The following is a 71,277-nucleotide window of genomic DNA, read 5'->3' as shown; positions in this document are numbered from 1 at the left end:
CCTATAGCGCACCTTGTGCTGGCATTTGGACCAGATGGCGTCAGATCCGTTGAAGATCATGATGTATTCCTCAGGGTTGGGAAAGTCGTCTCTATCTTTACCCGCCGCATCTTCTTTCTTGGTTGCTGCCTCTTTGTCGTCTCCTTCCTTCGGCCCACTGGCCTGTTGGAGAAAACATTTGAGGAGCTCATAGTCCTTGTAGAGGTGTTTGATGGGGTAGGTGTGGTTGGTGCATAGGCTATCCATGAGCTTGTTGAAGTGGTCAGCCAGTCCCTGTTGGGGCTGCTTGCCCATGCGATCAGTCACGACGACCAACATGGTGTTGTCCGGTCAGTGCTGATCCTTTTTATTCTTCTTACCCCTCTGTGTGGAGGGGCCCTTGTCTTGGTCCATGCGCTTGGCCTTGACTTTGTCCCGGCCTCCGTTAAAGACCGCTCTGACTGCCTCCTCGCCGAAGGCATGGTTAGTGGCAATGTCGAGCAGGTCGTGGGTGGAACAGGGCTTCAGGCAGCCAAGCTTGTGGATTAGGGACTCGTAGGTTGTCCTGGAGAGGAATGCACTGATGATGTCCACGTCGACGACATCAAGGGGAGAGTTGCATTGTTGAGAGAACCTACGGATGTAATCCCATAGGGACTCACTGAACTCTTGCTGGCAGCTCTTGAGGTCCCAGGAGTTACTAGGGTGGACATACATCCCCTGGAAATTTCTGACGAAGGCCCTCTTGAGGTCCACCCAGTCGCGGATGCTGTTGTGCGAGAGAAATTCAAGCCATGGCCGAACATGTTCTGCCACATAGATAGGGAGATACTGAATGATGAAATAGTCATCATCCACCCCTCTGGCTCGGTAGGTATGCCAGAAACCCTCGAGCCAAATACCATGGTTAATCTTACCAGTGTACTTGGTAATGTTGGTGGGCCATCAGAAGCATTGTGGGAACAACGCTCTCTGGATACGTCGGTCAAAGGCCCATGGTCCCGGGCCCTTAGGGCTGGGACTCTAGTCGTCTGGCCGACGACCATGCCTAAGGCGTGTTTCACCGCTTCCCTCGATGGTTCAGTCGAGATCCGTGTCGCTTGCCCTCACCATCGCTCGGTGGATGTCATCATCATGCTAGGCCTGATGCTGGTTGCTAATGATGCTACGAGCGTCTTGGTGCGAAGTAGGCCATTCGTGTACCGGCGGTCGGTGCGGAGCAGGCGCCAGGTCGAACCACGGCGTAGCCACTGCGTCCTGAGCCGCGCTTGGTGGCTGCAGCGGCGAGCGGATGGAGCGATCCGTCTAGTGTGTCCCTACTCCCCTGGTGGGGAGAGAGGATGCATGTCGGAGTCGCGATGCAGAGCTTTCCGCCTGTTGAACGATGGCGGCTTCTACCAGCTCCTGGAGGTTCCTGTAGACCGCCCGCTCCTGGGGGGCGATTGGCTCGGGAACACCGCGCAGGAGCATTGCTGCAACGGCGATGTTCTAGCTAGCCTGAGCGAACTATGGGGGGTCGTTCCCCTCATTCATGATGTTGCGTTGGACCTAGTGAGTGCGACCCTAGGTCATGCGCATGGGGCGCAACATGCTGCATCGAGCACGCCGGCACAAGCGACGACTAGTTCTGCCGTCGTTGCTGTAGCTCTTTGACGAGCTCATGTGTGAGCGCGAGGGTCCCCGCACGTGGGTCTAGAGGGGTGTGAGTCTGCACAGACTCCGCAACCACCTTCAGCTGCCCCGGAGCGTCTGCTATAGCGCACTCCCAGGACGGATGGTTGCTAGATACCACGTCGCCGATGCTGGAGCCATCGCTCTCACCCTCGTTATCCGGGAGTTCGTGGAAAGTGGTAGGAGCATAGCTCGTCATTCCCATGGATTCAAATGTGAGAGGGGATGTCACCAGCGTCCTTTGGAGCCCCTGTGCGCACGCGTCCGCAAGGGACGTGAGGCCATAGGGGAACCGATCGTACGATGTTCGTGGTGCGGATGATACGGTCCCTCCGGATAATCGGTGGGAGATAGTAAATAGAGAGTAAATAACAGTATGCACATTACTCACAGCAGGGTTTGAGCAGAGAGTTGGCTCGGAATAAAGCACAGATGCCTCATCGTCGAAGTCATCGTGTGTCCCAGAGTCGATGGAGGGCGCCCCTCCAACGGGCGCCAGAACGAGTGCCTCCTCGCAGAGGTGTAGTACGCCGAGCCGGTTAGCGACGAAGTCTAGACTTCCGAAGAGGAAGGCCTAAGATAGCTCGAAGATGGGTGGAACCCACATCCCAACAGGTGGGAGTGCGGAAAACTCTAGTGAGCCGAAGCTAGTCGTATCGCTTGAGCCCGCCATGGCAAAGGTGGTGGAAAAGTGGGTCATCCGGTGACCAAAAGTGTTGAACGTACAGCGTCTTTCCCACGAACAGTGTCAACTATCGGTACAGAAAGTGACCAACACGTAAATATTTGTAGTTTTACCGTATGTTGTGATCGGAGGTGGTCTAGCACTCAATGACACAGGGTTTATACTGGTTCAGGCAATGTGCCCTACATCCAGTTTGAGTCGGTCGGTGACTTTATTTCTGATCCCAGATGCTCGCAGTTTGTAGTGGGGTTACAAATGAGAAGGAGAAAGATGTGGGGTACAAGAGGTCTGGTCGGACTCTGGTCAGAGGGATCGAGAGTGACGAGAACTCTGCTATGTGCTATGTGTTCGAGCGTGTGCTCGAGGTTTAAACCTGGTGGTTCTGTTATTGTGTACTAGTGAACTTGATCGATCTGAATCAACCTATCTGTTGGAAGAGAGCGTATCTCCTTTTATAGTTGAAGGGGATGGTCTTACAAGTGAGAGGAAAAGAGTATGTTCGCTGCTAAGTCTTGCTGCCCACGCTGGCGGGTACAAGATGATGATAGGCGCCTATAATACTGTTGAATGTCAGATGCACATGGGAGGTTGCGTCGTCTTCTTTAGGTATGACAAATGTCGGTACCTACTATACTGTTGATGCCGAAAGGCATGCAGAGGATTTTACCATATTCGCCTAGCACGGTAAATGCCGACGCCCACAACACTGTCGATGCCTCAGAGGCACATGGGGGGAGCCTTACCGTATTTGTCTGGTATGGAAGTTGATGGCGGCCACAACACTGTAGGGGAAAATATCGGCGTCTACAATACTGCTTGTGTTCTATCATGTTAGGGAGGTCGTAGGGTACTGTCCTGCATGTGTACATGGTACTATCCTTGGTATTGCGGTTGACTTGAGTGTGCTGCCTTACTTTCTCCGTCTGTTTTCTGGTCCTTACCGAGCGGGCGTCCCCGATCGGTTGGTCCTAGTCGGCTCTGATTGCGCCAGTTGGAGAGGATTTGTAAGCATGGGTTCGACGCATCCCCGATCGGAGAAGCGGGTCGGAGTCGGAAGTGGTGTTTGGCCAGGCCTTCTGGTCGGAGAGGTGGGCCGGAGTCAGAAGCGGGCGTCGTTCCTCCTCGGCCAGGCCTTCCGGTTGGAGATTGAATCGTCCTTCTGGCCTGTCGTCTAGGTTTTTGGGTCGGCCCATGAGTTACGTGTTACTCGCAATGTCGTCTGTTGGGCCGAGCCTTTGTTGGGAAGCTAGTCCCTGAGGGACCCCGGGTTTATGAACTCAACACCTTGAGTCAAACATTGACAATATAAATCACGAATAACTTTTAAGTTGTTGAGTTTAGAGATGTGAAAACTATATGTATAGATTTGTCTTGAAAAATATTTTCATACAAAATTACATATATCATTTTTAGATAAATATTTTTATAAAAATAAGTAGTTAAAATTATACTTTAGAGATCGTGTCGCTGTCAAAAACGACTTCATTTTTAAGCGGGGTAGTATGCCTCTGTAGCTCTCAGATCAGTAGCCGGGGCACCATCGGCCATCGCGGCATATCGCGCAGGCGCCACTTGTGTCAACGCGTGGTGACTCATCCGATGCCGCGCTGCCTTTTTCTCCCTTTTTCTTTTTTCTCTCCAAACTTGTCTGCTTGCTTGCATGGCCTGATTGATGGGCCCATCTCCAAAGATTTTTTTGCACAAAGAAAAAACAATCGTGTGTGTGTGCCTGCCTTGTATCGACATGCTATTTTTCACAGGATATGTGTGACTATTTCAATTTGTGTAATACTAGGTCTACAAGGCCCCCAAAAGAGAGCAAGTGCAATTAGAGTGGTTCAGTCAGAATCGGTGACACAAGATTCCTAGCTAGCCAAGCTTTGGACAAGTACGTCATCGCCCATCTGTCATTGGGGTATTTGATGCAGAGACTAAAGTTTAAGAGGTGTTATATCGAATGTCACATAGGGTGTTGTAAGAGGTGTTCGGATACTAATAAAAAATAAATTACAGAAGTCATCAGTGATCAACGAGACGAATTTATTAAGCTTAATTAATTCATCATTAATACATGTTTACTGTAGCACAACGTTGTCAAATTATGGACTAATTAGACTTAATAAATTCGTCTCGTAAATTAGTCTCAATCTGTGCATTTAGTTTCGTAAATAATCTATATTTAATACTTCATATATGTGTCTAAATATTCGATGAGACAACGACTAAAATTTAGGAGGTAGAACCAACACCCCCTTAATGTAGTTAAAGATTCGTCACAGTATGTATTTTCAAATGAGCGTTGATAAGATATTCTGCAATTGTTTTCAGTTGTAAACATATAGTGGGGATCATGACGTGTACCATGTTGTACATCAACTTCGCACCAAAAATATCCGCACTACTTTGCTAGCTATAGATAATACTATACATGAACGAGAATTTTTTAGGCATGGCATGGCTTCCGTGATAAACTCGAGGCATGAAATAAGTAAATGTTTTTCAGTAAAAAATGTGGATGTTTTATTGAAGTAGCTAGCTAACACTCGTACATCTGGGATATGATGTATGGAATGACAAAAGACATAGCTCAAAATATGAATACGTAGGCCAACAACTGTGATTCATTCAGGCAAAAGACATAACTCAAACACCATGTTCGCTTATTGGTTTCAGCCAAGCTTATTCAACCAGCCAACAGTGTTTTTCTCTCACAACAAACCAACACCATCTAATCCAAACCAGCCCAGAAATCAACCAGTGAACATGCCAAAAGTGAATATGCAGCATTGTAGCTACTAACCTGTGTAGTTGCAGCTGCTGCTCCATCAGCTGCGGCTTCAAGCACGCAGAAGAGAGCAGGGGCGCTGCATCAAGAAAAAAAAAGTTTGAGAAAGAATGAGTTCCTATAATTATTAGCTTATAAGATATAATATACCAATAATGCACCAAGTCAACTGGCCGGGCTTCATGCAGTTCGGATAAGCACATCATTCATTGTATGATTAAGTCGTAATCACACATTACAAGTTTAACAACGACCGGGGGCGAAAGTCTGTTCGGCTGAGCTGGATTGAAGCCTGTTGGTCGTTTTCGGCTGATTCGTTGGGAAAGAAAAACAATGTTCTAGCTGGTAGGTGAACAGTATTTTGTGAGGGGAAGCAGCCGGCTCCAGCGAGCCGAACAGCTGGTAGGTGAACAGTATTTTGTGATGCCAGGGCACTAGCTATCACCAAAGCAACGGGCTTTTGAACTTTCAAAGCCTATTGCTTTGGTCCAATTAGAACATTCTAGAAGGTGTATATATAATTGCAAATGCTCGATCAGTGCATGGCCCTCTTGAGACCCTTATGACTTATCCACTAATTGTGCCATCAACCATAGCTACTAGTGCTATGTTGCATAGGATTAGGTATTTTATGGGTACGACAAAATGTAATGATCCTCTCAATCCCCTACCTTTACGCTAGACGACACTATCTCAAACGGCTAATCTTATCCATGTTTCTCGATCAACTGACAACCTAACAATACTATATTTAATTTGCGTGTGTTTGCTGGTAATACTAATCAACTCGTAAATTGTACCGGCGCCACGTGATTAAGCTTAGCGAAAAAGATGGCGGCAAAGAAGTGGAGTGCACAAGATAAAGAGGATGCAAGAAAAGAGAGCAAAAATGTTTGCGGGTATGTCAGTAGATCAGATCTATATCAGCACATCGGCAAAGTAAAAAAGGGTGATCGCACATCGATCGGATGAGATTGGAGGTGTTAGAAATTTCAAATTAAACCCTTCCTGTTCATGTGTATGCACGTGATGTCGGCAATCGGCATAAGCAAAGGCATCACAAGTGTATTTTTTTACTAATGAATTTAAGAATCCGATTGTGGTGTGGTGACCATTGCGAGACAACTGAACAATAAAATACTAGCATGTCACATTATGCATTAAACTCAAAGATTTGGGTGGAGAACAATTCAAAGGGATTATAGCGACTAGCGAGGCATGCTATGCCGGGGGAGCTTGCGAGTGCATCCGAGGAAAATCCAGAGATTGGTGCGTGAGCTTTCTTGTACGTTCCTGCCACGGATCATTATTCCACACAGGAAAGTCCAAGATGAAATGTCGTATGACGTGAACATGCATGGCTATGTGATCATGTGAAATCATATGCACAGTACTAAAATGCTCCCAACACTCATGTAGAAGTCATAGCTCGATCGGTTTGACATTCCAGGCCGAAAGAACTTGGCAAAGAAATGATTTATGCAAGCAGGCATTCAAGCATGCAGTGATGATAATGCGTATGCACGGACAATTGAGCAAAATCTCGTGAAATCAAATCATGTGGACAATTTGGTACGAACAACACCACTCGCAAGTCGGCCCTCTTTTGGAAAAGAAAAACAAATTGACCGTACGGACAAATTCAAACTCTGTACGAGTTAGACTTGCAAGTCAGTTTCATCAGTGGGTTACCTTTGCAATAGGAGCATCCCGCACCGCTATCCCCCCCCCCCCCCCCCTTCCGCTTCCCCCTTCTTCCCGGCGACGTTGTCGCTCCGGCGTCTTCACAAAGGCGGAGAACTCCACGCATAGCCTCCGTCACCGCGTTCGCTCCCCGCAAGAGCAATTGCTCTCGGCAGATCCTGATCGGACGCCCTAGGCCCCAGCCCTAGCGAATCAGTTCACCGCACCGGAGAAAATGATGAACGCAAGGACAAACAAAAATGAAAGGAAAAAATCCACATTACGTCCCTCAACTTTCGCGGAAGCCGCTTTTCCTCCATTAACTCCAAAACTAGGCAAAACACCTCCCTCAACTTTTAAAACCGTTCATCTTACCTCCATAACCCTTGTTGACGGTAGTTAACAACCATTATAGACCGTCAAAGAAACATGAATAAGGGTATAAATATGATCACCAACAAAGGTCTAGGGGTTTAAACTAATAAATTTCATGAGTTTTGGTGAATCTGTATTTTCTGCAGGGTTTAACCAGAAAACCATCAATATGGACCTACATGTCAGATTTAATTGCGCTTATCCGCCGTGAAATGGACACTAGAAGGTTCTAGATGACACTAGAGGACACCACGTCTCTAGGCTATATATACCAGCCCCTGCCACCCACCCTGAGGCATCAAGTCATTTGAGAAGACATAAACCCTAATCATCCTCAGAGCTCTAGTAATTCTAGGACATAGCTAGTTAGGTTAGGTTTAGAGGGAGACAAGCAGGCTTCGCTTGGATTCCCGATCGTGTCAAGAGCGTGGTTTGGTATAATCCTTGTACCCCCTCTTTTTTGTATCTCTATTATTTTTATATGCTTGCTATAATTGTTATGACAATATTAATATTTATCTTATTCATGTTCTTTGTTATAATATTCATCGTCTACTTTGATTATATACTTAGTATATCTAGTTTATCATTATGTTTATGCATAAGTTCGCAAAGCGCTCGCTCCAAAGTACACAGAGTGAGTGGTCAACATTGTGTAAGCGTGGTTCTTATACGTTGTTTACTTACAGATACACCCTATATTCCGGGCCATGTGGTAGATCGCGGATGTGATCCTCCCGTTGAGTCCTTTGTAGTCCACTCCTCGAATATAGGTATCCAAGTATGATCTAGTTACGAAGAAAGACAAGCTCTGTTCTTAATCTTTCTTAGTAATATCTCTTATGTGTAGATATAAAGATGATCTTAGCCATGATTACTAGATATAATTACACTAATCAATGTATGCTTTGACTTATAATTAAGAATGACTTATGAATTATTCCTCTAATATTCTACCTAACTATGCTAATGCCGTAGAAAGGAGTACTCTGAATTATTTATCATCATCATTGATCAATACTTATCATATCTCTTATCCTATGACTTACCCCTATTATGGGTAGAATATTGGTTATGGTTTACTTCTCCATCAATAATATAAGTTATCAATACATGTCCATGCTAGATCTTTCCTGTGGTAAAATATAAATAACGATACTTAGAATACTCTCGGGTGAAGTACTACAATAATATAATTATATGTGCGCTTCAGATTCCTTTTCATTCATATATCTTTATGTTCTTTCTAGTCACATAAAATAATAAACTACTTAGTATAGTAGTGATGCTAGGCAGTACCACCGAGCATCTCTAGCATCATCACTAGGGATGACAACCTAGTAAAATAATGTTAGAAGATGTAGGTAATTAATAGGTGGTTACTAAAACAAGTCACAAGTTAATAAACACCAACAACCCTGTTATAAGTGGTTTTGAAGGCGGTTTTGTTTTTTTTTTCTTTTTTATTTATTTTGACTAAATCTTTGAAAAATCATAGTAAATCACAGAAAAATTGTAAAATGGAAAATCTAATTTGGTGGACTCTAAATGAGTAGATCTACACAGTGAACATATAATATGGTATGCTTTAGTACAAAATTTTTGTTGTAGCTTTAAATCTATGTTTTTTTGTAATTAATTGTAATAATTCATAACTGCAGTTTCTATGGTCCAATTGTGGTAAATTTTTTATGGTGGACTAACTATTGTATGCTTGAAGTGTAGTAAAAATTTCATACACAATGGATCATGTCTATGAAATTTTTACTAAAGCATAGATTGCTTACGGAGAGGCCCAACAATGGCAACCCCTACGGACTGGCCCAGCAAGGGCAACACTGAAGGCCTACTACCCTCGGATAGAAACCTTTAGGCCCAATGCCCATGAAAAATGATCTCATTCCTTCTCCTACAACTAAAAAGAACAAAGTGTGGACATCATTTTTGTGCCACAATTGCCTTGGTTCATTCGTTTGCCACCTCATGCGATCGATCCCACTTCCGTACAACAATCACAGCAGTTGTTGATTTTCCTTGCATGCAGTTGTTGATTTTCCTTGCATGAGACCCGCGTAAGGTGGCAATCATGGCAGTTTTCTTCCATGCAAAAGGAAATGCTTCCTCGCGCGACCATCACGCCTGTTGTGATATAACTTTTCTTGCATGCAAAAGGAAACTACTATCAATCAATTAAATTAAATCAAATAAGAAATTATTCTCATCAGGAGGTTATGATTTTTCTTCATGCAAAACAACCGAACATGATTATCTACCATGTTGCGGTGGCGATCGATCCCTGCAGTGGCGGTCGCACCGCCGGCTGATGGGAGGTGGCCGTTCACTAGCCTCAGCTAGCAAGAGAACAATCTCGCCCTCGCTCGCGTCATCCAAGAGCTAGCAAGAGGCCAATCTTGCGGTGTTGATTGCACCCAGGCTAGGCACTTCGCTGATCGCTGCTGATTCCTCTTGCTTTTTGTAGGAACGGGCATACATGATGCTGCCGGTGGCGAGTACGTGATCTCAAGGCCTTCGCGTGCCCCCTGTAGGACACCGAGGTGCTCGACGTTGCCGACAGGCTGATGGCGCTCCTTAAAATCGGTGATTGTGAGTGTATAGACCAATGTCAAAATTCAAACAACCTTGATAATCTTTTTTCCTATTTTTGTATGGTGCTTAATCTTCCGCTGCACCATGGCGAACCATTGAGCAGGATGATGCTGGGGATGATGATGAGGAAGAGGATGATGGGGTTCGTACACCGTTGATATTTTCTATCTAATCTTTGCATGACTCGATTGTCACGTGTAATTTTGTACCTTAGGATAGTTTCATAAAAAATACTAAGATTATTGCTGGTAATAATACAAACAGGGACTGTTTAAGGTAGTGAAATATCTTACCACATTATTTCTCTGAGCTCTAGAATTAATAAGATGGTAGTATGTACTACTAAATCATAATCTTGAGCTGGTAGCCATAATTGACTTCTTGCTAGAAAGAGATAGAATGCTAATCGAATTTACATAATCTTGTGATGATGTTCCCACCTCTGTGAACAAGCAGGCATGATAGTTTGGAAGAAACTAGCAGTGACTTGATATTTATCTTTTGTTGGTGAAGTGAAAGCAGCAGCAACTGTTGGATTGTTCAGATAAGCAAGGGAAATGGTTATTTTTGTCTCCCTGTTTTCTTTAGCTCAACAGACTTAATTTATGACTATGGCGCTGGTTATTTATGCATTCCATTAGACATCAATGAGTCATTCGTGATTTGTTGTCTGTAGATGTAAAATAGCAATCATACTAATATCCATTGCTTTAATATTTGTCTGATCTTTTCATATTTAAATGGTGTAAGTTTTGTTCCTTTTTTCTTTGAGATGGATTTTTTTCTTTTTTTACTAATAACCCGCATACGATAAAGCAGTTGAGGGCAGAATCAAGGATGATAGCATTGTTGAAGGCAGAGCCACCGATGACAAAGCTGCTGAGACAGAGCAAAGAATGATGAGGACATTAAAGACAGAATAAAGGATGATAAGGTCATTGAATATCAAGTCACTAATGGTAAATCTATTCAGAGCAAAGTAACTAATGGTAATACCATTGAGGACAGAGAGATTGAAGGTAAAGTCACTTAAGAGGCAAAGCAGGTCGATATTTGGATGAAACTCCAAAATGTGATCATATTTGGGGCACTGACTATGGAATTGCTAATACTGAAGGAAACCTAGCTGATAATGGCAACTAAGTTTCGTATGAAAATAATGAGGCTGCTCTTTAGGTTTCTCTCTACTCTGTGGTGCTAGAGCATGGTTGTTCATCACATAAGTTTCATACGCTAGCTCCCCATTTATCTAGGATTTACATTCATGCATCAAAATTTTGGTCCTTAGATAGGAAAGCTTCAGTTGCAAAAAATTCAGTTTCTGGGCTTCTGCTTGTTTCAAAATCTCGTGGTAATGATGTTTCAAGGTAAATTATGACTACGCTCTACCGCTTGTTTCTCTTATTGTTGTTAGCATCAATTCTTTTAGATCAAAATTTAAGAAGTAAGAACCTAATTTTGATGTAGGCTGACATTTTGGCTATCGAACACATTTGTCCTGAGAGATCGTTGCATAAACATTTGGTGCTTCACGACACTCAAGTCCATTTAAGGTTTTCAGCACAAATGGTGCAAAGAAGCCTGAGAGGAGTTTCGCTACAACACGATGGAAAAGTAACTACAATGGCAAGTATATCCAATATCATGAAGCTGCTAGATGATTGGCGTGAAACTAGCACATTGTAGATTCATTGGAGAAGATGTTGAAAGGTCCTTGTTTGGTTTTGGTAATTGAGTGACAACTTAGGTGGACTAATTGTGTTTATGTGAGATACACAGGTGATTAGTCCATAGGTACATGTGTGTGAGCAACATATGCCATGAAGGTGAAAATGGCTTGGAGATGTTGCAAAGCTCACACATGTGATGATGAAGGAGCTTAAATGCACATGAGACATGACATTGAGTCATGTGATCAAGGTGGAGAAGATCAAGACAAGACTTGGCTTGATGGACCGGTTGCAAGCGTGAAGGGCAAGTCGAAGGCTTTGGAGTGATGGACCGCGTGGCGGTGAAGCTTGAGCAAGACTTGGCGCCGATGGACGATGGCAACGGTGAAAAGCAAGTAGAGTCAAGATCGATGAACCAATATGATCATGTGATGATATGAAGTGGATCATATCATTGTTGATCGTGTTGGTGCATGTGTTGCATCGACATTAGAGGAGATGGAATGGAATGCGCAAGGCAAAGGTATAACCTAGGGCATTTCATTTCACCGGTCATAGGTGTGTAGAGAAGTTTATGACCGGGTTTAGGATAGATGGCCGTACTATCAAGAGGGGCAAACTTATTTGCATATCGGTCATCTAGTGCCACTCGAGTGATCTAACTTTGCATTGTCGCTAGGATCGAGTGGCGTGGCAAGTTGAGTGGCTAACATCCTTTGGGAAATGATTGTGAAAATGCTAACACACATACACATTGTGGTGTACACTTGGTGGTGTTGGCACATTTACAAAGGCGGTGGTGTTTGTAGGGGCGAGATGGGTTTGGGTCCCTCTCTCCCTCCCGCCGAGCTTGTGAGGCGGGATTCGGCGCTTTCGGGAAAATGGAATGTCTATTTTCTATTGCGTCGGATGCAAATTCTTGTGGTTAGCACACTTGAGCAAGGGTGAAGAAAATGGAGAAGATGCTGGCGTCGGTCAACTGACCGGACGCTGGATCTAAATGCACCGAACGCTGGCAGGCTGCGTCCGGTCGCACTGACGTGGAGTGTAGAAGTCGCTGGAGTGTGACCGGACGCTGGCTGCGTCCGATCGCGTTCGACCGGACGCGTCCGGTCATGCTCGGGAGCTTACTGGAAACGACCGGACGCTGGGGGTTCAGCGTCCGGTCAGTTGAAGCTGGAGCGTCCGGTCAGGTCAAGTGACCGTTGGAACCGGGACACGTGGTCGTCTGTGGGCGACCGGACGCTGAGGTCCAGCGTCCGGTCAACACGACCGGAGCGTCCGGTCGGCCCGACCGTTGCCCAGTGAAGGGGTAACGGCTAGTTTAGCCCCTGGGGCTACAAATAGAAGTGGCCCTCGGCCATGGCTGAAGTGGAGCACCTTGGGGGACTTTGTGTCCATGCTTGAGAGTGCTTGGGAGCCCTCCATCACACACATACTTGATAGTGATCATTCGATTGTGTGAGTGAGCGATTCTAGTGCGATTGCATTGTGAGGTTGCATCGAGTGGCACTAGGTGATCGAGTTGCAAGCCGGTGGTGCTTGTTACTCTTGGAGGTTGCCACCTCCTAGACGGCTTGGTGGTGGTCTCCGTCGAAGCGCGCAAGAAGCTTGTGCGGCGCTCCGGAGAAGTGCTTGTGAGGGGCATTGTGCTCGCCCCGTGGGAGTCGCGAAGAGCAACTCTAGTAAAGCGTGTCATTGAGCTACCCTCACTCAAGGGGTAGGTTCTTGCGGCGCCCGACGTGCGGGCTTAGCGGGTGATGCTAATTAGCCGCCGAACCACCAAGTGAGCGGTCGACACAACGGGGACTAGCGTGTTGGCAAACACGTGAACCTCGGGAGAAAAATCATCGTGTCAACCTTGTTCTTCCCGTTGGTTTGCTTCCCCATTACACAAGCTTGCAATTACTTTTATACATATTAAGCTTGTGTAGTTGCTCTTGAAATTAGATAGCTTGTGTAGCTTGCTAATTACCTTCTTGCTTGTGTAGCATAGAAGTAGCTCTCTTGCGTGGCTAATTTGGTTTTAGTAACCTTGTTAGTCACATTGCTTAGTTTGTGTAACTAAGTATTTGCGCTCTCTAATTAGGCATTGGTTGCCTTGTTATTGAGCATTGCTAGTGAGCTTAGTTAGCTTTGTGCTTTTGCTTACTAGCATGTGTAGGAGCTCCCTTGTCACTTAAAGTACTAGTGGCATAGGTTTGTGTAACCTTGCTCCTAGAATTGTTTAGGAGAGCTCTAGCTAGCCCGGCACCTTTATTGCTTAATTGTTATCTTTGCAAGGTGCTAGTAAACATATATAGTGGGGTGTAGTCTTGGCTAGACCGTTAGTTTAAATTCCGCATTTGTATCGGTTAGCCGACGCGATTAAGTATTAGAAAAGACTATTCACCCCCCCTCTAGTCGCCATCTCGACCCATCAGATGTGGTGGCATATAAAGGTTAACCCTATTACTATCTTGGCACTTTCCAAAAAGCTGAGTATGGCTCCTGTAAAACAGTGATGAGTAAAACCTACTGCAAACTAATTCATTTTTTTAGTTTTCTGAATGATTTTCATTTCACATGCAATGACACCCCACATGCAAACCCCTATAGAAGATTTGTCAACTCCAAAGATTAGGAGGTTGTTCGGGCTTTCTAGGTGATCAGCAACATAGGAGTTTTCTATTGATCTCTAGAAAACTGTATTTTCTGATGCATTCAGCAGAAGTTATCCTCTTCGTGCTGGTGGACACAAGTGTGGATGTTTACCAGTGTTGGCAAAATTGGTATGCTTACAGATGCTGATTTTTGTTTCTTTGGTAATGCCATCCTTCATGAATCAGAGAATAAGATACCCACAGATACTATATCTGACCCAATTGTGGACTCAAGAGTTTTGCCGATTCTAGCTGACGACTTAAGCTTTGGATCAGGCACACAGCTTAAGAACTCTGTATGTGCTTAAATTATGAAATGCTTGCAATTGCATGATGAACGAACAAACAAACAACCTAGAATAGGGACTATGCATGACACCTTCCTTACATTATTGATTGTTAACCCATGATATATGCTTCTGTAGGTTAGGAATTAGTCCAGATGGTTGTCTGATACGATTATAGTTACCTGTCCAAATCTAATTATCTTGTTCTGAAAGATATTACCTTTGTCTTTTTTCATGCATGCTAGGGCCCTTAAACTGATGGTTATAGTCAAGTTAGAAGGTAAAATACTAATGATTTCTTAAACTTTATAATGGTCTATGCAACATGAAGACTTATGTAATATTGGTGTTCTGTACATCATACTTAGAGGTAATAGTACAACACATATTCATACATATATTATCGTAACATTGTTTTTTCCCGTTGCAATGCACGAGCATTTACCTATATTTATATATATACTCGAACCTATGTACAGGATGGTACGGAGATGCGGCGGAACTTATTCGTGGATTCATTGGCGCACGAAAGAAATGAATATCGGAGATTTCTTCCTGTCGATATAAAACATTATCTTAGCCGCATCACGGAAAGATCTATACAGTAGAGCATGTGAGTCTGCGACGTCGCGTTCTCCGTGACTATATTAAATTCATAAACTTTGCTTTTTAGATTAAATGTCACTTTAACGTTGGTATTTAATTTTTACAGTATTGTTATCTTATCGTGCGATTTGTGTATTTTTAGTACAAAATATTAGCTATTCCGTAGTAACGCATAGGCACGCTTTCTGCCTAGTTGTAAAAAAAATGCAAAACGATCTCAGAAACACACACTTACCGTTCTGAAAAAAAGGTATCCACAGGCACGAGCATATGACTGTTGTTCTAAAAAAGATGACTGTTGTTCTTTTTTCTTTTTTTTAATGTCCATCTCTTTTTTTTTTACTACCTCTAGTCTAGAAAAAAAAAGACACACGGATAATTTAGGCTACGTTTAGTTTGTGAAATGAAAATTTTTGGATGTCACGTCGGATGTTTCAGGGATGTCGGAAGGGGTTTTCGGATACTAATAAAAAAACTAATTACATAGCTCGCCTGGAAACTGCGAGACGAATTTATTAAGCCTAATTAATCCGGTATTAGCGCATGTTAGTTACTGTAGCACTTATGGCTAATCATGGACTAATTAGTCTTAAAACATTCGTCTCGTGATTTCCAACTAAACTGTGCAATTGATTTTTTTTGTCTATATTTAATACTCTATGCATGTGCCGTAAGATTCGATGTGATAGTTTAGGGTGAAAATTTTTTAGAACTAAACCAGGCCTTAGGAAGATAACAAAAAGACGCCAGCGATCTTTCTTTATGATTGATCTCGACTAGATAAAGACTTGATCGAGTCATTAGGGTGACTAATAAAGTAATAAGATCTTAAAATTAAGCTTGAGTTCCAACGGTTAAGATATTTTGCTTCCTCGATTCTTTGTTCGTCACGCTGACAGTTTTACTTGGTGCTGCATTTTTTTAACGAAGAGAAATGAAATGGTACGCTCTCGCGGCTCCATGGTTGGTGGAAGGGCACATCGAGTGAGACGGTGAGGGTCAGAGACGTAAGCATGACAGCCTTTCGATTGCAACGGAGCGGAATTAGACCCTCAGGCTTCCAAGAGATACTGTACAAGTATAGAACTCCCTCATATATCAGATGGCTGCCGCCAAAAGCTTTCTCTCCGTTGCAATCGCAAGCTACCCAGCTACCGACTGTTATGTCATCTACTACTCTGCTTCACACAATCGGTCAGGCGCAGACGGGTCTTCCCTGTACATATGGTTTACTTGAGCTCTACTCACTCCGTTTCTTTTAAAGTATACTTCTCATCTCTCAAGCAATTAAACATACTCAACTTTGAATAAATATATATAGGAAAAATTAATATTATGCTATATGATTAGTATCGTTAGATAGATCATTAAATTATTTTTATAATAAACTTATTTGAAGGACAGAGGGAGTCCTGGCGCTCGCCGGCTAAAAAAAAAACCTTCAGTTACGAATTTTCTGTGTTATTTAATCGTTTATTAAGTTATAATCTCCGGACCTTGACCACTCAATTCGTAGAATCGGCAGTACTGGCACACGTAACTACTCAAAGTTCGGTGTTCTATAGTTGCTTAATCTCTACCACATATAATGCACCGATGTAAATTTTTCTAAAGCCACATAAAAAACTATTCACCATAGTCTTGAACTCTCCTAAGTACATCTAAAAAATTGCATTCAACCGAAGCTAACCTTTGAAGTGAAAGGACGAGATTCAATCTGTCCGCCTCTTTCTCTTACTCATATCCAACGGACCAAATTGTTTGGATCAAACATCATCACTCGTCCATCCCGCGCTCAGCCCGCACGTCACTCCCCCTCTCCCCGACGGCCACGGTTCGATTCCTAGGTGCCTTTCTTTTTTCCGAAAAAAGAGACATCAACTCAACGCTACGATACAGGACCGAGCCATAGCTCGGACGGCAGAATGCTCGAGTGGTGAGCAGCCAGTCGGGAGTTCGAGGCTTGCTCGTCTCACATCTCCCACCGGGGTTTTTCTCCAATTATTTTCAGGATGATGGATGCCTCATATGGATAGACTACAATTATCATATCTATCAGCTGTGTTCTAGTTGACCTAGATATATGTTGTAGATCTAGGTGTGTGTGCGTGTGGTGTTATGGTGTGAGTTAGCGTGTGTTCACATACTACACCTTGTATCAAAGGCCGAGGTAATAAAAAAACTCAACGCTACGATATGTGCGTTTAGACTATCTCCAACAAAAACACCCAAAAAACAAGACCTATTCAATGTTTGGGTAGCGCTATAGTCAAATGGTTCAATACCCATTCGACATCATCTCCAACAACAGAACCTAAAAGAGAATTCTTTCTGCAAATGAGTTTCTAGAAGAGATAATACTCATATTTGGGTTGTGTCTCTCAGACAATCCAAAATGGGTCTCTCGTATATGTACTTTGTTGGAGGCTAATTTTAGGTCTCTTGCTATCATTTTGGGTTTGGGTGGTCACTGTTGGAGACAGTCTCACCCGGTGATGGAGCACCTCCGCGGCTCTGCCTCAGATCCAGGGGCACAGGAGCTAGGGTTTCAATCATCCGTGAGAAGGCGAGCTAGCGAAGACCGGCGGCAAACAACAGGCATGGTGGCGGCGCGTGCGCGAGGGAGCCCCTGCGGAGGCGCTGCCACACCCTGGCGGCGCGGAGGAGGGCGCGCGGCCACCCTTGGTGGCGTGGGGGAGGGCGCGCGACCACCCTCGACGGCGCACAGGAGGGCGGTGGCCACCCCGGCGGCGTGCGGGAGGCACGCGGCGAGCCCCCGCAGCGCGCGGAAGGGCAGGGCTAGCCCCGGGCGGTGCTAGGAGGCGCGCGGCCAGCCCCCTCGACAACCTGCAAGGTACTCTCTACCGCATCATGAAAGAATATTTGAGAGATTTGGTACAGAAGATATTTGAGAGGCCTTGCAAGATTTGCTACGGAATATTTGAGAGGGGCAATTAAATCGGCTGCAAGTTGTCTTCTCCGTAGGTTAAAGCTTTCTATTTTTTTCACTTAAAATCTGATATGGGTATGCAGATGCATGTGCGGGGACGGGATGATGGAGCAATGTCCACCAGCTCGCCTTGCCGAGATTATAAGTCACTGTAGCCAGTAATCGAATCAAAGCCATTTTGTTGTAATACCTAGATGATGGATAATGTCCACCAGCACGACTTCCTCCATGTAATACCTACATGTGCTGGTAGGACCTTTCTACTCAATTTACATTATTGATCTTTTGTGACTTTTTAGATTGACGGTAATAGCTTGCTGTCCCGCAGAAGATATTCCAGCTGATGTCATTAATAGCAATTTTGTTTTTTTTTCAGATCCCATCCAGCAGATCTACAGAGTGGTCAAAAATGGCAGCGAGCAAGCAAGTGAAATGAAAGAAGAAACAAAGAGCTAAATGTCTTGTACGAGAAGTATACAGAGAGGAAGGTTTGTTCTTTGACTATAGGGTTTTCATGCATAATCATATCTGAAATAATAATAAAAAATTATGTTTTATCAAAATGAATTTATCTTATTTTCCTTGTCTTCCTTTCGCTCTTACTTGTAGGCCTTGAGATACTTGCATTCCCATGTAATAATCAATTTGCTGGTCAAGAGCCTGGCAGCAATGAAGATATCCTGGATACAGTTTGTATCAAGTTCATAGCAAAATTACTATTTTTGACAAGGTAAGCAATTTGACCTGTGAGCTTTTCTTTTACAGTAACTAACATATTATGAATTTAAAGTTTTCTATTGTTCATCTGAGTATGTGAAATAAAAACAACCCTCATTGCTATCTCATTGGAATTTTGTTATAATCAAGTTGATTGAACCAGGCAGAGAGGTGAATAAAGTAGGAAATTTAAACATTCATAATTAGCGTTACTGCAGAGACAACATTCAATGATTGGTTTATTTATTTGCCATGTTTTTCTTTCTTGAGCTTTAACAGTTTGTTGGGTTAGTAATCAACATTTTTTTATTATTCAGATATGATTCAGTTGGCTGTTTTTTTCTTTGACAACTGATTCAGTTGGCTGTTGGTGTTGAAATGCTGGAGTCTTTGCTTTCGAATCTTGGTCCAAAGGTTAGTAGCTAAAATTGTTATTTCCTTACAGTAAGTAGTCTAAAATGTAATTTTTACAGTAGTTGAATATGGACTGTGATTGTTATAATCATGAAACTGTATTTTGTTGATTTCCATTCTTTTTCTGCAGGGGATCTACATTTGCAGTTGCAAACAAATAATGGGTCAATTTGTTTTTCACCTAATTTACTTGTGTATATGTAGTGGACTTTCAGTAGCTCTGCTCTTTAGCAGCAGGCCTCAATGGCTAACAGTAGTTCATACTTGAGAGCTTACATATGTAATATATATTATCAAAAACTCTAAATCATTCAACAGTCTACTAATTCCTAAGTTTTTATCTGCAGCCATAGCATGACTATGGTGGCTTAGTGACAAAAAAAATTATGTCAATGCTTTTTGTTTTCTAATATTTCAAATACGTTCTGTAACAGCCATATCATGACTACGGTGCCCAGCTGGGATGGCGGCCGGTCGGGCCAGCCAGCCCGCGGTGGCTGGATCGGCGGGGCGGCCTCGATGATGGACGATGCCTACTTCGTCGGGCGCACCACGCTGCAGCTTGTCCTCTCCAAGGTGGAGATAAGCAGTGCCCACCCGAGTCCCTCTTCCTGATCTGTGTTGATCGCGTTAGTGGTGCAGCAGAGGTTTTGCGAATTTGTGGGGTGGATGTGGGCTAAGCGGTTGGGTTCTATCTAAGTTTTGAGTCCCTAAAACCCATTCGTCGATTTCATGGCCTGCAGGCGGCGTCGGGCGCGGTTGCGTGCAAACTGATGGATCAGGCGCATCCCGGTGCCGTGCTGATGCACATGATCTGGAATTACAAGGTCCTACAGGATGTGTTCAACAAGTTTAAGATCACTAAGGTGAGACACGGCTTAGTTTCTCTCCCTTGCCTTGTGCTGCCCGCGTGGAGATTTTGTTTCCTAAATTTGATTGAACCAGTTTGCTGCCCTTGTGTTTCGTGCTCTAAATGTTCAGTGCTGATGAGAGTTGATTCTAGTTGTGTGATGTGACATACTAACATGTGGACATGCTATGCAGTAGCTTCACTTTCTAGGCAAGAATTTGTTATGCAGTGGTGTTAAGGCATTGTAGGATCCTAATTTTTCTCGATTCCTTTGCTAATTCGAAGTAGTTTGATGATGCCATACTCACAGCGCGGAAAATTTTTGCACGCCGTGTTATTTGGTTTCTTTAGAATTTGACGAGAACAATGAAACACTCTGCTGTCTGCGTCGTTTTGTTGGTCTCATTGGAAAATATTCAAATCATGAGTTGGGCTGTTATACTTTGTAGTAAATTAGTTTTTTCTTGTTTAGGTTAATACTTACTAGATGCTCTAAAGAGATTTCTACTTCTCCAAGCTGCGGGACATTGAGATCTTCTGCCAGAGCCCTGAGGTCGAGCACGTGCCGCTAAGTACTTGCTTGCAGCTATCATCTGAAATCCTTTGTTCCTTGCAAGTGTCAGGTTACAAGTACTAACTGAGTAACCAATACATACCTTGTGTTTGATTTATTTTTGTGTACTTAAGTTATGATCAGTGCATATGAATTGAGATCGTGACAACCTTATGAATATGAACATACAGTATGATATTCACTGTGCCAAAACTGCAAAAAGAAGACACATAATTCGGGGGTATCTAACTGAAATCAATGTTGCCTAATGTGTGTGTTTTCTACATCAATGATTACTGCAGTAAGAAGAATGTCAGCTCCGATATAAAAGTCATGTTAGTTTGTCGACTCATATAGAAAAACTTGTTAGTGTTGTGCATCTTTACTTTTTGAGTCAAAACTATTTCTGATCTGTGAATAGCCTATCCTTCAAACTATTTTTGAACTATTTTTTTACAGGACCTAATAAATGTGATGTCGGTCTTGATGGCCACACTATTTTGGTCAGCACCATTGTTTTGTACTTTTACTGAATCAACTGGATGCTGTTCTGCTGCTGAGCAACTTGAGATAGTCTTCACTGCAAGGTTGTCATCATCAAGTTTCATCAACAGTGGCAAGGCGCTCAGCGACATCTTCACTATCAGATTCGGAATTAGAAGTAGAGTATAGCTGTTCATTAACATAAGTCAACGGATATATAAATTATGTATTAACCATCAGTGAGTCAATAGATATGACTCTGTATTGATCCCGTTTATGCTCTGTAGATATTTGATATCCAAATGGAGCAAGACAACATGTTAAAGTAATCCTGATGCTCTTTCAACGTTTAAATTGCTCGATGTGGTCAAATGGCCGGTTACTTGCTATGTTGATTTTATCGAATTGATTAACTTGGTCCTTTCCTGCTGTTTCTGTTATTTTTCGGATTATATACAATCAACAACAACAACAACAAAGCCTTTAAGTCCCAAATAAGTTGGGTAGGCTAGATTTAAAACCCAGCAGAAGCAATCAAGGTTCAGGCACGTGAATAACTGTTTTTCAAGCACTCCTATCTAAGGCTAAGTCTTTGGGTATATTCCATCCTTTCAAGTCTCCTTTAATTGTCTCTACCCAAGTCAACTTCGGTCTTCCTCTGTCTCTCTTCACGTTACTATCCTGGCTTAGGATTCCACTACGCACCAGTGCCTCTGGAGGTCTCCATCGGACATGTCCAAACCATCTCAACCGGTGTCTCGCTGAACAATAAAACATTGTTATGACAAACAACTTTCTCCACTCACTTCTTCTTCCAATAGCCAAAGCTAATTTGTCTGTTCTTTTTGCATCGGTGCCTAAATAAGCTACAAAGCTAGCACCTTTGCTCCAGCGTATTGCTTCTACTCCTATCTCGCTCCTCTCCTTGCACCTTCTTACACGCATTAGAGCTCTCTAATGGTCTTATAGCTAAGCTCGTCAATGTTTTTTTCCTGATATGGAGGAGTGGAGATAAGAGAGGGGAGTTGGGCTCTCATACGAACACCAAACTATGCACGAAGGTCTATGTAGGTGGGCCCAAATAGCAAGTGCTTGTGAGGAGGTATGAAAGAGAACACGAGACATGGTACCACATAATAATAAAAACGCTTTTTTAGGCAAATAGAAGATAAGTATCATACAATTTGGCTCTTTTATAACTTAATTTATATTCAAACACTTTGCTTTTGGCATTGCTCTAATACATCTTTATTTTTATCTCTCATTCTTGTTGTCTATGCACCATACATTTTTTTTTATTCCTCTTAATTTCCGCACCCAAAAATAAAATGACAAATAATATGGTAGGAGGCAGTACACTACAGAGAGATTTTTTTTTTGGACTACAGAGAGATTTCGAGCCATAGATTGGAGGGGGGTCGGGGGAAGGAAAGGATCCTGCCAAGCGACGACGAAACCGTAGTAGAACGTCATTGGTCTGCAACAGGAGCGTCCCGTGGAGCCCAACTGGCAACTGCCCAAGGTCACGGCGGCCGTCCAAGCCCACACGGCCGGCCACGTTGGGCCCGCCCCTGTCCCGCCCACCAGATCTGCGCGTATAGCCCATGGATCCTCCAACTCTACGGGCGCCCAACAAACGGCATCGCGTCCCTCTCACGCCTGCGGCCTGCACCTGCACCTGCACCGCACGCACCCAGATCGGAACAAAGCTGCTGAGTGCACCCAACCGGTACGTACAATACGTGGGACCGGTGAGGAGGACCCACCGTGTGGCTACCGCTACTCCTGACTGCTGGCCCACAGGAAACAGACAAACGGAAAGAAAAACAAAACATGGAAAGTAAGGACGCCACATTATCCTTACCGGCACCGCACAGGTCTCTACTGCCGTCTTGCTCCGTTTACTTGGCCGATAAATTTTATTGATTAATTTATTATAAAAGAAAAAAATATTGTTTATTGGTTGAAAAAATACGACTTATAAGTTAAACGGACAGACCATATATGGCTATGTGGTTTCTTCTTGAGAATTGTCAAGGAGCAAGTTGGGGACTTGGGGTTGTTTTTTCTGTTTGCTGCTGGCGAACGAAGATGTTCCCAAACCAAAGTTTCTAAAATCAGCTAACTTAAAGAAACGTTTCCTCTCCACGATATGCGCAACAAAAGAGTGAAAGTTTTCTTGCCAACTGCTTTGCATGATGGATTTCTCAGTGCTTTTAGCTTTTGCCTCTTCCAGCGTGCATTTTTCGAGCATTCTAACAAATGGGACTGCTCGCACGACCTCGACGCTCCTAAACGTTTGCTTGGCTCTTGAAAGCACGAAAACCTTGATCACCTTTGTTTTGTCCTACCCTATGTGGGGCATTTTACACGCAAATGTAAGGCTGTGTTTAGTTTCCAAAAACTTTTCTAAAAAGTGCTACAGTAGCCATTACATCGAATCTTGCGATAGTGCATGGAGCATTAAATATAGACGAAAAAAAACTAATTGCATAATTTGGTTGGAAATCGCGAGACGAACGTTTTGGGCCTAATTAGTTCATGATTGAACACTAATTGCCAAATAAAAACGAAAGTACTACAGCAGTCAAATTCCCAAATTTCGCGAACTAAACACAGCCTAACTCAAATTTATCCAAAGGGCCCGTTTCTCTAGAGGAATTTGAAGGAATCTGGATAAATCTGGAGAAATTTATGAGAGCGTGAACAATGTTTTTCATCCAGGAACAGTGAAATCCGACTGGTTTTCATACCAGTCGAACGCAGAGAAAAGCGAATAGGCAAGTGCCTTGACATTTTTAATGCGTAAAAAGCCATACGGTGCGATCTTCCACAATACTTAGGTCTATAGCGTGTGGAGAGCACATCTAACAACTCAGGCCTTGTTTAAATTTAGAGCTAAAATTTATGGATATCACATCAAAATGTCATAGGGAAGTGTTCGGATAATAGTAAAAAAATAAATTACAGAAGCCCTCAGTACTTCGCGAGACGAATTTATTAAGCCTAATTAACCCATACTAGCACATATTTATTGTAGCACCACATTGTCAAATCATGGACTGATTAGGTCTAAAAAATCGTCTCGTAAATTAGTCACAATCTTTATAATTAATTATTTTTTAGTCTATATTTAATACTTCATATATATGTCAAATATCCGATAGAACATGGACTCAACTTTAGAGGAATGAACTAAAGGAGACCTCTGCACTTTCACGTTCCTTTTCTGTTGAATCTGTGACCTCGGCGTGAAGCCTGTGGACTTCTAAATTTGTGCACTATACCTACCTATATAGGTAATCCAGCTAACTATGTACTTCGAGCGTCTAGAAAAAATACAATCATTGAATCTGTGTCGATCAAAGTAGCTTAAGTTTGATCAAATTTATATCAAATAATATAAATATTTATGTCTCTAAATAAATTTATTCTAAAAATATATTCTATGACTAATCTAATGTTAGTATTTTTATATAATTTTAATTAAAGTCCAGGTTATAATAGATCTCTCGAAAAACTAGAATTGCATACGTACTTCTGAATTTCTGCCCGCGAATGATAGCACACGGAAATGTTTGGGCCGGCGTGTCGGCGACCCATCTCCTCTCCTCCAGCATTGATTTCGTTTTATTGTGGGCGAGGTCCGTCTGTCTCTGTGTGCGCAACACTCCAACTCGGGCATTAAAAGATTATTAAAAGATCGTCGTCCCTCCCGCGAGATCCAGCCAATGGGCGACGCCCACCGTTCCCACCGGCGGTCTCCGGTCGGCCCCCGGCCCTCCCGCGCAACAGTAACCGATAAGCCCAGCGTCCCGACCGGGCACGTGCCGGTCCACGCCTGGGCATCTCGCTGCCGATAAGGCAGTGCGGGTGTGGCCACGCCACCAACCTTCCGTATAAATATTTCACTTACCCCCTCGGGATCCCAAAGAATCGCACACTCCGCGCTGCTTCACACTACTACCTTTTTCCGCTTCGAGGATCCGGAGCGCTCCGCTTTTCTGCCCTCGGTTGGGGTTTCTGCAATTCTGCTCATCGGAGTCGGAGGAGGAGCTTCTGTCGTGTCGCTGGCCGGAGTAGGATCTGCAGGGCCGAGATGGTGGTGCATCTGGTGGTGCTGGCCTGAGTTGCTGCCTCGCGAGGTTCGATTGGGTTTTGGAGTTTTGGTAGGCGATAGTTGCTGATACTTGGAAGGAAGCAGTACTGGAGGAAACGATGAGCTTCGGTGCTGTGGACATGGAGGAGGAGAGCGGCGCCGCGGCGGCGGCCGCAGCGGCTGAGGAGATCCGGCGGCTACCCGCCGAGGTGAACTGGGAGATGCTCGACAAGTCGCGGTTCTTCGTCCTGGGCGCGGCGCTCTTCTCGGGCGTGTCTGCGGCGCTGTACCCGGCCGTGGTGGTCAAGACGCACCTGCAGGTGGCGCCGCCGCCGCAGGCGGCCACGGCCACGGCCGCCGCCATCCTCCGGCGGGACGGCCTGCGCGGGTTCTACCGCGGGTTCGGCGCGTCGCTGGCCGGCACGGTGCCCGCGCGCGCGCTCTACATGGCGGCGCTCGAGGCCACCAAGAGCTCCGTCGGGTCGGCCACCGTCCGGCTGGGCGTGTCCGAGCCCGCCGCGTCGGCCGCCGCCTCCGCCGCGGCGGGCGTGTCCGCGGCCGTCGCGGCGCAGGTGGTGTGGACCCCCGTGGACGTCATCAGCCAGCGGCTGATGGTCCAGACCCCGGCCTCCTGCCGCTACCGCGGCGGCGCGGACGCCTTCAGGAAGATCCTCCTCGCCGACGGCGTCCGCGGCCTCTACCGCGGGTTCGGCCTCTCCATCCTCACCTACGCGCCGTCCAACGCGGTGTGGTGGTCGACCTACGCCGTGGCGCAGCGGTGCCTGTGGCGCGCCGTGGGGACCGAGCGCTCCGAGAGCTGCGCTTCGCTGATGGCCGTGCAGGGCGCGAGCGCGGCCGTGGCCGGGGCCGCCGCGGCGCTGGTGACCATGCCGCTGGACACCGTGAAGACGCGGCTGCAGGTGATGGAGGCCGACGCGGCGGCGCGGCCCACGCTGGCGAGCACCGTGCGCGGGCTGCTCAAGGAGGGCGGCTGGGCGGCGTGCTACCGCGGGCTCGGGCCCAGGTGGGGGTCCATGTCGCTGTCCGCGGCCACCATGGTGACCACCTACGAGTTCCTCAAGCGTCTCTCCGCCAAGGAGGGCTCCTTGGGCTAGATCCTTCCTTCGCCGTCCTTGTTAACCGTAACGATCTCGTCAAGCGACTCTACCGTATCGCCCGCGTGTCCGCCGTCCTCGAGGTCGAAGGTCGAGGCGATCGATCCATGGAGATGGGGGGTTGGTTTGTGAATTAGGATCCTCTCTTCTCTCTTGTACATATTGCTAAAAAAATCAGGTTATTTTGCCGTCGTTCTTGTTTTCTTAGATCCGGCGCTATAGAGGGTGGGCAGGAAGAAGAAGAAGAAGTAGAAGGGGTTTTAGGATGCAAAAATTTTGCTGTGGCCATGCTGCTGCTTCTGATGATGATGAAAACTTGTGTGAAATGAAGAACCTCTATCCAAAACTTGCGTCGATTTCCCTGTCCACTACAGTACTCCGATGTGTTGCATCTGCCAATGGACATATGTCAGCATTGAATCCTGTTGTTTTGCCTAGTGCCAGTGCTGTTGCTCTAGCTGCGTCGCTGTCATGGCGTTGCTTCATGGAATGGAAGACTCGATGCGCTCTTGCTGTCGCCGTGTCGCGTCGCTTCTTTTCGCCATTTTCTTCGCTTCGTTCTGCGTAGTACCCGGGGAGTGGAGTGGAGCTTGGCCCGGGACAGCGAGGGCGAAGATGTCCTTCTCACCGGACCTTATCCATCGGCTTGCTGTTGCTGTAGGCTGGTGTACAGCGCTTCGATGAACCTCTCCTTCCGGATTCCCGGAACCTTGGACACGAGAAAGAAAAGAAGGAGCCGGAGACGCGAGAAAAGTTAAGGTCGCACTATAGATCAGTCCACTCCACTCCACTGGTGAAGTGGCGACGGATTCGAATTCGGTTACTTCAGAAGACAGGGTGCTTGACATTGGAGGATTAAAAAAAAGCTCTAGGACTTTGGTGGGTGATTAAAAAGGCTCTAGAGAAATTCCCGAGTATGACAGCATGATAGCGAAAGAAATTCGGATATGAACACCTGCATAGATCAGGCGGCAGGTGGTGATGTTTGCTAGGCCGAGGCTGCGTATGATAAGCTGTGCTCCCCATTTCTCAAACACGCGCCGGTGCTTGTTTGACTCGTTAGATCGATCGGAGAAGCCTCGAGAAACCTGGCCGTCGTCTACACTCACATGACGCGTAAAAGAAGCAGCAACTGCAGATCACCTCCTATTTGGCAATCGCTAGCGTGTCATCAGGATCAGGTGCCTTTATCGCGTGTGCCGCGGGCCAGGATGCCGCAGTCCAGCCACAGTCAGCTCCGGTCCTTCCCCTCCGAACCAGGCGTCCCTGATCGGGCCCGGCGGGGTGGGGGAAGCAGGGGGCCGTGGCGTGGCGCGAGCTGACGCCTGACGGCCGGGCCCGGGCGCGCGCGCGCGCGTCGCTCTCTCCGTGCGGTTCGTTGGGCCTGGGCCTGGTCACCGGTATGGTTAAGGTATGGGCGTATGGCCGGCGGGGCGGGGCAGTGAGCCAGTGAATGATTGGCTTGTTTGTGCGGATGGTTGGATTCTCCTCGTCGCGTTGCCTCGGCTCGATTGATAGGCTACGAACTCTAGTAGGCAACGACGGATCTTGTCGCGTGCTCCGAATCAGGAGGCTGCACCCGGTCCTGGATTTGGCTGCCATCTGGTCCCTCCTGCCTCTAATGGTCTCATCCACAAATGGCCTCGTTGGCATCTTAGGATCTGGATTAGGTGCGGGATGGTTTTTTAATTTGACAAATATCAGATCGTCGTATCAGCATTCCTATCTAATTAGACTAATTTTACGACCTTTTTATAGTGTAAATAAGTCGGTACTGTTTCAGCTTGGTATGATCTACTAAAATTCTAGGATATTCCGGTGAAATACTGAAAACCTTTGCTTTTAACGCTTTCACATCTCCGCTCCCTGGTCGTTAAAAAGACAGAAGCCACACGCTACGCACGCACGCTTCTTCCAAACAGAACTGCTCTACGGAGTCGGCAGCTCTCGGTTGTTCGACGTGGCTAGGCGGCTAGCAGAGGAGCAACCTGTAGACGGCAAAGACTATCTTGGTATGCAGCGCCATCAGGCAACCGACCACGAATGTTGACGCCAGCGACTAGAACAACAAACAGTGCAAAACGGCATCAAAAGGGAGCAAAACAAGCCACGCATCGAGGTCGTTGATTTATGAGTTCCTCCTGTCTCCTTGGAGCGAAGGGCAAGGCGAGCGGCTAGCCCAAAAGACTCATAAGGAAGCCTCTGTCGCTGTCACTCATTGAAGGTTTACGGTGACGTGCAGTGCAAACGTGGCACTGTCGCGGATCGTGTCAAACGTCGCACTTAAATTCCACGGTGCACTTTTTTTTAATGCTTGGAAAATTGCGCGGTAATCAAGGCAAAGACCTTTGTTCGCTTCAACTTATCAGCTCCGCGCTTATCAGTCATGATATAGTGCGTTTCTCTCACAACGAAGCAGCATCAGTCGACTTATCAGCCATAAAAAAATCATCAACCAAACAGCCAATTACTACTGAGTTAGAGTAATAAGTGTGTGGAACATCTAGAGTCATTGTTTCGAGTGCCTCGTCCACACGGAAGGGGACCTGGCCGGCGACGGTACCAGACTACCAGTTTGACAGTTTCATTATCCTCGCCCTGGCGTGTAGCGTCTTGACGTTAAAGCTGTGCTAATCTCATCACTAATGTGTGGTGTACTGCTGTTCATGTCAATGACGAAGTCACGGCATGACAGATTGACAGTTACCTCAAACCAACTTCCTCCCCCGCGCCTTGCTCTTGCAGCAGGTGCCAAGTCTCACGTCACGTCCTCTCTGAATCTCTGCACCTCATTTTTCTCGACTGCTACTGGTACTGTAGTTCCTGATTATCGTCTCTGGAATGGTTAACATGCTAACATTAATGGAACTGTTAACTTGGCCAGTATGTCGTCCATATTCGTTAACTTCTGAGTTCCGATGATAACGTACGCTGTACCAGGTCTGCAGATTATTACGGAGCACCGCCCAACAACGACCGCAGGCAAGTTCCTGGCTTCCTCCTCCACTGGTACTATCTTCATCCCAAGAATAATGGAAGTATTATACTTCCGTTTTAAATAGGTTTACCATAATTATATATTCTATAAAATTTAATGATACTTATTATAATCATAAATATTCGTATTTCAAATATTTCAAAAAACAAATCTATTGATTTACTGTTTTTAAGAGGAGGTGAGTATTTTTGTACCTTTTTCTTTTTTAGAGAAATTTAGTACCTTTTCTTTACGGGCTTGGAAGTCTACTGTTTCCCGCACCATTTTGCGCAACCACGAAGGGCCCACGTCGCCCTGAATGTTACCAGCATTGAGAAGACGGGGAGGGGGAGGGGGAGGCGGATGCTCAGCCCGACGCCGGGAGGGGGAGGGGGAGGGGAAGACGGGGAGGGGAAGCGAGGAGGCAGATGCAATATCAGATCTACTTTCGAAACATTCAGATGCACACTTGCAACATACGTCGACGAAACACTTGAAACATGCAATTGAAACACTTGCAAAAACACCTGAAAAACACTTAAAACCACTGTAAAAACGTACGCAACATCCAGATAAACAACTGCAATATATGTGTGAAACATATGCAACATCGAAATAAACACGCTTGCAACATACGTCTCGAAAAACAAATGAAACATTAGGAACAAAGGCTTGCAGCATTCGTGTACAACCATTGCAACATATGCAACATTCCGGTCTACTTACGCAACATCTACATGAAACACTTGCAACACACCTTACATCTAAAACACTTCATACATACGTTTTGCAACATGTGCTTCTTCCTATCGTGGTGTCTTCGACCAATCGCAGGAGATGTTGTCCCAGCCGACAACGACCTTCTCCTGGTGGCGCGGTCACGCCGTGGCCGCGACGGGCGAGCATAGATTAGGGTGCGGCGGAGGATCCCGCAGCGGCGAGCGAGGGAGGGTGTGGCCCAGTGAGGGATGGCCGCGATAGGCAAGGCGGAGAGGGGCATCACGACGCAGGATAGGGGTGCGTGGGGAGTTGGCGCGCGGCGGCGATGTAGAGTGGGGCGGCGCGGACGGCCGCACGGCGCAGAAAAGCACGCAATGACGTAAGCAAGTAAAGAGATATTTTTGAGAGAGATGGGGGACACTATAAAGAGGCAAGCTTGTTGGGCTAATATAGTAACGCGCAGGCCCAAAAAGGTGGCGTCCGGTCGGACGGAAGCCGGCCCCTGAGCATTACCGTTTCTGTTGTGCTGAAACCTGCAAAAGAGGCCAGTTCGGCTGAATCTCATGGAGGCCCATTTTGATCAGCGATAAACTCGTCATGTTGCCCACGGGCCGCGGCCCTGGTGAGAACTAGGCCCCTGTAAGTGTTTGGAGAAGCGTCCCTGGGCTGGGCCGATCTCTGGCGGTGCACTGTGCCTCTGCGACACTGCTCCACCTACTGGGCCGCAACACGGAACGTAACCAGCTGCTACGTCGAGCAGGCCGGCTCGAACTCGGCCAACGCCAATTCTCCAGACCACTCAGAAACGTTCCAATGTGGAGATGGAAATTCACGAGACACAGGACAATGAGCCGAGCCACACGACGGCGCAGACGCCGCCGACGATCGGCCGGCGACCAGATTGGCATGGACATCCGTTGGTGGCGCCGGCCGGCAGGGCCTTTCCCGTCAAACCGGGCACCAAAAGTGCTGTGCCACTGCCACACCACCAAACGTTGCGGGCACATCCCACTGACAAACCGGGCCCACAAGCTGCAGATACCCATCCATCCGCCAACAACTCCCGTTCCGGTCGCCGTCGCGACTCACGCTGCCTCCTCGCTACCCGCTATACTACTATCTACGCCGCCACGGCACCTCCCATGAGATGAGAGCCACAGCCGCCGCGCTCCTCGCCCCAGGTCTAAAGCTCTGCGCGGGCCGCGCGCGCGTCTCCTGCCCCTCCCGCCTCCCACTCCGCCGCGTCGCCGTCATGGCTTCCGCCCCCAACTCCTCCTTCCGCCCGGAGGAGGCGCGCTCCCCTCCCGCCCTCGAGCTCCCGACCCCGCCGCTTTCCAAGGTGACGCCCTTCCGGTTCGGATTCCTTCGGGCTTGGCTTATGATGCAGGTCGGGGCTTTGATCTGACCTCGTGCCGAGTTTTCTTCTGTGACCGCAGTTCAAGGTGGCGCTGTGCCAGCTCTCGGTGACGGCGGACAAGAGTCGCAACATCGCGCACGCGCGCGCGGCCATCGAGAAGGCGGCCTCCGACGGCGCCAAGCTCGTGCTCCTCCCCGTGAGTCTCTGATAACAGGCCTTATGTTACCATCTGTTCTGATGGTATTGATGTCTGGTTGAATTCCAAGCGGAACGGTATTTCGGTTGATATTGATCGCGTTGTTGTCTAATCATTTGACGATTGTTCATGGGTGCGTCCCTTGTCCACAGTATTAGGTGCACTCATTGATGGCTACTGTCGTCCTCTGGCAGAGGAGTGCATCATTGGACATGGGGTAGTGTTCACTGTGCTATTTCCATGAAATGCTACATAACCAAGCTAGCTATTCCTGTGGGCCGATTATTGATGACACCAGGATTGCAAACCTTTTTTTAGCTAAAAGCATAAAATTCATTATGGAAATGACAGTAAAGCAAATTTTCAGGGGTGGGTTGGGCTGTGGTAGCATAAATCCTGGTTCGGGTTTGGACACAACTTAAGTGTTTTATTCAACAGCCAGGTCTTTAGGTTTAGACATTAGTAAATTTCTCACCTTGTTCATTGTAAATTTGCACATATATGCATATTCTCTTATAAGGCCATGCTTCAGAAATGTTATCTTTGCCTATGTTGGTTCTTGCATTGACCTGCAGCTATTTTTTATTGCCTGTAGGAGATATGGAATGGTCCGTATTCAAATGACAGTTTTCCAGAGTACGCCGAGGACATTGATGCTGGCGGAGATGCAGCCCCTTCATTTTCAATGATGTCGGAGGTTGCTTGCAGCTTACAAATCACTCTTGTTGGTGGGTCCATAGCTGAACGTTCTGGCAACAACTTATACAATACATGCTGTGTCTTTGGTTCAGATGGCCAGCTTAAGGGTAAACATAGAAAGGTATGTTCAAACTTCTAGTAGCTGGAGTACAGTTTTCCATTGCACTATATTTGCTAAGATTAGATTTGATGAGAAGCTATGGTTTACTGTGTAGACATTATCATGAGAAAATTGTATATACCAAATTAATGTTGTATCCTATCCCCCATCATACCAGCTCCCAACAGTACCTCAATGAGTCCAGCCTCATCATGAGCACTGAACATGCTGCAGTGCTGACAGATGCATATTAGATCATGTCCGTGGCATTTATGCCTTCTTTTACTTTTGAGTGTGATCAATAGAGTAGTAAGTTTGATCACATTGTGGTCGACACTGAAATTCCGGTTGTGATTTGCTTGCTCCCGTCATATTTATGCCCTCTTTTCCTTTCACTGTGCTCTATGAGTAGGAAGTTTAGTTCATTCCTAGTGCTTTCTGACAATGAAAATTTGTGCACCTGCAGATCCATCTTTTCGACATTGACATTCCAGGAAAGATCACTTTCAAGGAATCAAAGACTCTTACTGCTGGGCAGAGCCCTACTGTTGTAGACACAGGTTTGTCCAATTAATCTGCTGTCTACAGCTAATGAAGCATGTATGATAAGAGAATATCAGGCCATCCATTTTTTTATTGCAAGCCTAATATTTGGCTATCCATGTATCTCTCATTTTGAGTTTAGGTCATTTGAATTGGGTCTTACGAGTTTGATGACTGGGATAGTTACATTCAAGCTATAGCTTTCTATATACTATGTTAGTGTTACTTAGTTTTATGATGCCTTTTGTTTGTTGCTTAAGTCTTGCTTATATTCTAATGGCATTGTTGATTTCTTTTTCAGATGTCGGGCGCATTGGTATCGGTATATGTTATGACATCCGTTTCCAGGAATTAGCAATGTTGTATGCTGCAAGAGGTACGAGTTCCTCATGTTTGTTTCTCAGTGTAGTGGTCACTGTTAAGCTGTAACTTGATGAAGTAAAGTATTATACTTCTTAAAGACGCTGTGGTATGTGCCGTATTTGGACCATGTCATCTTCTGACCTACTTGACATGTAACATGGATAGACACTTAGTCTCAGATTCTTTTCTGTTTGATCAAATTTTTCAGATTTTCAGTTATACTAACAATTGTGAACACATACTTACAGCTTACTACTACTATTTTCTGATAATTTGAAAAATATTGAAACTGACGAAACAGACTTAGCTCATTTCACTAACTGCAGGTGCTCATTTGTTGTGCTATCCTGGTGCATTCAACATGACTACTGGACCACTGCACTGGGAGTTGCTGCAAAGGGCGAGGTAATAAATGACTTTGAACCTCAAGTTATGGTAATTATGCAAGGGAAATATAGCAAGATGAACTGCTCGCTACTTTTATTTGTGCAAAACTAGTCAAAACCTCGATCAGAACTCCTCATAATTCTTGGGGGGTAATTTTATATCTGAAGCCTGAACCGTGACTAGGGGCTCATGTTGGGTTTCAAATCTAGCCTTGCTTGGGACTAAATGGCTTTGTTGTTGTTGTAATTTTATATCTGAAATGTCTCCACTACTTTTCTTTCCCATGTACTAATGACATCATTTCTCCAATGCCAGGGCTGCAGACAACCAGGTATACAGCGCTTCTTTGTGTGCTGGTGTTTCATTTTCCTTGACTTCAACTTTCATTTGGCATTTGTTTTGCCAGTTTTATGCTTTAGAGAATGTTAATCAACTGTTTGGTGCCAGCTGTTTGTTGCAACATGCGGTCCAGCTCGAGATACCAGTGCAGGTTATGTTGCTTGGGGACACTCCACTCTTGTTGGACCTGTAAGTTGACCTGAGATTTCCATTTACTGCCCTTTAGTTCTGTCAGTAACCACTAATTATCTAGCTTCCAGACTAAGACTCTGCACCACCACAAAGCTACTTTTGTTTCTGATAAAACCTCTTGTGATTTTTTGCCAACAATCTGAAAGCTGTACGCTAGTAAAGATATGTCACACCATAACTAACCATTTGCATACTGCTAGTTTGGAGAGGTGATTGCAACAACTGAGCATGAGGAGGTGACTGTAATAGCAGATATTGACTATTCACTGATTGAGCAGAGGAGGTAAGCAGAGTGAAATTCTAGGCTTCCAGTATAGTCTTATATATCGTACCTTTGGTTGAATGGGGTCATGCAAATCTTCTCCAGGCAATTTCTTCCTCTGCAACACCAACGCCGTGGCGATCTCTATCAGCTGGTAGATGTCCAGAGACTGGGTTCTCAGTAGCGAGCCTGGATGCAGCTGTCAGCCTGTGACGAAGCAGAAGAGCAGTTGACTCTACTTCGTTCGTGAGATGCATGTCCATGCCCTGTCTACTGTCTAGAGATCGATCAACTGGATGTGTGAAGGTGGAGAGGACGGAGTAAGGCGACTATAATTTGTACCTTCAGTGTAAGTGTCTCAAGTTGCCAAATAAATTGATTACTTGAACAACAACAACAACAAAGCCTTTAAGTCTCAAACAAGTTGGGGTAGGCTAGAGTTGAAACCCAGCAGAAGCAATCAAGGTTCAGGCACTTGAATAGCTGTTTTTCAAGCACTTATATCTAAGGCTAAATCTTTGGGTATATTCCATCCTTTCAAGTCTTATTTTATTGCCTCTACCCAAGTCAACTTCGGTCTTCCTCTGCCTCTCTTCACGTTACTATTCTGGCTTAGTATTCCACTACGCATCGGTGTCTCTGGAGGTCTCCGTTGGACATGTCCAAACCATCTCAATCGGTGTTGATAAACTTTTCTTCAATTGGTGCTATCCCTAATCTATCACGTATATCATCGTTCTGAACTCGATCCCTTCTTGTATGACCACAAATTCAACGCAATATACACATTTTCGCGACACTTATCTGTTGAACATGTCGTCTTTTTATAGGTCAATATTCTGCACCATACAACATAGTAGGTCTAATTGTCGTCCTATAAAACTTGCATTTTAGCTTCTGTGGTACCCTTTTGTTACATAGGACACCAGATGCTTGGCGTCACTTCATCCACTCTGCTTTGATTCTATGGCTAACATCTTCATCAATATCCTCGTCTCTCTTAGCATTGATCCTAAATATCGAAAGGTATCCTTCCTAGGCATTACTTGACCTTCCAAACCGACATCTTCCTCCTCTCGAGTAGTGCCGAAGTCACATCTCATATACCCAGTTTTAGTTCTACTGAGTCTAAAACCTTTGGACTCCAAAGTCCGCCGCCATAACTCCAGTTTCTGATTCACTCCTGTTCGACTTTCATCAACTAGCACTGCATCGTCCGCGAAAAGCATAAACCAAGAGATGTCCCCTTGTATGTCCCTTGTGACCTCATCCATTACTAAGGCAAACAGATGAGGGCTCAAAGCTGACCCTTGATGTAGTCCTATCCTAATCGGGAAGTTATCCGTGTCTCCGTCACTTGTTAGAACACTAGTCACAACATTTTTGTATATATCCTTAATGAGCCCGACGTAGTTTGTTGGGACTTTATGTTTGTACAAAGCCCATCACATAACATTCCTTGATATTTTATCATAAGCCTTCTCCAAGTCAATAAAAATCATGTGTAGGTTCTTCTTCTTCCTATAATGCTCCATAACTTGTCTTATTAAGAAAATGGCTTTTATGGTTGACCTTCCGGGCATGAAACCAAATTGGTTCATAGAGACCCGTGTTATTGCTCTCAAACGATGCTCGATAACTCTCTCCCATAGCTTCATAGTATGGCTCATCAACTTAATTTCCCGGTAATTAGTACAACTTTGAATATTCTATTTATTCTTGTAGATTGATATCAATATACTTTTCCTCCACTCGTCAGGCATCTTGTTCGATCGTACGAAGAAAACCTCTCTCAATGAAACAAAGATAAATGAATGATTTGCTCCGATTTCCCTTTGGGCCCTACCAGTTTGAAGTTTGAACTAGCTTGTGCGCAACCTGGAGCTGATGTGGCAATGGATCCTCCCATTTGTTTGGCCATCAGCACTTCAGCAGCCACAGTACTAGAGTAAACCTGTGAACTATTCCCACCGTTCTAAATTGTAGATCTTCACGCCATTGCTGAATCGATATCTATCGTTTCGGACTCACCAGAACATAGATTTTGTTTGCAATTTCTTGAGCATGTACCTATCTTCCACCAAACTGACCATCTCCATTTCGGAGTTGCTCATATCCCAAAGAGTTTGAGTGTGAGTGTATACGTGTCTAGAGAGGAACTTCACCTTTTCTGTGACTCCCCTCCGCCTACCCCTAGCGGCCACCCTCGTGCCACCGCCGTCGACGTCGTCGGCCGCCCTAGCCCTGGCGCCCGCCTCCCCCTCCCCCTCCCCTCCCCTTCCCTCCCTTGCCTAGCCGCGTGCGGGGGACAGCACGTGCGAGGCCGCCGCACGACCGCCGCGCCATTTACGCCGCCGGCGAAGCCGGATCCGGCACCCACGGCCCCCACGACTAGATCCGGCGGCCAAGACCCCATCCCTGCCTCTGGGTGCCTCTCCACCTCCATGGGCTGCTCCCCACCGCTGTGGCCCACCGCCGCCGCCGGCTACATCTCGTGCACCCCGTGAATTTGGGCATCAGCGGATCCTGGGCCCGCCGGTGGATCCGGTGCCCTACTCCGCCTCCAGCCACCATGGCTCCCCCTCTCTCTCGACGCCGCACCCTTCTACCCCAGCGGTGCCTCGGAGGGCCGCTCCAAGTTTTGCCGGTGGGCGGACGATGGCTTCCGCAACGACTACAACGACGAGCCCACGCCGATGGCCTCACCAACTCCCTACCTCGACGCGGTCTGCAGGCCGTCGCCGCGGGGACCTTCTCCGGTTAGGGAGCCGGTGTCGTCCCAGGCTCCCGCTCCAGGGGGCAATCCTGGCAGTGGTCGCACGCTCGCTAGGTGCTCCTTGCGGTCTCGTCACAGGAGGCAGCAGCGCGATCCCCGCGGTGCTCCTTCCCGTGGGGAGAGGATTGCGGGTGGCTCTGGCGTGTGCCAGCTCACCTAAGACTCGGAAAGTGAGTCCCCGAAACCCACCGGTGCCGCTTCTCCGCACCCGATGCGGATCTTGGGTGCCACAAGTACAGGCACAGGCGCAAGGGAAGGCGTCATCGACCCAGTCGATCAAGCGCGAACGAGGCTTCCGTGCATGGGCGTCGTCGACCAAGGCACACGAGTCCGAACGCCGGTCCTGGGACTCATCGCTCCATTCCGGCGACAGAGACCCAGGCTGTGGAGCGAATTTCGGTGCACCAGCGGCTGGGTCCTCACCGTAGGTCCACCGCACCTGACGCTGATGTGCCAACACGTCAGGCCCAGCTCCCAGCACGCCCCACTGTCTCCTCGTCGCACCCACTGCGCAGGGCATCTCCGGCAGATGCGGTGGGGTTACTGCACAGCCGGCTTGGCCCCTACCGAAGGGCCTCTTCGTCGGATCGTGATGGGTGGCAAGAGGTGTTGGGCGTCTCAGCCTCGTAGTACCATTGTCAGGTTCAGTAGGTTGTTGCTGACGACCTCCGGGGCTGGTGTCATCGATGTCGCCGCCTCCAAGATGCGCTACGCGACAGGTGCCTCAACTGCCTGTCATACACCCATAGGGTTGCCACCTGTCGTCTGTCGCCGAGATGCCTGCACTGCCATGAGTTACGGCACCTGGCCAGGGACTGCAAGTGGCCTCGTGCTCGACCAGTGGATGGTGGTGGCCAGCGACAGAGGCCTCCTACAACTGCTGGTATACGCGGCCGGCCATGACCGCTTGCCCGGGACCTTACCCCGGTCACCCGGCCACCCGCCAATGGTGGTCCGGTGGAGGCGGGTACAACCGCGCCTACGTTGTCTGCTCTAGCGTCTGTTGGCCGAAGGCGGTGACGGCGGTGGATGAGACGTCGGACACAGCCAGTGCTACACAACACCAACATCCACGGCGACGGTGTAGCTGACCACAACAAGGCTACCGGCAACGCTGCGGCGCTGAAAACCACTGCACCAGCCGACTGTGCTACTAGGGAGGGTCACTGTGACCCCACCAGCAGCTCCGTTGCTCGGCCGGCGGCCCACGGTGCTTCAAGTGGCACTGGTGAGACTATGCCGGACAGCGTTGTTACTACCAGCGACGGCCAGCGACACCAACGACGAAGGCGTCTAGGGAGGTTGGCACGGGCCGCTCCGACGGCGCCGGGCGAAGCTTCTACCGCTGCTGCTGCCTACTTTCCTGAGCCGAACCCGCTGGTCTTGGAACCTTGCGCGGGCGCAGGGCCTCCTGCGTGGGTTGACCCGATGCTGGAGGAGCTCACCTGTAACAGAACCGACCAATTATACAAAATTAAATAAGAAAATCATCCGCCAGAGCAGACGATTTAGCAAACTTAAGCCCGTATAACCCGGTAGTCCGTGAAATCACGAAGGATTTCAAACCAACTTACATCCCAGCCAAGATCGTAATAAGTTTAGCGGTCACCATCACATATTACATAAAAGTTCGCATCTCAGATACATCAGAGTTTAAACATAGTTATTAAAACAAGTTCGAATAAAAGTAGCGGAAGCCATTGCGCAAAACCACACACACTCACACGGAGTTCAAATACAGTGCCAGCTAATGATCATCTCCAACAAAAGCATCAGACGAGACATAAGGAATGACCATGCCCATGGTTCTAAGCATCACCCATCGCAGGATAAAGGCAGTTGATACAGTAGCCGTAATACATCTGCCCATCTGCAACAAGTGGGAATAAAACCCTGAGTACGAGAAGGTACTCAGCTAGACTTACCCGACATAACCGAAAATAAGTGACACCAAGGATTATGAAAGGATTTATAGTAGGGTAGCTGACTCATTTGCGAAAAGAAGCATTTTTAGCAATTCAATAACCTTTCCAAAAGCATTATTGTCAAGTTAATTGTTATTAACATGTCGACTAGATTTGCACCTATACTAGAGCAAACATGTGATTAAGCCAATAATGATAACCAATGATCATTAAACAACTTCCATAATGTCATATTCATTATAACTGTCCAAGTGTTCCATCAACATTACTATGATGAAGTCACTCAAGTCAAGTGCTCACTATCCAGGAGCGATGGTGATTCGAATCGATTCCTAACCAGCTGGTGATTTATTCCTTACACAAACCTCACTCACCCGCTAAAGTGAGGTATTGATCACCGAGTCAACTATCCAGGTATCTCGAGTTTGCCAGGAACCACATGTACCCCGGGGGTCGACCGACTGTACTTTGGTCTTATCATCTCGCCCCCGTGTCCTACCACACCTGCTCCGGCACAGTACGCTGCGAGCAATCTACTCGGCCCGAATAATCTCCCAGCTTCGCGGTCGAAAGGTACTTTATCCGGCCAGCTAAATGTAAGGCATGCGTTCAACATGACTCGAGGCCCAACAATGGTCGGTCCTTAATCGACACAGACAGAAAGCACTACAGTTCAAAACTCTGTAAGTCTCCGTCTGGTCTCAACTTCATTTAACACTTAGTTATACCATGACTTCATAGTCATCCAAGCAGATCCAGGTAACCACCTATAGCTCGCAGGTGATAGGAAATCACCCGACTTCTACCGGTCTAAGCCAGCTAAGCATTGACTCGACTGCGGATACCAGGGTAACAAAGATATAATATAACAAAGGTAGACAAGGTATAATGCAGCAACGGTTGCAAACAACTCCTGAACGTAATGCATCAATTAAAGTAAAGCATTTAATTAATAATTGCAAACTGGGAGAAAATGCTCCGGGGCTTGCCTCTCTCGAAGGAGCTCGGGCGGTGATCGGGGCACTCCGGAAGTTCCTCAACGTCCTCCTCGTCGGCTTCGGGCACTTCCTACGGCTGCACCTCAAGATGCTCCTCGGGCTCCTCGGGTATGACGACTGGGTTCTCGGTTTGCGATCCTGTATGATACAATGTGCGTAAGTGCTTATGCCATCGGTGCATCGGATGAGATGAATACAATGGATATACTTGAATGCAAGGTAGTCAACATCATGCAAGAACATATACTACAAGCACATGTCATCTACTGTATTCTCTTCTACTACTAATATGTTAAGTCAACACATCTTATTAAATGCTTCAAAGATACACCAAAGCTTCACTAATTTCTTAATCACACATAAAGCAACACTTAATTAAACCCTAATTAATAATAGGTTTGAATAGTAATATCTATTTTTATTGCTTAGAAAAATCTTAGAAAATTATCATAGCACAGTACTACCCTAAGTAGTCTACCATCAGATTTTCATGGTATTTGAATGAGTGGATTAGCCTACACAAAAATAACAAGCTGTGGCATATTTGTGAACCTGAAAATACTTTGTACTGTGAAAAGTGTCAAACAACAGAGGAAATATTTTTCCTATGTTCTACACAGCAAATAATCACTGTACAAAAATTATCACATGCATGTTTTATATAAATTTTGCTCTCTAGCAAAAATAACAAAAATCAGCCATTAAAGGCACTTGAACTACACCTCATAATTTTTCTATAGTACATGCATGACACATATTTTTTCTAGGAAGTACATTACATAAGAAGATTAACAAACTTGGAATCATATTTTTCTGAAGCCTATAGGTTTTTCTCCACAATTTTCAAGTTATCAGCAATATCAAGGATTAAATAAAGCTCTACAGAAAAGTATCTAAAAAATGACCTGCAATATTTTTATCATGTAGATCTGGTGACAAGGAACCTAGCAAAATTTGTTTCAACAGATTTGGAGCAAATTTGAGTATACAAACATTTTTCAAATCATTTCTCTTTTCAAATAATAAAGAAAACTGAAAACGAAAACTTCCTATTACTATTGGGTCGGCCCGTGGAAACCAACTGGCCCATGGCCACACTCGGCCTGCTCAGACCGAGCGAAGGGGAGTGCGGCGGCTTGGCTCGGGGCTTCGGCCCAAGCCAGCCTGGCCTAGCTCGGCGGAGGCAAGGAGCCACGCCGGCGTCGAGATGCCACGGCGGCGCGGACTCTGCCAACGGGCCGGCGGTCGTTGCCGGCCGGGTCAGGGCAAGCGGGTGAGCGCGCGGGGTTCGCAAGGAGGTGGCGAACCCGAGCAGGCAACTAGGAAGGGTGGAGGAGGGGAAGGAAGACGCGTTCCACGGCGGCCGAGCACGGCGGCGCCATGACTGACGGCGGCGAAGCTCGCAAAATGCTCTACCTTGGTTCAAAAGGCGTCACAGCTGCGAGCACCAGGTGCCGGAGAGCGAGGCGGAGCCAGGTGCGCTTGATTGCGGGCAGTGGTGGAGGATGGGCGGCGAATTTCACCGGCGGGGGCTGCGGTGGCGCTCGGTGGCGAGAGAGCAGAGCGCGTGCGGGCGGAGCAAAGAGGCAGCGCGGGAGAATGGAGTGGCGAGCGCAGCGGCTTCGGCAGATGAAGGCGGGCGCGTGGGAGCAGAGGCAGGCCGTGGCTGCCGCGCGGCGAGCGTCGCCGGTGCATGGCCGCCACGCGGCGGTCGCGCCCTGGCGTGGTCGGGACGCGACGCTCGGGAACGGTCGCGGCGCAGCGCTGGGGCAGGCCAGACGCGGCGCTGGGCTGGGCCGAACGCGGGGCGCGCGAGCAGCGGGCGCTGCTACAGGTCAAGCCGGCTTCGGCCATGGGCCGAGAAGGGAGGCGGCGGCCCACGAAAGGAGAAAACATTTTTCTCAATTTTCATTTTTAAGAAATTTTCAAATACAAATTTTCAAATATCATTTTGAGCAAGAAAATGACATCTTTTGAAAATGGCCCAAAAATAAAAGTTGCTTAGAATTTAATCCTCTCCAACTTTGATTTTATGACCAAAATCCAATTCTAGCTAGATTTTGAATTATAAAATTAAAGTCAATTTAACTCAAAACCTTAATTTTTGGAGAATTATTTTTAAAGCAAAATTTGTCAATAATTTAAATACAAACTTTGCTCCAAAAATTGTGCTAAATAATTCTAGATGTTTTACAATGATAGCCAAACATGTTTTACTAGCCTAGCAAGCATAATCAGGGCAAAAACAACTATAAACAAGTGTATGCAACATTCATGTTTCACAGCATATTTCATATGTTTCGAAGCAGGGTTTCAGTTATTATTTACATGATTAGGCATGTATGATTAGGATGCTTGATGACGCATGATATGCATGATTTGCAGTGCCTAAATGCTGGCATAACACCGGGGTGTTACATCACCGACTCGCTCGTCGTGACCCGACCAACAGGACCAACAACGCCTTGCTGTCCCACTACTCCGGCGGGCGCCTCCCTAACAACAGTTTCGCCACCCTTGTCGCTGAGCTGGAGATGCCGCAAGTCACGCCACCAAGGATGGGACAGCACGGCGTTGCGGATCAGGCGACCGTTTCTACACCAACATGAGTTGGCCATCCTGGCGCTGACAACGCGGCGCCGCCCATTTCGAGGGCCCAGTCCCTATTGGCACAATTGGAGGCGCGGGTATGCATCCCGCTCGACACCCTGTTGCTCAGCACGCCGAGGCTGAGAAAGTCCAAGACACCTTCAAGGGTGGTGTGTCGGAGTGGGAGGTTGGCAGCTAAGACCAGGGCCTCCAACCCGACTCTCCAAGCACAAAATGTGCTCAAGCAAAAGCTGGGGATCGTAGTTAGGTCGCAGGGTCCAAGACCCTGTGGCTTTGGATAGTCTCAAGGCCCTCTTCGCTGCACCGTTGTCGCCCTCCAAAATAGAGGCCCTTCAGGCGCTCTTCGCTCCAGGCTTCGATCCGGTTGCCATGGAGCTGGCTTCGAGGACGACGCTCTTTACCCATTTAGCCGCTGAGCTCAGGGTCTCCAGGGGGCTTGATTCTTCACTTGGTCGCTAAGTTTTTTTTTCCTGTAAATCACAACTGTGTGATCTTTGTCAGTCTTTGACTCGGTAATCAAAAATTACCGTTCCAGCTTTAATTTGTAAAACTCTACTTCTGCTTAATGAAAACCGTGCCTATGACATGCTCGAGAAAAAAAAGTGTATACGTGTCTGCCTATTCGGAAAAGAGAGAGAGCATTACTGTACTAGCGTATCCCTTTGAAACTCTCTACTCTCATAAAATTTTTATCATCTTTCTCTTCATCATTACGGCGCTACATAAGCATATTTAAAGACCATGAAGCTCGGATAAAACCCAATTGAGACTGGCCTAATGCTCGGTTAGTACCTTCCCTGGGCCTCCTCTCACCTGCTTCTTAAATTGCATGGGCTTGGGCTGTCACTTCCCGTCAGGACTCAGGAGGCTAATTCGATCTCTCAGTCCTCTCAGGCTGATGGCCCTCCGATGCGGATTTATCCTCAACCGCTCTTGTGTTGTGCGAGGCAGTGATTGGTTCTGCGCATGTACTTTTCGGCTTTTACGATAATAGATTATAAGCTACAACAGTGTTTTTTTCTCACACCAAATCAGCCAGGGCTTATAATCCACGATTGTTTCAGCCGAAACGAACATGCTGCTGGTTGGTAGACGACAATGGACAGACGCAAACCGCATGCACTGATCCGTGCGTGTCCTCGTGTATTTTCAGGGATGGTTTTGGTTTATAAAAAATGTAAACAAAAAAATCAGATGGATTATGATACTTGAATGCGAAATCATCTAACAAAATAATGGATTATGGCAGATTAACACATGCATGCGAAAATGTACATGTGGGCCACATGGCGAGCAGAATGGCTTGTAAGTTTGAGGCTAACCAACCATTCATTTATCCGACCTAACATCCCAATTATGCACTCGTGGTCATGCTCATTGGTAGTTGAGTTGCCTCATTGACATTGGTAGCCTCGGCCGCCACCAGGGAAGCCAGAATTGCCACCACCCGGGTATGGCGGTGCGTTGGGGTTGCCTCCTTGGTAGGGAGGTGCTGATGAGTGCGTTGGGGTTGCCTCCTTGGTAGGGAGGTGCTGATGAGTTGCCACCAGGGTAACCAGGTGGGCCACCTTGGTAGGCCGGCCCTGGGTTCCCTTGGTAACCTTGGTTACCACCTTGATACCCCGGAGCACCACCTTGCTGGTGGTAGCCAGCCTCTGTGTTTGGCATTTGGGGCTGATAGTTTGGTTGGCCACCACCAGCATGTGGTGGTGGCGGCGACGGAGGCATGTTGCCCTGACCATGGTGAGGTGGCATCTGGTTCTGGCCAGGTGGAGGTGGGGGGCCATTGAAACCCTGAGCAGGAGGCCCATCTCTGTTCTGGTACTTCTGCATGTTCTCCCTTCTCTCAAAGTTCGTTGACCTGTTCTGGTAGTTCTGCATGTTCTCCCTTCTCTCAGTCCCTTGACCTGTCGTTGCGGGGCCTATCATTGCGCTGGATTCTTTCATTGGCACGGGCATTGTTTCTTACCCACTCCTCATGGTATTTAGGATCATAAGGAAGAGCTTCCCCATTTATGAAGGGTTCTCCTGAAACAGGAATTAGAAGGTACCATAAGCTTGTGGAATAGTAAGTCCATATTAATATTATACTCTGCAGAATCAGTTGTCCAAACATGGATGGACATAAACCATAGCCACCGACAATTTCAATTAAAAACATCAATTAAAAAAATCTATCAAAAACTTCTGCAATAGTCAGCCCATTCACAGAAATGTACTTTCAACAATATAAATGATGAAACTCTCATAATCAGTTGTCCAAACATGGGTGGACATAAACTATGGTCACGCATATTTCAGTTCAATTCAATTAAAAAAAACTGAAATAGCTTGTAAAGACGTACTACATGCCTGATAGAACAAATGGCGTGTCATGTCAGGTGAACTGCTACCACAAGTTAGATGTTCTTAAACCTGTATTGGTGTTATTGGTGTTTTTGAAGACGACACAAAGAACACATATGAGATGCAAAGAATACGTTACCCTGAGGACAGTGATATCCTTACATCACAAGCCTGGAGAAGAAAATTAGAGGAACAGGGGCAGAAAAAAACAGGCGAGTCAATTAAGTAGAGCAAAATTTCATAGACCAGTTGTTTGGACACTAGCAAATAACTTAAGACATTCACATATGATATAAAATAATGAAGATTTAAATTACTCAAGTTTAAAATTCAGATGTTGTACATTGTGTACGACAAGCAAGAAAGACATAACAGTGTCGACAAACAACAAAGAGAATGTGAAAAAGGCAATTCGAGAATAATGAAAAGAATTTTTGTACATGACCCTGAAAATACAAATATATACTTCTGACCTTAGAATGCTAACAGGTCTGATTTTTTTGATTTTGTATTTCAATTTCAATTGTATTTTAATAAGTAAAATAAGTCGGTTAATTCATTAAGGCTATGTTTATAGCATGTGTATACTTGGATAGGAAATATGTTATCAGTACCTCCATAGTCCTTAGTTTTCACATGCAAGTATGAATCAGGAAGAACCCAGCGGACCTTGGGCACCTCTGCAAATGATTAAGAGGCATTAGACTCCAAGGACAAACATTTATGGTATTCAACAATGAATACTCCCTCTGTCCCATATTATCTGTCGTTTTCGGTTTCCGTGCCACACGTTTGACTCGATTTGTAGAAAATACATACAACATTTGTATCTTCAAATAAATTTATTAAAAAACTAGATTCAAATATCTTTCCAATGATACTAATTATGTACCATAAATATTAATATTTTTGTAATATATATTTTATCGAAGTTGTTTCTCGGGAAGCGAAAGCGACAGATATTTTGGGAGGGAGGGAGTACTTCTTACTGTTATAGTACTTAATGAGATCATAAATACCTTTCAGTTTGTAAGAAAGTTCCTCAGGTACAAGGGCACCAAAAGCGAAGTAATGACGGGTCGATACAGAGTATATCTTTTGCCTACCTTCTTCCTCACTGAAACAAGGAGTTGGTTTTTGATGCAGGCCTTGCAGAGACAAAATGGGCAAAAAGAATTGCATTCTATGAACTAAAACTTGCACAAATATATCAACACTCTAAAGCTCTAATGTCCTAGAAGCACAAAAGAACCATAACTGGATCAAATCAAAGAACAAATCTGAAAATATCACAGCAGCAGATCAGTTTGGGGCTTGGGCCCTTTTTTGGATCCATTGGTGCCAATAGTTAGCAGCTAGCAGCTAGCAGAGGGAAGCCAGCTAGTACCTTTTTATTAGCAGGACTAGTAGTTAACCTATTAATTGAGCCCTGTTTGGATCCTCCATCTAATAGTTAGTACTCCCTACGTTCCTATATATGCATGGGCCAGAACTGAAGCGACGCCTGCATGCACTAGTACTCTCACCTCCGCCCCCTTTTATACTAAACCAGAATGACGGATGGCTTCGCGGCCGGCGGCGCGGGTGCGCAACGGATTCATTCTGAATTTCTGATCAATTAGGGGCTGTTTGGTTCCTTCCCCACCTCCTAAAATTTCTGTCACATCGAATGTTTGGACACATGCATGGAGTATTAAATATAGACTAATTACGAAACTAATTGCATAACTTGCGACTAATTTGCGAGACGAATCTTTTAAGCCTAATTAGTCCATGATTTGACAACGCGGTGCTACAGTAAACATGTGCTAATGATAGATTAATTAGGCTTAAAAAATTCGTCTCGGAAATTAGCCTCCATCTATATAATTAGTTTTATAATTAATTTATATTTAATACTCTTTATTAGCCTCTAAACATTCGATGTGACATAAATTTTAGGAGCGTCTAGAGAACCAAACACCCCCTTAGTAAGATATCCAACCAAACCTAATTCCACTAAATTAAACACTATACACTCTTACGGTCATGCAACACCAGAACACTTCTATCAATCCTAGCAGAAACACACCAACAACTATCCTAGCAGGAACACACCAACAACTAAACAGAGAAATGGATCCACACATATATACCTCCCGACGACTTGGGCGAGAGTCTTGATATAGCTATCGATGATCTCGTCGCGCATGATGTCGGGGTTCGAGGCGTCACCAGGCGGCGGCTCCATGACGACGAGCCAGTGCTCGAAGTCGCAACCTTCAAGGAGGATCGTCTCCTTGGGCGGGCGGTTGCTCCAGTTCGGGGACGAGCCCCGCAGCGAGGACGTCGCCGGCTGGGTCGCGAAGCACCGCACCACGGCGCCGGGGGCGGACGCACCCGCCCCCGCCGGGAGGAGGTTCGCGGACGCAGCGAGCGGGCGCAGGAGGGTGGGGACGCGGCGGCCGGCCTGGAGCGCACGGGAGAGGAGGAGCGCGCGCGACGCCGACGCCATTGCGGAGGCCAAAGTGCCAAACCCTGGAGGGGTACGAGGAGATGAGAGAAGAGGACGCGGCGGTGGCGATAATAAGGGTTTAAGCCGCAACTGGTGACGGTGAGGTGTGTTGTTGCGGCAAATGAGGCAGGCTAGTTGCTTCGGGCCGAAATATCTGGCGGAGTCGAGGCTGTACATGGGCCTGTGGGCCGTGGGCTCTCGAATGGTAAATGTGGGCCTTCTAGGGCTTCGCGTCTCCCGCCGTGCCGAGCGAGATGGGCCACCTTCCCACCTCCTCCTCGGTCCTTCTCCCTCGTCGTCCGCCGCGGTGGCGGGCGGTGCTCCTCGGCCATACCGCTCGGCGCTCGTCCGCCTCCGTGAGGCTGCTCGCGCCCACGCGCCACGCCCGTGGACCTGCCAGTGTTGGTGTAAAATTACGTTTCCCGCTCGATCGTCCCTCGCCAGTCTTAACTTGGGTCCTAGTCACGCTGTGGAGTAATGTTACCTTTGAAATCCGTATACAGTGCCGCAATGTGATGTGACCTTATTTTATAGGATAATAGCCAGGAACGCATGAATTGTTTGGGCTTGGCTCAAATGTGCATGTGCTCAGTGCTGACCAGAATAAGAATTTGCAACTGTTATTCAAACAGTGGATACAAGAGTTTAGAATACGCTGGGTATTAAATAATCCATCTAGGAGTATGCTCTAAGCAACTTTGGATGTTAGAGGCAGGCACGGTTTTCCTTTTTGGAGCAGAGCGTGCATGTATGAAGAAGAGTAAAATGCATCCTAGGTCCTTAAGCTTTCGGGGCATTTCCGTCTAGGTCCTCAAACTAAAAAAACGACTATCTAGGTCCCTTATCTACTGCCACCATGCACTAGAGGTCCAAAACTAACCACGCAAGCACCAACATCCGACGTGGCATGCCACGGTGGCAGCTGAACACTAGGGCCCATGCCACATTCTCAAAAAAACCCTCACACTTTTGGAGGACGCTGTTTCAGAGAGAGGAAGGGGAATGGAGGGTGATGGCGCTGCGACTGCGGCGCCCGATGCGGTGGGAAAGCAGAGCACCGGCCGTGACCTCACCGGGAAGGGATTCGTCAGCGGCGTCCTGGCTGTGAGATTCGCAGCACTGTGCTCCGCGAGCTCTGGCCGTCACGGATCGAGGTGGATCCCAGCACCTTGCTCCGCGAGCTCCGGCCGAGCCTGAATGATGACGACAGAAGCCGCTGGAACCGGCCGCTCGTCTCGCCAGCACTGCGGTCAGCGATGATACTGCTGTCGTCACCGCCTCCTTTGCTCAGCGCGCGAACTCCCCCGAGCTACCAGCAGCAGCAGCCTCCTTGGTCTACAGTTTCCGGCCGAGGCCGTGATGGGATCCTGCGCGGCCATGGAAAAGGAGCGCGTGATGGGCTCCTGCACCGCGGCGCCGGTCTTGGTAGGGAACCTGCAGGAGCTCCCGTATCCGATCCTCGAGGCGACCACGCCACGCATCGCCGCCGAGCTACAAGAGCTCCTGTCCCTGGGCGCGAACTCGCGCTCCGCTTCCACGGCGTGGAGGGCCTGTGCGGCCTCGTGCGCGCCCACCTGTGCACGGCCGGAGCTCTTGGTTGGAGCCTCTTACAGCGCCGCTTCCTCCGTGCCCTTGAGCCGTCGATCTCCTCCTAGTTAGCGCCATGTGCAGAGATGCGGCTGCCTCTTGGCCCATCGCCGTCTGCTGGCTCGTTAGCTACTTAGCTTGCACGTGAGCACGTATGTGAAAGTACACATGCACCTACATGCATGTAGCTCAACGCACTCCGACGTCGCGGTGACGGGTAGATGGCGTGCGTGTTGACTGTTGAGCCGGCAGACCTGGTCGCGACGGCGGCTCGTCCACGTGCCTGTAGCGGCAGCGGCAACCCCTGTTAGCACGCGCGCCCACACGCCGGCTGCTGCTGGTCGCCCGCGTGGCCGTGGCGGCTCGCACGCATGCCCGCAGCAGCGGTAGCGGCGCCTGCGCGGCGGATGTGGCGGCCCGCCCGCGCTTGCCTGCTCAGCGCGTTCGCGGAGTTGGCCGCCGGCACCACGGAGGCGGCAGCTGGGGGGCCCGTGAGGTCCATGCGGTGGCGGTGACGCGCGGTCGGGGCCGCGGCGGCGGGCAGAGCGCGACTGCCCGGCGCGCACGCCCACGGCAGTGGCGGGGCGGCGGCGATGCCCACGGCTGATGGTGAGGCGTGGGGTGGCTCGGCTATGGCGGAACGGCAACGGCAAATCGCGAGCTCGCAGCCTCGCACCCGGCGACCATGGTGAACGTGCCCGCGACGAGCAGGGAGAGCGAGAGGGAGGAGAAGAGGGCTAGGGCGAGAGAGTGGAGGCGAGCGCGAGCTTGGCCAAGCCTTAAGGCGCGTGGGGCGGAAGCGCTCCTGGCCGCGTGCGTTGGCGGCGAGCTCCAATGCTCCATGCGCCAGAACCTCGCCGCGTTGCCGGACGACATATCGCGGCTGGTGTGGATGCTGGAAGCGAAGCTCGTGGCCGCGTCGAGCAGCATCGGCTGCCATGACGACGCCCCACAGCGCGGCGTCCACCTGGAACTGGAGGTGCGCGGGAGGCGAGGGGAGCAGCGCGGCTAGGGTGGACAGGCCCACGTCTGGTGGCCACCGGACGAGCCGGCTGGTTCCCCTTCCTTCCTCTCGATCCCAGCCTCGGCAGCGTCCCGCGCTCGCCCCAACCCCGCCGACGTCGCCGTGGATCATCCGTAGGAGCCCGTCGAGCACCAGGCGCTCCTCGGCATCCTCGCCTGCCCTGGGTCTGCTGGCGCCGGCGACCGCGACGTGGAACCGGCATCACGGGTGGTGGGAGTTGGCGGCCCCGGCACCTCGGGCTCGCGAGCAGCACGGGCACCGCCATCCTCCTCCTGGGCATTCCCACCCCGGCACAGACTTGGGAGTGAGAGAGAGAAATGGGACAGGGTGTTTTTGGAAAAAGTTGGCACGGCCACCGTGTCTAGCTGCCACCGTGGCACGTGACCACGTTGGCGGTTGGCGTTGGCGTGGCGGGCTTCGGACTTTTAGTGCACGGCGGCAGTAGTTCAAGGACCCATATAGTCGTTTTTTTAGTTCGAGGACCCAAATGGGAGTGTCCTAAAAGTTTAAGCACCTGGCATGCATTTTACTCGAAGAAGAATTAGTAGGTGGTAAAACCCATCCCAGAGTTGAGTTTGCTTCTGAAGAAATTCGAACATTAAATCAACTTTTTTTTCTCCAGATTTTACACGTCAAAACCCATAAGCTCCTCAATGGTTGCAAACATCTGGAGCATTGGGACTTGGGAGACTTTTGTGTTTGGTTTGTGAAAAGAAATGGATTGATGTATCGTCGTCTCATTCCTCGTAAGCTTATAATTAGTACAGAGGAATGAAGTAATTCCACCAAATTTAAGAAATGGACTTATATTATGATGCACCACCTCATTTAAGATAAAGTGATTCCTTAAACTACACTCTATAACATTTTAGAGTTTTATTATGAAATATAATACTTAAACAAACTGGTGGGCTTGCTGTTGATAAGTTCTCGAGCTAATCCTATCGTTGTAACCCAAATACCCAATACGTTATCAAAATTGCAGCGTAGATCTTGCGTATTAGAAATATGTGTGTAAGCGCCTAGCCACCGAGCCATTACGCCATGATGGTGTTAAGTAAGTGATTTGTGTAACCCTGGTGTTTAGATATTCATTAATAACTTTAGAAATTAACTTATTCAGAGATGGAATGAGTATTTGGATAACATAAACTCACTAGAAAAGTTAATGCCGGAGCATGTTAAAGCACAAAAACCAAGAAAACGTTGGACTACCGTAGCCCCAACGCAAGTTAAATCATTACGGCCCGCCACTAAACAAACAGAACCGGAGAATCTTAGCTGACAAAATGCATCCAAAATTCACTTGCATCGCTAATGAAATCGGAGAGAGCTAGCGACCATCATGATTCATGACATCATGCTGTATTTAGTGTGTATTACGCCATTCTTAATAGAGAGTTTCATGGCATTGTTTTTTTTTTCAAGTCTGTCACATCACATAGAATGAAATGAAATATAGATGAAACAACCAACCTCAATGTATAGTTTTATTTTATCGTTTTGTAGACATTTATTTTTATGACTCATGGTTAGAAACTGAGTTGAGAGAGTTTCATCACGATAAAACTTAATTTTTCTCTTTTCTTAAAAACCTGTGTGGCAGCAGATTGGGCCTTTTGATGAGGATTTATTCTCAACCGCTCATGTGCCAGACAGTGATTACGCCAATTATTAATAAGCTTTTAACGGTTTTTGAAGAAGTGGTTTTGGTCAGTAGACGGAGATGATCAAGGTGTGAATGCATGCATTCGTGCATCACGTCCTCGTGTATTTTCGGTTTTTGAAAGATGCAGCGTCCTGTGCTTTTAAAAGGCGTCCGTGTTCATGGAACGGCGGAGAACCTACTCTCATTACTGTCGTTGCTCGTTGATTAGTTCCTGTTCGTGGAAGCAAAATGATGACGCCCGTTCAAGCCTTATGTGTCTCAAGTATATGAGCATGAAATGAACGTGCAGCCTGTTCAATGTAAAATGCAGGAAAAAAGTATCAGAATGGCCTGTAACAAGTTTGTGATTAACCAAACATTCAAAACGAAAAACGAACCTGTTAACAAGTTTGTGGTCAACCGACCATTCAGAACGAACACAGACAGACAAAGCTTACTATGACAACGCTGAGTACCTGGTTCAGCAAGTGCACAAAGAGCTGATGGTACATCATAGTTTCAGAATTCCAGGTACATCACTCAGACACCAAGCACAGTTTCGAGTACCATATAGAACATAATAATTAGGTGCATACATCGACAATCCATGAAAATAAGATAGCAACAAGGGTTCGATTTATGCTACTGCACAACATCTCTCCCAGAAGGCTACTCTGGAACAGGGGTGCCTACTTATACTCGTGGTCATGTTCATTCGAAATTCGAGTTGCCTCCTTGACCTTGGTAGCCTGGACCGCCACCAGGGTAGCCAGGATTGCCACCACCCGGATATGGCGGTGTGTTGGGGTTGCCTCCTTGGTAGGGAGGTGGTTGGTTGCCACCAGGGTAACCAGGTGGGCCACTTTGGTAGCCAGGGTTACCACCTTGGTAGGCCGGGCCTGGGTTCCCTTGGTAACCTTGGTTACCACCTTGATACCCCGGAGGTCCACCTTGGTAGCCAGGAGCACCACCTTGTTGGTAGTGAGGAGCACCGCCAGTGTTGTAGCCTGCCTGTGGATTTGGCATTTGGTGCTGATAGTTTGGTTGGCCACCACCAGCATGCGGCGGTGGCGGCGGCATGTTGCCCTGACCATGGTGAGGTGGCATCTGGTTCTGGCCAGGTGGAGGTGGGGGGCCATTGAAACCCTGTGCAGGAGGCCCATCTCTGTTCTGGTAGTTCTGCATGTTCTCCCTTCTCCTCTCAAAGTTCCTTGACCTGTCAAAGTTGCGAGGCCTATCATTGCGCCTGGATCTTTCATTGGCACGGGCATTGTTTCTCACCCACTCCTCATGGTATTTAGGATCATAAGGAACAGCTTCCCCATTTATGAAGGGTTCTCCTGAAACAGGAAGTAGAAGGTACCATAAGCTTGTGGAATAGTAAGTCCATATTAATACTATACTCGCATAAGTTGTCCAAACATGGACGGACAAAAACTATAGCCACTGACAATTTCAATTAAAAACATCAATTAAAAAATCTAAAATAGATTCGCAAGGCATACATGTATAGTTGATCAAAACAGAGGGTGTGTCATGTGTGAACTGCTATCCCAAGATATAGGTTCTTAAATCTGTATTGGTGTTTTTCAAGACGCAAAGAACACATTTGAGATGCAAACCATATATTAATATATTATAGCGCCTACGATGATTTGACAAAGCACCTCATATACTTTACACAAGGACAGTGATATCCTTACATCACAAGCATAGAAAAGAAAATTAGAGGGCACAAAAACAGGCAAGTCAATTAAGTAGTGAGGAGCAAAATTTTAAAGAACAGTTATTTGGACACTAGCAAATAACTTGAGAAGACATTCACATCTGATACAAAATAATGAAGATTTAAATTACTCAAGTTTAAAATTAAGCTGTAATATGTTGTGTACAAGCAAGAAAGACATAACAGTGTCAACAAACAACGAATAGAATGTGAAAAAGGAAATTCGAGTATAATGAGCAGGATGTTTGTACATGACCAAGAAAATGCAAATAGTCTATAGTCTATGCTTGGATAGGAAACATGTTATCAGTACCTCCATAGTCCTTATTTTTGACATCCAAGTATGAATCAGGAAGAACCCAGCGGACCTTGGGCATTTCTGCAAATGATTAATAGGCATAAGACTCGAAGGACACATTTTATGGTACTCAACAATGATTTACTTCCTACTCCTATATTACTTAATGAGACCATATATACCTTTCAGTTTGTAAGAGAGTTCCTCAGATACAAGTGCACCAAAGGCGAAGTAATGACGAGTCGACACCGAATATATCTTTTGCCTAGCTTCTTCCTCACTGAAACAAGGAATTGGTTTTAGATGCGGGCCTTGCAGAGTTAAAATGGGCAAAAAAACTTAATTCTATGAACTAAAAATTACACACATATTATCACTCTAAACTCTAATGTCCTAGACGCACAAAAGAACCATAACTAGACCAAGTTAAAGAACAAATCTGAAAGATCACAGCAGCAGGTCAGTAGGTCCCTTTTTGGATACATTGGTGCCAATAGTTAGCATCTAGCAGAGGGAAGCCAGCCAGCTAGTAGCTTTTTAATAGCAGGGCTATTAGTTAGCCTATTAGTTGAGCCCCGTTTGGATCCTCCATCTACTAGCCAGTACTCCCTCCATTCCATATTATAAGACATTTTGGCTTTTCAGATACATTGTTTTATCTATGTATCTAGACAATGTATGTCTAAGTCCATAGCAAAATCTATGTATCTAGAAAAGCCAAAACGTCTTATAATTTGGAACAGTGGTAGTAATTAGGTTAGGGAAGCCAATTAATAACTCATTATCAGCTAGGTAGTTCATTCTGAGCTATTAGTTGGACTATTAGCCAATTAATAACTTTAGCTTCTAGTAACAATTAGATCTAATGGATCCAAGCAAACTGTTACCCAAGCTTCAAAACAGGCAAACAGAGGTAGTAACAATTAGAACAAAAGGATCCAGACAAACAGTTACCCAAGCTCACACCAGGCAGAGAATCAACTAACAGGCTCCAATAATTTGTACAGTCACAAAAAACAAAATCATTAAAAAAAATTACATTCAACATGAACCCACTAAAGCCCACATCAAGCATCATCCCTATTAACCTGAAAGTTCTCCTCAGACACAAGCAAATGGTTGAAGGAAATGGTTCGGTTCTTTCCCCAGACCGCAGCATTAAGTATTTCTTGGCTACCTATAAGATGATCAGATTTAAAAGTATCTCTTGTAAAATATGAGCAACAACAAATCCATCTAAAACATTCATTGTAATATCCACGTAACCAAATCGTTCTAAAACCCAAACTTCCATTTCTCCCATTCGTTGTAATATCCACATATTCATCTGATCTTACATATTCCTCTGATCAAGCAGTAAGAGATCCAACCAGTCCTAATTCCACTAAATAAAATAAAACACATTACACTCTTACCGTCATGCTACACCAGAGCACTTTTATCTATTCTAGCAGGAAAATACCAACTAAACAGAGAAATGGATACAGCCATATATACCTCCCGACGACTTGGGCAAGGGTCTTGATATAGCTATCGATGATCTCATCGCGCGTGATGTCGGGGTTGGAGGCGTCACCAGGCGGCGGCTCCATAACGACGAGCCAGTGCTCGAAGTCACACCCGTCGAGGAGGATCGTCTCCTTGGGCGGGCGATTGCTCCAGTTCGGGGACGAGTCCCGCAGCGAGGACGTCGCCGGCTGGGTCGCGAAGCACCGCACCCCCGCGCCGGGGGCGGCCGCCCCCGCCGGGAGGAGGCTCGCGGCCGCAGCCAGCGGGCGCAGGAGGGTGGGGACGCGGCGGAACGCGGCGCTGGCCTGGAGCGCACGGGAGAGGAGGAGCGCGCGCGACGCCGACGCCATGGCGGCGGCCAAAGTGCCAAACCCTAGTGGGAGACGAGACGGGCCGCGGAGATGAGGGAAGAGGACACGGCGGTGGCGATAAGGGTTTAAGCCGCAACTGGTGAGGTGTCTTATTGCGGCGAGTGAGGCTAGTTTAGTTGCTTCGGGGCCGAAATATCTGGAGAAGTCGAGACTGTACATGGGCTTGTGGGCCGTGGGCTCTCGAATGGTATTGTGGGCTCCCGAGCGGGATGGGCTACCTCCTCTTCTCGCCGTCGCCTTCCCCGCCGCTCGCATTCCAATACGGCCTCGCCGCTCGATGGCGACCCTTCTCCCTCGTTGGCCGCGGCGGTGGCGGCCGGTGCCTACGTGCTGGCGCGGCGGGTGGTGCTCCTCGGCGCCTCGGCCGTACCGCTCGTCCGCCTCCGTGAAGCTGCTGCCGCGCCCACGCCCGTGGACCTTGTGAAGGGTTAGCTTCTATCCTATTCCCTGCCAATGTTGGTGTAAAATTTCGTTTCGCACTCAATCGCCCATCGTCCGTCTTAACTTAGGTCCAAGTCACGCTGTGGAGTAATGTTACCAGTGGCATCCGTATGCAATTCTGTGGATTGATGTTAACAAATGTTAATTGTCCTAGTCGACATATATAGTGCTGCATTTTGGTGTGACATAATAGTAATGCATGGATTGTTTGGCTTGGCTCAAATGTGCATGTGCCAACTAGAATGAGAATTTGCAACTGTTGTTCAAACAGTGGATACAAGAGTTTAGAATATGCTGGGTATTGAATCCATCAAGCAACTTTGCATGTTAGAGGCAGGCACAGGCCGCACGGGTTTCCTTTTTGGAGCAGGGCATGTATGTATGAAGAAGAATTAGTAGTATGGTAAAACTGTTCCCAGAGTTGAGTTTGCTTCTAAAGAAATTCAAACTTTAGATCAACTTTTTGTCAGATTTTAACGACAAAACCCATTAGCTCATCGATGGTTGCATACATCTTGAGCATTGGGACTTAGGAGCATCGCTCATCTGATGAAAGAACTAAAAGTTTGGAGTTTATGGAATAACATACTTATACAAAATGGTGGTCTTGCTGTTGATAAGTCCTTGAGCTAAATCCTATCGTTATAACTCAAATACCCAATGCCCTATCAAAATTACAGAGTAGACCTTGCGCATTAGAGATATGTGTGCGTAATGTTGCTTTGTTCTTAGATGGCATGGATCCTATAATTAACTGCAATTGAATGATTTAAGGCGACGTGATTTTTTGTGCTGCACTGCTTTGCAGAATCTAGTTTTTGTGGGAATCATTGTTGAATCTAGAAAGGTTTCAAACGGTGCCTAATAGTTATAGTTCCTTGTGCTGCAGCTTCTTAATTTGGTATTCAGGCCCTAGTCCTTTATGTTATTGACGACAGGTGTTGCAGGAAATTCGTGAAACACAAACACGTAGTCTTGAATCAGTGTCTGACTGTCTTCCTTGGACGTTAATATTCTGGTGAAAAAAAAGAAATATAGAATTGGAATAGTGTACACATGTACAATGCTTTGATTTGTGGTGTCGTGGTGACACACAGGCAATTTTTCTAGTATCCTTTTGTATTTAGAGAAAACAAGGCAGTGTGTCCTGTGCATTGTGGATGCCATTCTTAGGTCAAAGTACACAGATAAGAAGTTGAGCCACTAAATTAATACAGAAGTGCTCTTAATGTTTCAAGGAGTTTGACCTTACCTTTTTTTCCAAACACATGATCTTGATTTTGACATTTTTTAAATACCGGTCTTTTAGCCTTATATTATGGGGGTTATGCTTTCATCAGTTGTGTTATTTTTTTTACACTTACACGTCTGGTTTCTTTGGTTTGTAGGATTCTATGTCAGCATGTATCTCTATTTTGTGTGGTTTCCAACATTTGCACAATTTCTAAGCCCTCCACTGTATATTTTTGTAGCCTTAGTCAAGAAATAAGTAAAGGAGAGTTTTACACCAGCCACCAAGTAGTAAAGGAAGTTTTGTGCACACGTTCTAATTTTGAGTTTAGGTGATTTGAATTGGGTTCTACAATGTGAGTTTGATGATTGGGATAGTTCCATTCAAGTTATACCTTTCTATATGCTATGTTAGTGTTACTTAGTTTTACAATGCCTTTTGTTTGTGTTGCTTAAGTCTTTCTTATATTCTAATGGCATTATTGATTCCTTTTTTCAAATGTCGAACGAATTGGTATTGGTATATGCTATGGCATCTGTTTCCAGGAATTAGCAATGTTGTATGCTGCAAGAGATATGACTTCCTCATGTGTGTTTTTCTATTGTAGTCATCTCTATTAAGCTGTAACTTCATGAAGTAAACGATTATAATTATTAAAGACACTGTGGCATGTGCCGTATTTGGACCATGTCATCTTCTAACCTACTCCACATGTAAAATGGATAGACACTAAGTCTCAGATTCTTCTATGTTTGATTAAAATTTTCAGATTTTCAGTTATATTAACAATTCTGAACACATGCTTACAGCTTACTACTACTATTTTCTGATAATTTGAAAAAATATTGAAACTGACTAAACAGACTAAGCTCATTTCACTCACTGCAGGTGCTTATTTTTTTGTGATATCCTGTCATTCATTAACTCGCTCTTTGCAGCAACTCCCAATGCAGTGGTCCAGTAGTCATGTTGAATGCACCTCGAGTTATGGTAATTATGCAAAGGAAACATAGCGAGCTGAAACGCTCGCTGCTTTTTTGTATGCTGATCTAAAAAAAAGTCCAAAACTAGTCAAAACCTCGATCGTAACTCATCATAATTCTTAGGGATAATTTCATATCTGAAATATCTCCACTACTTTTGTTTGCCCTGTGCTGATGACATCATTTCTCCAATGCCAGGGCTGCAGACAACCAGGTATGCTGTGCTTCTTTGTGTGCTGGTGTTTCATTTTCCTGGACTTCAACTTTCATTTGGCATTCGTTTTGCCAGTTTTATGCTTTAGGGCCTGTTTGGTTCGTCTAGTAGCTACTAAATTTAGTAGCTTTTAGTCACTTTAGTAACTTTTTAACCAAATGCTATGACTAAAAGCTACTAAAAGGGTTTTAGTCATCTCTAGTAACTCTGAAGTTACTAAAAGTGACTAAACCATTTAGTAGCTACTAAAGTTTAGTAGCTCGAACTAAACACCCCCTTAGAATGTTAATCAACTGTTTGGTGCCAGCTGTTTATTGCAACATGCGGCCCAGCTCGACATACCAGTGCAGGTTATGTTGCTTGGGGACACTGCACTCTTGTTGTGCCTGTATGTTGACATGAGGTTTCCATTTACTGCCCTTTGGTTCTATCAGTAACCACCACTGCACCACGTCAAAACTACTTTTGTTTCCTATAAAACCTCTTGTGATTTTTACCATGCTAACAATCTGAAACCTGTACATTAGCAAAGATATGCCATGCCATAACTAACCATTTGCTTACTGCCAGTTTGGAGAGGTGATTGCAACAACTGAGCATGAGGAGGCAATTATAATAGCAGAAATAGACTATTCGCTGATCGAGCAGAGGTACGCAGAGTGAAATTATATATGCTTTCCTGTAGTCTTATATATCTTCACCCTTGGTTGAATGAGGTCGCGGAAATCTTCTCTAGGCAATTTCTTCCTCTGCAACACCAACGGCGTGGCGATCTTTATCAGCTGGTAGATATCCCAGAGACTGGTTCTCAGTACTCAGTAGCGAGCCTGGACGCAGCTGTGAGCCTGTGACGAAGCAGGAGAGCAGTTGACTCTGCAGGCTTGCTCGTACTGCTTCGTTCATGATATGCATGTCGATGCCCTGTCTAGAGATCGATCGATCTGATGTGTGAAGATGGAGAGGACGAAGGCGACTATGAGGGTGTTTGGTTTTTTAATCGCTTCTAAAATTCATGTCACATCAAATATTTAGATACTAATAAGGAGCATTAAATATAGATTAATTGCAACACCAATTACATAGATGGAGGATAATTTGCGAGACGATTTTTTAAACCTAATTAATCTGTCATTAGCATATGTTACTGTAGCACTATGTTGTCAAATCATGGACTAATTAGACTTAAAAGATTCGTCTCGTAAATTAGTCGCAAGTTGTGCAATTAGTTTCGTAATTAGTCTATATTTAATATTCATGCATGTGTCTAAATATTCTATGTGATAGAAATTTTAGGAGGAACTACAGACAGGGCCTATAGTTTGTACTATCGGTGTGTCTCCTGTTGCCAAATAAATTGATTACTTTAATGTATGAAGAACACCTCTCTCTCCATTTCCTTTTGTGCACTACGAGTTTGAACTAGCTTGTGCGCGTCCTGGTGGCAATGGATCCCCCATTTGTTTGGCCATCAGTAGCCACAGTACTAGAGTAAATGGATATGATGGCAGGGTAGGGCAAACCTGTGAACTGCGGGAAGCATAATGAGGAGGCAGGTTCCCTGGCGATGCTGCAGGGACGGGCTGCAGCCCTGCACCACCGCAGCTCAGGAAAAGCCGAACAGGGAGGGGCACAGGGCTTCCGAAGACGACAGGCACTGCCGCTGCGCACTGCTACCGCAGGTGCCTCACACTGTCAGGCTCAGGCATGGGGAGCTCATGAGCCCAGAACTGAAGAAGCCCACAGCCTTTTGGTGGCCGGAGCTGTGACCTGTGAAGCCAATTTAAGGCCTCTCACGCCTTCCATTTAAAGTGAGACCCCAAGGTTCAAATTCAGTTCTCTTCAATGCAGATCTTCGCGCCATTGCAGAATCAGTTTTGTGTGCACTCTCTTTAGGCCATGGCCTTGTTTAGATTGAAGAAAATTTCAACCCGATGAATAGTAGTACTTTCGTCTTATTTGGTAAATATTGTCCAATCGTGAACCAACTAAGCTCAAAAGATTCATCTCGTGATTTCCAACTAAACTGTGCAATTAGTTATTTTTTTTACCTACATTTAATGCTCCATGCAAGCGTCTAAAAATTGATGTGATGGAGAGAGAGAGTGAAAAAACTTGGAACTTTGAAGGGAACTAAACAAGGCCCATGTTTAGATTGCAAAAAATTTCAAACCGATGAATAGTAGCACTTTCGTCTTATTTGATAAATATTGTCCAATCGTGGACCAACTAAGCTCAAAAGATTCATCTCGTGATTTCGAACTAAACTGTGCAATTAGTTATTTTTTTACCTACATTTAATGCTCCATGCAAGCGGCTAAAAATTGATGTGATGGAGAGAGAGTGAAAAAACTTGAAATTTGGAGGTGATCTAAACAAGGCCTTAGCCTGTGTACCTATCTTCTGCCGAAGTGCCAAAATGCTAGGCCTCGTTTAGATGCTGAAAAAATTTCAACCCGATGAATAGTACCACTTTCGTCTTATTTGACAAATATTGTCCAATCGTGGACCAACTAGGCTCAAAAGATTCATCTCGTGATTTCCAACTAAACTGTGTAATTAGTTATTTTTTTTACCTACATTTAATACTCCATGCAAGCGGCTAAAAATTGATGTGATGGAGAGAAAGTGAAAAAACTTAGAATTTTGGTGGCATCTAATCAAGGCGCTAGTCTTTGAGAGATCACGCTCGTCTATGGCCACCCTGGTGGCGAAGATCAAGGGGGACTGGAGGAGGCACGCTGGTGCGTTGCTATTGCCAAGATGCTGAAGGAAGTTTTCCTTCACTCTGTTTTTGCCGCGTGTTATGTTTTAAATGTACAGGATTGTTTTTTTTATCTTGTTCTCCTTTGTTGTTTTATATAACTTTTGGACTAAGGCTAATTTCCCCTATGTAATATAAACGGTAGGTCCTGCCTGTTTACTTGTATGTTTAAAAGTAGTGTGTGTTATTTTTGTTTGTGTTTGTGTATAAAAAGAATAGTGAAACAACAAGCAGATCTCACCTACGTTGGAGTCCTTGACTTGACGCAGTTACTTGTATTTTTCTAAATTTATAGTAGGATTTAACAGTGTTATTATTGTAATAGTAGGCGACGTGTTCATTGATAACGAAACATCTCTCGTGACTACCAAAAATTTGAACGTGTTCGTAAAAATAGAGCGTTTGCCTGTCTGCATATAAATGTCTACCTCTTTTTGAACAAAAAAGGTGAGTACTAGTGCCAGAGCCGTAATTGCAAGCTGTGTCTCTGTGGTACTCCCCAGTACGATCGCGCCATCGTCGCTTGGGCCTCGTCTCACCTGCTTCTTAAATTGCATGGGCCTTGGGCTGTCGCCTCCCGTCAGGAGCCTTCTTCGACCTCGCTGCAGCTGGCACCGTCCTCTCATCAGGCTCCCCTGCAGCTCGTGATGGCGAACTGGATGTCAGGCCTGTGGGCTTCTCCATCAATGCCGTGGCTCATGTCCTCCACTCCTGCGCCGCGCAAAACCCACTTCTTCACTCCCGGCTCGTGAGTTGTGGGAGAGAACGAGAGCAGTAGAGCACGCCGCGTTCTCCGGAAATCTCACGCGCCGCCCGTTGCCTTGTTGCCGAGCGCCGTGCTGTTCTGCGGCGACCTGCTGCCCCTGCCTGCCTGCAGGGTGGGACGTGTTCGGTGTCACCTCCTAAACTTTAGTCGCTGTGAATATTTGAACATATACATATAACGTTAAATATAGACTAATTACGAAACTAAATATATAGATTGAAATTAATTTACGAGACGAATTTTTTAAGCCTAATTACTCCATGATTTGACAATTCGGTGCTACAGTAAACATGCGCTAATGTCAGATTAGTTAGGCTTAATAAACTTTAGTAGCTGTCTCATTGGATGTTTGGACATATACATAGAACGTTAAATATAGACTAATTATGAAACTAAATACACATATTGAAATTAATTTACGAGATGAATTTTTTAAGCCTAATTAGTTCATGATTTGACAATGTGGTGCTACAGTAAACATGTGCTAATGTTGGATTAATTAGGCTTAATGGCTCCGTTCGGCTTGCTGAATCTTGGCTGAAAAATACTGTTCTGGCTGAATTGTTGTGAGAGAAAAACACTGTTCCGGCAGGAAAAACAAGCCGAACAAACCGAATATGGGGTAAACCGAATGAGACCAATAAATTCATCTCGTACATTACTAACAGATTCTATAATTTATTTTTTTATTAGTATCCAAACACTCTATAATACCCATGTAATAAACATCTCTTAAACTTTAGTACGTGCTGGCGTGCTCCGAGCCACGAGGATGGATGCGTACGTATAGTACGTGCTGGCGTGCTCCGAGCCACGAGGCATGCGTACATTATACGTACTGTACTGTACGTACCCTTGGGCCATGGCACGGACGGACTGCAGATCTAGCAGAATCTACGCGTTTGCCGGCCGGCCGGGCCGGTCACGTGTTTATACGTACGCTCGCCTAACGCGGCCGGCCGGGCCGGTCACGTGTTTATACGTACGCTCGCCCGCGCATACGTAGACCACAGAGACTTCCAGCGATTGTTGGTTGCTCACTTGCAGAGTGATGAAGCTAGAAAAAATTTTAGGAGGGGCTGAATAAAAAAATAGAGGTTTTTTATTTTTTTTAATCTTAGCTCCTCCTACCTAATACATGTATACATAAAATTTTAAAAGATGACTTAGAAAAACTCTACATACTCAAGATGGGTAGAATGGGCTGAAGCCCTCCTGGCTCCACCGCTGGCTTCGTCCCTGCTTGCAGTAGCAGTTGTTGGTTGCTCACTTGCAGTAGCAGTTGTTGGTTGCTGGACGTGCAGCGGTGCGGACGCTGTGCAATAGTGCATACAGTGGCTGAGTAGCACTCTGTATCTGCTCCGCCGGCACATGGACTGGACAGCAGCAACCTCACCCAGCACCACTTCACGGCCGGACTGTAGTAGACTTGAACCGGCTTGACGCGCGCGACAGACTGACTGACGACGGCGACCGAGATCCAAGGTAGCAGCGCGGCGCGCGCCGACCGCTGCACTACCTCATCAATCATTCATGCATGTGTGTTCGTCGGTAGATTTTTAGGCTGATTTAAACCAGTGCTGATTTGTTGTGAGAGAAAAATACTATTATTTAATTGAATAAGTCTGACACAAATCAACGTATGAACAAACAGGGTGACTGTGGTGCACCTGCTATACTCGTTACTCCTACGTACACACGGCCGGGGCGCCTCCAGCGTAGCTGCGCACATCGATCGGCCGGCCAGCGACGTCAGTTGAGCTATCAGCTATGCCTGCTGCCGCGGCATCGTTGCATTGCAGTGCAGCATCATGCCAGGATGGGCAGAGCAACAAGCAAGCAGTAGTACGGTCGTGGCAGCAGCCCAGCAGTAACAAAAGTAGCGGTGCAGTGCAGTGGTGCTCCTACCATGCAGGTACTAAAGTGTTTAGTAAATGTCACGTTGGTATTTAGATACTAATTAGAAAGACTAAACATGAGACTAATTAGATTTAATAGATTCATCTAGTAAATTAGTCATAATTTATGTAATTAATTTTATAATTAGTCTATATTTAATATTTTAGATTAGTGTTAAATATCTCATGTGACATGTTAGTAGGCGTAATACCAAACGAAGATAAAGGCAGGGGTAGGGGTACACGTAGCATCGTAGGCTCGCACGTGGGAAGCAGATCACGCGTGCCAGGCAGGCTGGCGGCCATCATTGCGTACCATGCAAGCCGGCGCCGGCGCCATTCGGTAGGAATTTCACACGAATCACCTATGAATTTTACAAGAATCGGTTCAATTTTACAGAAAAAACGCAGTAATAAAAAATTTTTGCATTCTAAACAGACCCTAAGTCAGCTTATTTACTGGTTTATAAGACACGGTATAATATTTTTTTCTCTAAAAAAATAGCCATACAAATCAGCACCGGCGATTTTTCGACCAACCGAACAGTCCCGAGTCGCCGCCGGCCGCCAGAACTCCCCTCATCGCCGCCTCGCCGGAGGAAAATCACGGCCACGCCCTTCCAGCAAGGAAAACTACAAAAACGCCCACGAGGCTTTGAGGGGCGCGGACTGGCACTGGCTAACCGTAGGCTGGGTCTCAGGATCGCACGGGACGGGACCGTAACTTTGGTTGCACTGCACGCGGTAAAGACCAAAGCGGCACGGCCACGTACGGCTCGCGATCCGGCGGCACGTCGGGCCCGCGTGCCATCGGCGCTAGCTTTTCCTCTTTCTCGGCGCCCGTGTCACGGTCGTGTCGCGCCGCGGCTTCCGAGAACGCAGGGCAAAGCAGAGAGAGGAGCCAGTGGGCGAGCGAGACCACGCCGGTTATGCTGAAATTTGGCTCAGTACGGGTTTAGTTCGCGAATTTTAGGAATTTGGTTACGGTAGCATTTTTATTTTTATTTAGTAATTAGTATTTAATCATGGACTAATTAGGTTCAAAATGTTCATCTCGTAATTTTCAACCAAACTGTGTAATTAGTTTTTTTTCGTCTACATTTAATGCTCCATGCACGTATCGCAAGATTCGATGTGATGGCTACTGTAGTACTTTTTAAAAAACTTTTTGAGAACTAAACACACACTTATACTAATATTTATATTAAAATATTATAAAAGAACAATAATATTATATAATTAAAAAGTAATGCTAAATAAACTCAAGCGGACGGGGCAGGCGAAAACGCGATCCGATCCGATCCCACTAGATCCATCGATCGATCGGTCGGTCGGGCCCGACGGATCCCACCCCACGCATAGCTTTTGTGGCGCCGCGCCGCGCCCTTTTGTGGCGCCGCGCCGCGCCATTCCATCACGGTGGGGGCAATGCAAGGCGCGCGCTCGCCTTGCTTTGCCTGTTTGGGTTCTCTTGGACAGAGCGAAAGTGCGCGGCATGGCACAGGGCCATCGGCTTGCTCCGCGGCCCGCTGGCAGCGTTGGTGATCCACCGATGATCTCCGGGGGGGGGGGGGGGGTCCGTGACCGTGTCCGTGTGCCTTGGGATCGGCGGCCGGCGACCACGCTCGATCATGCGCTCTTCTTTTCATCGTTCATACGTACGTTGCCGTTGGGGACCCGAACCGGACCTTCATCCTGTTCGGTTGGCGGGTTCGTATCGTTGCTGGCTCGTGAAGAAGTACCGCTGGCTGGTTTATGTGAGAGAAAAATACTGTTTCGGCTAGAAATTTACGATCGTTTACGACAAGCCGCAGCCAAACAAACAGGCTGCTTGTTGCTGGATCTTTTGGCGCACAGTCCCTTTTGACCTTGTGCTCAAGGTTTGAACTTTGAACACACGCCTAAACACGAACAAACCTGCGTGCCAGCCAAATGGGAAGCGCTGTACAGTACGGAGTAATACAGGACTGCTATCTAGGACTACCGAGCTTTGACAAAGAGGGTGTGCTATACGTGCAATTAAGCCATGTGCGTATCATCAGCGTATGTACGTGCATGTTCATGCGTTCTTTATTTTTCAATGTACACATACGAAACGCCGGGATCGATCGTCGTCGTCTCTCCGCAGCCGCCGTTTTTTAAGTCCCACGTAATAGCCTAATAGGGGTATATATAACATCCTATAGGCTATAGCTAGCCTAAGACGGTGCTGCCGATCGATTTGCCTCACGCACGACCAAATTATTGCCAAAACAAATGCATACCTCTTTATATCCGTGATAAAGTTGATTGCTTTCGTGAAAAATGTCAAAAAAAATGTACAAATGGCCATATTTGTAATTTGTTTTACCATTATCTCCCCTCAAAGGCCGCGTATGGGCTGGGCATGGGCATGTATGAGTGAAGTAGTAGGTGCTGAATGTAAGGCCACACAAGCGATGCTCCATCATGTCGTAATAAGAAATCTCATAGCTAGGTTCATAGGCCTTGCACCCTATATATGCCCTAGATCCCAACTATACCTACTAGTCTACTACCTCCACTGTGGGTGACGGACCACCTCGTAGATTTGGCCTAAAGTGTAGTATCTCTCACTCCCTCAATATTCGGCCGTGGGCTCTTCTGGCTGGCCTATGTGTTTCTACTGGCGAATCCCGATCGAGCCTAAAAGCGAAGTCCAAGCGACGTCCGCGTATTCGCGACCTGCACCTTGGTCTACTGAGTTCCGACTCCAACCGTCCAAACTCGTACTCAGGGTCTCGACAATCTGTATTTGCAGCAGCCGCGCAGCCGCTGGCCGGCCAGACATCGGAGTCAGAGGCAAGGCTAGCAACGCACCACCTGTACGTTGATCATGATACCCTTTCTTCTTTGCTCGAACTATGTATGCCTTTTTTTAATTGTGTTTTGTAATTCATATACTTGTGCACCGACATATTAAATTTATAATGGCTAAAAAAATTTAGACAATGGACCACCATAGCTACAAATCCTAGCTACGCCACTGACTACCTCACAAGTCACAACACAACCACACCATAATTACATGGGAGCACTACAAAATTCGAAACACATTGCTAGTGCAGTATTTGCTCTACCATTCTTTTATGCTTAAGAAAAACTAGTGAGTCTCATGTACTAAGATATTTAGTCTGGCCTCCTCCACTTTTCAACCCCTAGGTCCTTTCCTAACCCGATTAATTTGTATCATCGGGCTAATACAACAATTAGCCATGCTTCCTGCGTGGACAAACAAACAAGAGTCAACTGCTAATGGGCAAGTAAAACCTCTCTTTAATCAACTTATTATAGCCTCTATAAACCTTTGTGTTCATCCTAGTTAAGCACCTGGCTTTGTTCTCCAATAAGAGGCTATAATTTAACTCCATTACCTTACTTCATGATACTACTAGGATTTTGTAATTTGACTCCATTACCTTACTTCATGATACTACTTGGATTTTTCTCACTATATATAATTTAACTGAATTAATTACTTCCCAAACATGGCTAATCCAAACAATCAAGCTTATAAAAAATGAATATTAAACTACACAGCCACCCATCTTATAAAAAGCTATTGTAGCTTACTCCCTATGTCATGTAATAAAGTGCATCCAAGCATTCGGAATTTGTATCCAGATATAAGGGATTCAAGGGGATAAGAGATAGTTTTGCATTAAACAAAAGCACAAATTTGGTAGGTATTATATCATTACTTGCCATTTATCACGCTAATGATAGCGTCTTATTAGGAAATAAAGTAACGGTATATGTGTCTTTTGTATTCTGTCTTAATTTGTCCTAAAGTCTCTAGGATACATTACTCCCTCCGTCAAATTGTTTTTTTTGACATTTTAGGATATTTAGGACAGATAGTGGTCAATTAAAATTACTCATATGTACCCCTATTTATTGAAGGTAATCCATGCTAAATACTCATTTTAGGAGTAAGGAATAAGTTGCTAATTAAAAGGAATGCATGAAGGCATGCAAACCACAATCTGAAACTGATATGGGCCCAAGAGCAAAACATTATGTTTTTAGGGACAAAATTTAAATATTAAAACGTCAAGTTTTCTGAGATGAAGGAAATATATTACATGACGGAGGGAGTATATAAAGTGATCCAAACTAACCAGATTATTATACTCCTTAATCCAAATTACTAGACAGATAACTCATAATCTAGATTATAACAATCTGAAGTGAACAGGGCCTAACATGCATATGGGCCCGTTCGCTTAGCTGAAATTGGTTAAAAAAACAAGCCAAAACTGAATTATTGTGAGAAAAAAACATTGTTCTGATTGAAAAAAGAAGCTGAACAAATCGGCTTTTAAGGTAAGTTGAACAGGGCACATGTGAGCTTAACATTTATACCCTTCTTTTTTCGTGTGCAGGGGTCCCCGGCTTGCTTTCCTCTTCAGCCATGAGGATCTTTGTCCCTCTATATTTATAGCATGGAAATGGAAGGCCTGCATAAGCTATGGCAATGGTACTTACTAGCTACCCCCATTTCTAGGGACACTAGGAAGAGCCTACACGGAAAAAGCATCGTGTAAGCAATATAGAAGTGTGCATTTGAGGAGATTAGAGAATGTGTGCAGGGTACAGAACAGTGCAGCCACTCTGAGCTGGAAGTGCTTATCTTTTCCCATGATGCTTATCGGCCGGTCTCTAAGGCTATCTCCAAAGACAGCGTCCAAAATACAAGGTTTATTCGTCTATTGGATATTGCTATAGGCAAAAGGTTCAATACTTATTCGACATATTCTCCAACAATAAGATCTAAAATAGAATCATTTCTACAAATGAGTTTCTAGTAGAGAGGATGTTCATATTTAGGTTGTGTCTCTCAGGCAACCCAAAATAAGTCTCCCATATAGATACTTTGTTGGAGGTTGATTTTGGGTCTTTTGCTATCTATTTTGGATTTGGGTGCCTATATAAGTTTGTTGTTGAAGATAGTCTATTAGGGTCGCATCGCATCGCATGTGTGTGTGATCCATAAATCATAGTAGTAGTAGTACAATTCAGCCCACCAATTGGTTCAGTTAAGTCCTAATCAACTTTGAAGTAGCTGTCTATGTCTCTACGCATGGCTGCCCAAACAACCCGGCCAGCTGGTAATCATCCTGAACCGAATTGGTTGCATTGCATCTGCAGCTGCCTTTGCGTGCTCGATCAGGTTGGTCTAGGTATTGTGGTCCTTGTAATTGCAGTCATTTCATATAAACGTCTGAACTCATTTCGCACAAAGATGCATCGAGTGTACGCCCACAGCCACAAATGTTGTCATTTAGCTTGAGGCAGGCGTTAGGGTATTAATTAATTATTAGTGCCCTGCATCCTTAGACAAGAATAATAAGATCCATAAAATAGGTAAGCTCAATAAATAAAAATAATAATAACCGAGAACGCTATTTGCTATTCTGTTTGAGAAAGAAAAACGCATGGTATTTTTTTTAGTAAAGTAGAGAAAAATTCAGATGCATGCCCAGAAATGGTCTTATGGGGTGTTTAGATGAAAGACTAAAGTTTAAGAGGTGTCATATCGGATGTCATGAGGTGTCGCATGGACGTCCGGATACTAATAAAAAATAAATTATAGAAGTTATCAGTAATCCACGAGACGAATTTATTAAGCCTAACTAAGCCGGCATTAGCATATGTTTACTGTAGCACCACGTAGTGAAACCATGGCCTAATTAGGCTTAATAAATTCGTCTCGTAAATTAGTCTAAATCTGTGCATTTAGTTTCGTAAATAGTCTATATTTAATACTCCATATATGTGTCAAACATCCGATGAAATAGTGACTAAAGTTTAGGAGGTAGAACCAAACATCTCTTATTAATTTTTGTACGGTAATAGTCAGAACTGTAATCCATCCCCATAGAATTGAAGGCTGTAGAGCTGCAGTGTATTTTAAAATTTTATGGCCAACTGGCCAAAGACCATTAGCGTGCAGTACGGGTACAACTACAGCCACGCTCCAAAAGTATGGGAATCGATTGATGGAACGAGGCATAGAAAAATGTTTGAGCACGAATGCGACGGCTACTTCTCATGAGACTCGATGAACTCTCTTCTTTTTGACTGGGGACTCGCCAAAGCTGGGGAAAAAGTGAAAGATATTTGGTGGAAAATAATGGTAAAATACACACCCTCATGTTTCCTTTCCGCTACTGAGATTACTTCGGATAAAGGCGACGATAAGAAGTGAGATCTTTTTTTTCCATAATTTTATTTTACTTTTATCAGATGATGGATGGCCGTTTGGAGTGGCCCAATAGAGCGGTTTGATTGCGCTGAAGCTGGATCACATGAACATTCTCCTTCTCCAGCTTCAATACTGACAATTACTCCAAACGTGCTATTATTTTACCGGTGCAATCCCGTTGTTCTGGCTTCCCGCTTCCATTTCAAACGTGTTTCCAGGAGACGTGTTATTATCTTACCTCCATTTGAAATGTCTTTTCAGGGAGTACAAGCTAATAAATAGTAGATATTTGTCTGGTAGGGGACTACAAAGATCAGGTACCAAGGCCTAGGGCCTCAGCTCCCCTTACTCGCCCTGGTCCTCTCATGGAGCTCAAGTCATTTTAGAAGATGTTTAGCAAAACAACTCCAGTGATAATTTTGTTATAATAATTTGTGTTAATTTTTTTAGAATAAGCTAGAAAAAAGCATGTCTTCGTGGTTCCTGCTTGGTAGTATAAAAATAGCTCTGACTTCTCTTAACTTCTCGATAGAAGCCGTTTCGGCAATCCCAGCGTTTGTCACGGCTTCGTGGCAGGAGTTGGCGTCGTGCCAGCTAAGTTCTAAATGAGAAATTTAAAAACAGTCAGAGTTTTGGATCATAGTAGGTTAGTACTAGCATCAAGTCAGCTTATCTTAAAAATACATTTCACGGTATAATTAAGATCGTTGTCACAAAGAATCATCATTAAATAAGCTAAAAAAAGAGAGAACCAACAAATTAACATTGTGTCAATGAACATCCCAGCTTATCAGCTATAGTATATTTTTTTTTTACAATAAAACAGCTGCAGCTGACTTATCAGCCGTAAAAACCATCAGCCGTGGCTTCGAAGCCTTGTGTCAATGAACAAGAGACACAACTGACCGTTCTTCAACATCGTCCAAGTCACAATTGTCAACGGTTTGAATCATTCTCAACATCACTTGAATCATCCACACAACAAATTAAGAACGAGCGCCTGAGCACAATAACGGTTGCTTAGTTTTAGGACTTTTTGGCCGGGCTCCCGGTAGCTCCGGCTCCACCTGACATCCTGCGACGAACACTGTAGCACTACTGTAGCGACAGAGCTGTTTTTCGTTCTCCACCTTTTCCCA

At 45.9% G+C, this 71,277-nt stretch overlaps 3 protein-coding genes, 1 long non-coding RNA gene and 1 pseudogene across 6 annotated transcripts; 3 read left to right on the top strand and 2 right to left on the bottom strand.

Moving 5' to 3' along the window:
- Positions 1–24,847: 24,847 nt before the first annotated feature.
- Positions 24,848–27,020, top strand: LOC136551473 (uncharacterized). Its single transcript, XM_066543026.1, has one exon. It carries the CDS (start codon positions 25,176–25,178, stop codon positions 26,169–26,171), a length of 996 nt encoding a protein of 331 aa, XP_066399123.1. The 5' UTR covers positions 24,848–25,175; the 3' UTR covers positions 26,172–27,020.
- Positions 27,021–30,928: 3,908 nt separating this feature from the next.
- LOC136551457 (omega-amidase, chloroplastic-like) lies at positions 30,929–34,874 on the top strand. 2 transcript variants are annotated; one of them, XM_066543007.1, is made up of 10 exons: positions 30,944–31,207; positions 31,305–31,421; positions 32,017–32,241; positions 32,687–32,780; positions 33,065–33,139; positions 33,453–33,531; positions 33,829–33,844; positions 33,961–34,041; positions 34,245–34,327; positions 34,412–34,869. In XM_066543007.1, exons 1-10 carry the CDS (start codon positions 31,016–31,018, stop codon positions 34,488–34,490), a joined length of 1,041 nt encoding a protein of 346 aa, XP_066399104.1. In that variant the 5' UTR covers positions 30,944–31,015; the 3' UTR covers positions 34,491–34,869. The 2 variants fall into 2 exon arrangements, with proteins under 2 accessions (XP_066399112.1, XP_066399104.1); XM_066543015.1 differs by lacking the exon at positions 34,245–34,327 and having other exon boundaries at positions 30,929–31,207; positions 34,412–34,874.
- Positions 34,875–43,900: 9,026 nt separating this feature from the next.
- LOC136505945 (multiple organellar RNA editing factor 8, chloroplastic/mitochondrial-like) lies at positions 43,901–47,455 on the bottom strand (annotated as a pseudogene).
- A 4,732-nt stretch (positions 47,456–52,187) lies between these two features.
- LOC136505940 (multiple organellar RNA editing factor 8, chloroplastic/mitochondrial-like) lies at positions 52,188–55,696 on the bottom strand. The gene is made up of 4 exons (XM_066501070.1): positions 55,236–55,696; positions 53,921–54,018; positions 53,754–53,819; positions 52,188–53,054 (listed from the first exon to the last, which is right to left on the bottom strand). Exons 1-4 carry the CDS (start codon positions 55,595–55,597, stop codon positions 52,426–52,428), a joined length of 1,155 nt encoding a protein of 384 aa, XP_066357167.1. The 5' UTR covers positions 55,598–55,696; the 3' UTR covers positions 52,188–52,425.
- Positions 55,697–57,875: 2,179 nt separating this feature from the next.
- On the top strand, positions 57,876–59,645 carry LOC136505933 (uncharacterized). Of its 2 annotated transcripts, none has more exons than XR_010771352.1 (3): positions 57,876–58,487; positions 59,058–59,137; positions 59,224–59,645. It is a non-coding gene; the product is annotated as an uncharacterized lncRNA (long non-coding RNA). The 2 variants fall into 2 exon arrangements; XR_010771354.1 differs by lacking the exon at positions 57,876–58,487 and adding an exon at positions 58,610–58,890.
- The last annotated feature ends 11,632 nt before the right edge of the window (positions 59,646–71,277 follow it).

The sequence above is a fragment of the Miscanthus floridulus genome, chromosome 1, assembly GCF_019320115.1.
Source record: "Miscanthus floridulus cultivar M001 chromosome 1, ASM1932011v1, whole genome shotgun sequence".
NCBI classification, from domain to species: domain Eukaryota; kingdom Viridiplantae; phylum Streptophyta; class Magnoliopsida; order Poales; family Poaceae; genus Miscanthus; species Miscanthus floridulus.
This window is presented reverse-complemented; position numbering and strand designations above follow the sequence as displayed.

Bases quoted from the DNA above. Each gene is read 5' to 3' on its own strand.
- LOC136551473 (XM_066543026.1), top strand. From the start codon at position 25,176: ATGAGCTTCGGTGCTGTGGACATGGAGGAGGAGAGCGGCGCCGCGGCG.
- LOC136551457 (XM_066543007.1), top strand. From the start codon at position 31,016: ATGAGAGCCACAGCCGCCGCGCTCCTCGCCCCAGGTCTAAAGCTCTGC. The intron at 31,422-32,016 runs GTGAGTCTCTGA...TATTGCCTGTAG, and splicing joins CCAAGCTCGTGCTCCTCCCC to GAGATATGGAATGGTCCGTA. The intron at 34,328-34,411 runs GTAAGCAGAGTG...AATCTTCTCCAG, and splicing joins TCACTGATTGAGCAGAGGAG to GCAATTTCTTCCTCTGCAAC.
- LOC136505940 (XM_066501070.1), bottom strand. From the start codon at position 55,597: ATGGCGTCGGCGTCGCGCGCGCTCCTCCTCTCCCGTGCGCTCCAGGCC. The intron at 54,019-55,235 runs GTATATATGGCT...TCCTTGTTTCAG, and splicing joins CTTGCCCAAGTCGTCGGGAG to TGAGGAAGAAGCTAGGCAAA. The intron at 53,820-53,920 runs GTATATATGGTC...AATCATTTGCAG, and splicing joins ACTCTCTTACAAACTGAAAG to AAATGCCCAAGGTCCGCTGG.